Raw genomic sequence first — 71,431 nt, 5'->3', positions numbered from 1 at the left:
ATGGCTAAACAAAGCTTCTCAACCTCAGCATTTTGGACTGGACACTGTTGTGGGAGTCATCATGTTCATTATAGGATGGTTGGCTGTATCCCTGATCTCTTTCCACTAGATGGCAGTAGCATCCCCCACAACCAAATTTGTCACAGAGGCCAAAGGCCCCTCCCCTCTTCAGAACCCCTGGGTTAAAGCATTACTCTCTCTCCAGTGGCCGTAAGGGACCGCTGCCAACTTGGCCCAGAGTTCTTTTCCTCTTCCTCTTCCTGCCAGGCCAAGATTCACTTTCGTTTCTCTGCCAGCTCCTCATAAGAAACTGCTTCATGCAGACTGAGCCTTGTTTGGTGAGTGAATTCTGACCATGATTGCCTTGCTTTTCTTTACCACTGAAACCAAGAGTCTTGTCTGGAAGCTGAAGGTGTGTTGGGGAGGTTTGTGGAGGCACAGAGGGCGGGAGACTCTAGAAGGAAAGCGCTAGGCGAAATTGGATGAGTTTCAACTGTGGCCCAGACCTGCTCCGAAGGTCAAAAAAGCCAACTTGCAGGCTTCCTGCCGAATGCAGACAGATGGCAGCTCTGAGTCTAGAGAAGGAACAGCCTGGAAAGAAGTGAGTATGGAAGAGGCAGAGGGCCTTGCTTGCTTCCTGGAGGAGCACTTATTTCTCCAGACTGAGTCCATCTGCATCTCTTTCCTATACCATAGTTTTGACTGTCTACCTTCCTGAGAGGAAACAGAATCCTCTCTCTCCGTGTTTCTCTGTGTGTGTATCTTTCTCTGTGTGTGTGTATTTTATAAAGAGATGAACAGAAAATCTGCTTACCTCCACCTTCTCAGAAGAAAACCTGGTGAAGGATGTCCCTGTTTTCCAACTGTGTGAAGCTCTAGCTTCTTGTATGAAGCATCACACAGAATGGAGCCTTGGGAGCATGGCCAGGGCCAATGTTGAAGTTTATCCTTTCACCCTCTTCCTGGCACCACTGAGGGGCTGTCCGTGGCCCTCCTGACATCCCCTCCGCTTCTGTCTTGCCTGAGGATGGCAAGTTGGATGTTATGACAAATACCCACCACTGTGGCTTCCATTTATCGTGTGTCCTGCTGAGGTCCAGTCTCAGGAATCTGCTTGCACTTCCCTGAATAGACCTGCTACTTTCTCTTCAGTAGTCTCTCCTGCCTTGGAGCTTTTCTCCCTTCTTCTTCCACTTAGGCACACCTTTGCAGTAATTGCTCCCTCAATTACTTATTATTTACAATAGACCAGTAGTTAATAAGGAATTGATTATTGCTCAGAAGGAGCCCAACGACTCAGTGGTCTTACCAAGAAGTTTGCTCTTATCGACTGACACTAAGGATGTCCCGTCTTAAGCTCACATTTCATAGTGATTGATATCTTTTTCTCTTGTTATTATCCTATCTTATATTTTTTATTTTATTGAAATGTAGTTGATTTACAATGTTGTGTTAATTTCTGCTAGGCAGAAAAGTGATCCAGTTATACATAAATATTATTTTTTATATGCCTTTCCATTAGGTTTATCATAGGATATTGAGTATAGTCCCCTGTACCATAGGGTGGGACCTTAATGTCCATTGATAGAAGAATGGATAAAGAAGCTGTGCTACATATACACAAGGATTGATGTCTTACTTACATTCTGATACATGGCCACTCTTTTCTGTGTGCCCACTTTTCAGAAGTCATTGCCTTTCTGTGAGTCTATGCGTTACTCTTCAATAGGATCCACTTCTGCCCAGATAACAATTGTCTTCTCAGGGTCAAAAATAAGGTGCAATAAATAGGAGGAAATGGATTTATTCATTTATTTTTAAGATGTGGTTCATAGGAACTAAAGCAGGCTTTTAAAACTACAATGAATATCCATTCAACATAAAATAAATGTTAAATACATATAGTAGCTTACATTATAGCTGGGAAGAGATTGTAAACAAACAAAACTAATGTAGTATATAAGAAGATGATTAATATTATGGAGGAACATTTTTTAAATGTTGACTCAGGCTGAGGGATCTACAAAGACCCAGTAAAGGTCTTGCAATTTTAAGTAGGGATCTTGAAGCCTCATTGATTTATTTTTTACAAATTTTGCTCACACCCTGTGGCATGTAGGACCTAGGTTCCCCAACCAGGGATCGAACTTGCATCCCTTGCATTGGAAGGTGGAGCCAACCACTGGACCAATAGGGAAGTCCCAAAGGCCTCATTGTGAACAGATAATTGAGCACAATCTTACAAATGTGAGAGACTTACAGGATTACTTTTCTCATTGGCAGTTCCTTACTCAGGAAACTCAGAGAAGTGTCTGGGATGTTGTCTAGAAGCTCCTAGGGCCATCCTTCCTTGCACTCCACTTTCTAGAGACACTTTAATTTTCCTGTCTAATCTTCAGAGAAGCATAGGGTTTACAATATCACAAATCCAGATATTAGGAGAAGACTCAAGTGTAGGATGCATTCATTTGACACCATGACAACTATCTGACCTTGGAGTTCTATCAGGTATTGATATTCTTCTTGTATTCCCTTCTCCATGTCCCTGAAAGATGGCTGCTGGGCTCTTGGGTCATTCATGGGTCTTGGTTGGGTCACTGCCCATATTTGGGGGCTCTGGCTCCTCTGCACCTTTTTCCTTTTGCAGCCATTTATGGTGGCATCCGCTTTGACATCAGTTCCTTGCAGCCAAACTCTAAACAGGAGGTCCAAAGCCCCACAGTAGAATGTATGTTCTACTCTGCCCTCCTCTGTAGACTCTTAGTGTTTCTCAGTATTGAGTGGATTCTGAATAGAATGAAAACATACCATGTCAATGTTGGTTCATCGCTTCAGTTGTAAGCTAGGATGGACAATGTCATATTATGTAAACCCCTGGTCTTGCCAGTTATCAGAGCCTGATCTGACACATAGTCACTGCAGCCAGGAGTTAACAACATATGGCATTTAGACAATTTTCAGTATCTCTACCATTGGCTAGATTATACCCACCAGCTTTACTTCTCACCAGGTTCACTTCATGAATAATTGGTGAAGTGGACAGCTTTCTAGACCTAAATTTATCTCCATGCAGCTTTCATCACGTCCCTCTCCCTGACTCTTTAGAGCAAGGGTAAGTTTATAGTTTATGAATCCCTCAGATCTTTGTTTCAATATCAAACCTTTGCAACTGTATTAGTTTCCTAGGATTGTCACAAAGAAAAATGTATCACAAATTGGGTTGTTCAAGGAACAGAAATTTATTTTCTCACAGTTCAGGAGGCTAGAAGTCCAAAATCAAAGTGGTGGTAGAGTTGTTTCTTTTCTGTTGGCTCCAAGGGAGAATCTGTTCCATGATCATCTCCTAGTTTCTGGTGGCTTTCAGCAATCCTAGGCATTTCTTGCCTTGTGGCTGCACTACTCCAGTCTCTGCCACCGTCGCCACATGGCCTTCTTTCCAGTGTGTCTGTGTGCCCTCCCGTCTTCTTAAAGGCTATTGGTCACTGTGTTTCCAGCCCACTTCGTATCAGTATAATCTCATCTCAACTTGGTTACATCTGCAAAGACCTTGTTTTCAAATAAGCTCATATTCAAGCAAGTGAATGTATCTGCATAGGGGACAAAAAAGCCATCATAGCAAGTTCCAAGATATTAATATCTACTGAGATATTCCTTTATTTGTATTTTTGTAACTTTTTGCTTCACAGTTCCTTGTACTAAGGAGTCCAGGTTCTGAGTCGGCATCACCATGCTGCCACTCTGTGACAGGACCTCTGACTCACCACTCGCACTAGTTTCAGGTTTGGTTTGCCATTCCCACTCATGTGTCTTAGCAGAAACCAACCAGGTTCACTTAGCCTAGCAGGGGCGTAGAGGAGAAGAGACCCAGAAGTCAGTATGGCTGCCTCTGGTGGGCTCTTGGTGAGGGGCCATATTGTGGTATAGTGGTACGCTGCAGTCTGTGGGGTCGCTAAGGGTCGGACACGACTGAGCGACTTCACTTTCACACATTGGAGAAGGAAATGGCAACCCACTCCAGTGTTCTTGCCTGGAGAATCCCAGGGATGGGGGAGCTTAGTGGGCTTCCGTCTATGGGGTCACACAGAGTCGGACACGACTGAAGTGACTTAGCAGCAGCAGCAGCAGCAGGTACATCATCTCTCTCTTCAGGTCATTTGCAAGAGAGCAAGATCAGGTGGTTATGTATGAAACTAATGTAGTTTAAGTAAGTTTTGTGCCCAAAGACTGATTACCTTGTAAGAACCAGAAGCATAGCTTCCAGGACCCTATAGGTGACCCTATAAGAGTCAGAACCTCTTTGAGGAAGCTGAGGTCTCTGTTTACCAAAAAAGCAAAAATAAAGAATTGGGAGAAGGTCATGCCAATGTCTTCCTTTTTACAGGAAGAAAAGACTTAAGCCTGATGATAACCCTTCGTTCCCATATACACAATCTCTAACTCCCAAGCCTGTCATTTTGTCTCATGTCTCACTCTCTTCTGCTTCTCTCCATTGTTTCCATCAACTTGTCCTAAAACTTGCATCATTGAGCCTCTGCTCTTTGGAAGGAGACTTCACATCATGTAGGAAGTGTAAAATTTCTGGTCCCTTCTGGGCTCTCGCAATGCCGAAAGCCTAGCAGCTCTCTGCATACCAGTCAGGCTGACATTTTAAAGCAGGTCAAAGATGCCGTGCCTTTCACATTCACATATGTGAGTCCTTCTCTCTAAAATATTTTTTTCCTCTCATTTCACATTCCCTTCTCATCATTCAGCTTTCCATTCAAATCTTACTTATCCAGCGGCAATAGCTTCGATATCCTCCTATTTGGAAAATTATTTGATTTCTCAGAGATACGTACCTCTAGGTGATACTGTTGATCACACCCACCAGGCCTCTGAAAGAGGACCCTGGAGTCACTACGAGGGAAGTGAGTGAAGTCGCTCAGTCGTGTCCGACTCTCTGAGACCCCGTGGACTGTAGCCCACCAGGCTGCTCTGCCCATGGGATTCTCCAGGCAAAAATACTGGAGTGGGTTGCCATTTCCTTCTCCAGGGGATCCTCCCATCCCAGGGATTGAACCTGGGTCTCCCTTATCGTAGGCAGATGCTTTACCATCTGAGCCACCAGGGAAGTCACCCCGGTTCAACTTATTGATTTGAATGATTTTGTAAGTCACTTGATTCCATTTATGCATCTGAATAAAGGCAGTACTCATTTCACAAGGATTTTTGTATGCAGAATAAACAGGTTAAAGTGACTTATAAATTCTAACTGGCTAGACAGTTGTTACAAATAGCTGTGAAAAGAAGAGAAGCAAAAGGCAATGGAGAAATAGAAAGATATACCCATTTGAATGCAGAGTTCCAGAGAATAGCAAGGAGAGATAATACAGTCTTCCTCAGAGATCACTGCAAAGAAATATAGGAAAACAATAGAATGGGAAAGACTAGAGATCTCTTCAAGAAAATTAGAGATACCAAGGGAACATTTCATGCAAAGATGGACTCAATAAAGGACAGAAATGGCATGGACCTAACAGAAGCAGAAGATATTAAGAAGAAATGGCAAGAATACCCAGAAGAACTATACAAAAAAGATTTTCATGACCCAGGTAATCACGATTGTATGATCACTCACCTAGAGCCCTACATCCTGAAATGTGAAGTCAAATGGGCCTAGGAAGCATCATGACGAACAAAGCTAGTGGAGGTAATGGAATTCCAATTGCGGTATTTCAAATCCTAAAAGATAATGCTGTTAAAATGCTGCACTCAATATGTCAGCAAATTTGGAAAACTCAGCAGTGGCCACAGGACTGGAAAAGGTCAATTTTCATTCCAATCCCAAAGAAAACCAATGCCAAAGAATGCTCAAACTACCCCACAATTGCACTCATCTTACATACTAGTAAAATAATGGTCAAAATTCTCCAATCTAGGCTTCAACAGTATGTAAACCATGAACTTCCAGATGTTCAAGTTGGATTTATAAAAGGCAGAGGAACCAGAGATCAAATTGCCAACATCTGTTGGATCATTGAGAAAGCAAAAGAGTTCCAGAAGAACATCTACTTCTACTTATTGACTATACCAAAGTCTTTGACTGTGTGTATCACAATAAACTGTGGAAAATTCTTCAAGAGATGGGAATACCAGACCACCTGACCTGCTTCTTGAGAAATCTGTAGGCAGGTGAGGAAGCAACAGTTAGAACTGGACATGGGACAATGGACCGGTTCCAAATAGGGAAAGGAGTACATCAAGGCTGTATATTGTCACCCTGTTTATTTAACTTATATGCAAGTACATCATGAGAAACGTTGGGCTGGATGAAGCACAAGCTGGAATCAGGATTGCCAGGAGAAATATCATAACCTCAGATATGTAAATGACACCACCCCTATGGCAGAAAGTGAAAAACTAAAGAGCCTGTTGATGAAAGTGAAGGAGAGTGAAAAAGTTGGCTTAAAGCTCAACATTCAGGAAACTGAATTAAGATCATGGCATCTGGTCCCATCACTTCATGGCAAATAGATGGGGAAACAGTGAGAGGCTTTATTTTCTTGGGCTCCAAAATCACTGCAGATGGTTACTGCAGCCATGAAATTAAAAGACACTTACTCCTCGGAAGATAAGACAACCTAGACAGCATATTAAAAAGCAAAGGCATTACTTTGCCAACAAAGGTCCATCTAGTCAAAGCTATGGTTTTTCCAGTAGCATGTATGAATGTGAGAGTTGGACTATAAAGAGGGCTGAGCGCCTAAGAATTGATGTTTTTGAACTGTGGTGTTGGAGAAGACTCTTGAGAGTCCCTTGGACTGCAAGGAGATCTAACCTGTCCATCCTAAAGGAAATCAGTCCTGAACATTCATTGGAAGGACCGATGCTGAAGCTAAAACTCCAATACTTTGGCCACCTGATGCGAAGAACTCACTCCTTGGAAAAGACCCTGATGCTGGGAAAGATTGAAGGTGGAAAGAGAAGAGGACCACAAAGGATGAGATGGTTGGACGGCATCACTGACTCAATGGACATGAGTTTGAGTAAACTCTGGCAGCTAGTGATGGACAGGGAGGCCTGGTGTGCTGTGGTCCCTGTGGTCGCAAAGGGTCAGATCCAACTGAGCAACTGAACTGAACTGAGTCAATTGTTAGTCATAAAATGACTTTCCTCTTATAATGTTTACTCTTTCTGTGAGTGTCTCTGGGGAGTGAGTATGAGTATGTGGAAGGACTCCTTATGGAAAGGTATATTGGGAGAGACAGATGGAAAAATTGATTGATTGATCCATAGATAAATCTTCACTGGAAACCTATCTGTGGTCCTAAAGCTCACCTATAGGAGAACAGCTAATTATTGGAAAGAAAAGAGGAAATGCTGATGTTTTAAAAGTAAAGGTCTAATTTCCTCTGGAGAAGTGAGAAAATCCTTTATGTATTCATCAAACGTTATGTTCCTATCTGTGCTAGGTATTAGGGATACAGCGGTGAATAAAAACAAGTGCCTAATCTACACAGATTGCATGTTCAGAGTAGGATGCTTCAAGAAAGCTATCATATATTACACAGTGATAATAAGAAAAAGGTGGTAAGTGCACACAAAGTGATGTATTGATGCTCGTGCTGTAGATGAGTTAATTACATAAGGCCCTTCAAAGGAGAGGCCATATAAGGAGGGAGTCAGATGAAGCACAACAGGAAGTCATGCAAATATCAAGGGAAAGGTCATTGTAGGGTGAAAGAAAAAAGCAAACTGGAAAAGCCCTGAGGCATTAGTGACCCTCCCAGACCATTAAATTCCATTTGTTCTTTCTTGTTCTTCAGTATTTCAGTCTTAATCAGTCTTTAATATCTGAATGATTGAAATCTTTTTTATCTATGCCAGTCTTACATATCTCTTTTCAATCTGCCCATCCATCCCAGAATCCTTAAGCAAGAAGAGCTCCAGAAGTTTGGACAGGAGGAAGCCAGGGAGCAGCTGCTATGGCTTTAAATACTATGGTGAACCTACAGCAAGAGGTATCCTGTCCCATCTGCCGGGAGCTTTTAACAGAACCCCTAAGTCTAGGCTGTGGTCACAGCTTCTGCCAGACTTGCATCACTGACAACAAGGAGACAGACACCAGCCTAGGAGGGGACAGCAGCTGTCCTGTGTGTGGTACCCGGTACTCACTTGGAAACCTATGGCCTAATCTGCATCTGGCCAACATAGTGGAAAGACTCAGAACGGTCAAGTTGAGCCGAGAGGAGGGGCAGAAGACAGGACTCTGTGTGCGCCATGAAGAGAAACTCCTACTCTTCTGTAAGGAAGATAGAGAAGTCATTTGCCGACTTTGTGAACGATCTCAGAAACACCGTGGTCACCACACATTCCTCATGGAGGAGGCAGTCAAGGAAAGTCAGGTAGGGCCCAGGATGGAAATTAGTACTTGGTGGAAAATCTCACCTTTTCATTTGCTCTGTTTGGCACCATAGTAGTGAGCTCTGTAATCTCCGATGTATGTCTCTTACTGTATGCTCAACTTCCAATGTCTGAAGGACATTTCTGTGTTTTTCTTTAGTTACATAAAGGAGGAGCCAAAAGTATAGACTCTTGGCTGAAAGTGATTGGTTTTCTTCTTTTGTCTCTTTTGTTGTATTGATTGGCAATTCCTTCACCAGGTTAGCTCTAGTTGCTGAGATTAGTTCTCAACAGAATGGGTGCTGTTGAAGATTGTGGATTGGACATAGCAAGAGTGTCGATAAGAAAAAATGACATTCCTTGCCAGAGCAGAATCAATAATCACTCTTTAAAAAAGAGAGAATTGGCAAGGGTAGTGACTTTCACCACTTAGAAATAAGCAATGCATTTACCTTGTCAGATTTTCTTCTCTCCCATGTCATCAATTTTAATGATCAGATTTCAAACTGGTTTCCATAAACTGGTCTCTTCTGAGATCAGCATGATTTCTTCCCTGTTTATTCTCTGTCCAGGTGCTGAAAAAGCCCAAAGTTTGATGCTGATGTGATTCCTCCCTTATAGGAGATGCTCCAGGCAGCTCTGATGAGGCTGAGGAAGGAGCAGCAGAAGGCTGAGAAGTTGGAAGCTGACATCAGAGAAGAGAGAACTTCCTGGAAGGTGGGAGGAGACTCTTCCTAATGGATTTCTGAGTTAGGAGTCAGCACAACCATCTGACCTCCTGTCCTAATCATGAGGAAGCCCCTTCCTCTTGTTGCCTGGCATTGAATGAGTCCAGGTGCCATTTTACTTGTTCTCTCCTTTGTCCTTTCCCCGTGGGAAGTAGGGGATAGAGAGTTGATATGTTTCAAACATACACAGAGTTTTGGAATTCAGCATGAAGACTGACTTTATGGTGAGTCTGTGTTGTTGTGCTCAGTTGCTTCAGTAGTGTCCGACTCTTTGCAACCCTATGGACTGTAGCCTGTCAGGCTCCTCTGTCCATGAGATTCTGCAGGCAAGAATACTGGAATGGGTTGCCATTCCCTTCACAGGGGATTTTCCTGTCTCAGGGACTGAACCCAAGTCTCCTGAGTCTCCGGCATTGCATACATGTTCTTTGCCACTGAACCACCAGGAAAGCCCTCTATGGTGAAGAAGGCTGGAGAATTCTGTCTTCCATTCCTCCTGCAATCTGACACCTTCAATGGAAGACAACGGGCAAAAGACTGAACTTTTTCTTAAGGTTAAACTTAGAGACTGTAATAATGCAGGGAGGCATGAGTGTCTAGGACAGCTATCCACAACTCAAACCTCACTCAGGTTTTACATTTTGGCCCAGAGTTGGCAGATAAGATTGTCTGAGACCTTTTTGATTTGTACTGAAGGGAAAATAATAGGGAAAAATAAAAAAGAGCTGTGATTTCCCCAAAATTGCTTGCCTACTTTAATTCTCCTCCTGATAAGAAGCCCTTGAAAAATATTTTTCTGGCTCTTAATCCCTTACACAGTAGGCTCCCCAGCTGACAGATTCATTCCCTCTCCCCCTTATCCAACCTTCCAGTATCAGATTCAGACTGAGAGACAAAGGATACAAACAGAGTTTAATCAGCTTAGAAGCATCCTGGATGGTGAGGAGCGAAGAGAACTGCAGAAATTGGAGGAAGAGGAGAAGAAGACCCTGGATAGCTTGGCTGTGGCTGAAGCTGAGCTGGTTCAGCAGGGCCAGCTGCTGAAGGAGCTCATCTCAGATCTGGAGCGCCGCAGTGAATGGTCAGCTGTGGAGCTGCTGCAGGTGAGGAGGGCCATCCAACCTGTGATTCTGAACCCTTGTCAGTTACCTTCTCACCTGTGTCCTTGGGTTCTAATCCTGTTGTTGACACTAAGAGGCTCCTCTGAAATATTTATCAAGCTTATTTTCACTCACATTGATGGTTTTTCTAATGTTGAAGCAACCTGGCATTTCTGGGATAAATTCAAGTTGAATATGATGTATAATGGGGCTTCCCAGGTGGCACTAGTGGTAAAGAACCTGCCTGCCAGTGCAGGAGACATAATAGATCTGGGTTTGATCTCAGGAATGGCAACCTACTCCAATATTCTTGCCTGGAGAATCCCATGGACAGAGGAGCCTGGGAGGTTACAGTCCATAGAGTCGGAAAGAGTCAGACATGACTGAATTGACTTAGCATGCATGGACGCATAATGTATAATCTTATATATTTTGCTGGATTAAATTTTCTAGTGTTTTGTTGAAAAGTATATTAGCCTGTAGTTTACTTTTCTTGTAATATCTTTGTCTCATTTTCGTATCAGAATAGTATTGGCCTCATGGAATGAGTTGGGAAGTATTTCCTCCTCTTCTATTTTTTGGAAGAATTTGTGAAGTATTTATATTATATTGTCTTTAAAACTATCAGAATTCACCAGTGAAGCCATCTAGAAGTGGACTTCCCTTTCGAGGAAATTTTTGATTTTCAGTCCAATCTCTACATGTTTTAGGTCTAGTCAGTTTTTCTGTTTCTCTGTGAATCAGTGTGGATAGTTTTTGTGTTTGAAGGAATTTGTCCATTTAATTTATATTATCTAACTTGTTGGTATACAATTTTTCATAGCCTTTATAATCTTTTAATTTCTGTTAATTCAGTAGCACCATCTCTTCTTTAATTCTTGTTTTAGTAATTTGCCTCCTATGTATTTTTTTCTTGAGATATCTAGCTAAAGGGTCATCAATTTTATTGATTTTTTCAAATAATTTTGACTGCTCTGTTTTTCTCTATAGTTTTCCTATTCTTTGTTTCCTTAATCCTGCTATTTTATTTATTCTCTTTGACTTGTGTTTTCTGTCTTCCTCCTAGGACATGAGTGGAATCATGAAATGGTGCGTATGAGTGATCAGGACTCATGCTCATGTGGTATGAAAGGTTTGTAGCCGTGAGAGTTATCTGATCAATCAGAATGAAAAATCTCCCCTAACAATGAAATTTTGATGTAGTATTATCTTAAATTGTGGTCATAGATGAGGATTTTAGTGTTCTATATCTTTTGAGAATGAGCCAGATTCTATGTTAATGAATTCAGTAGTTGGAATTCACAAAGTTAGGGCCTATAAGGGTGAAAAGGATAAAGGATTTTACTGTTAGACTCTTGTGACCACTCATTTAATTCACCCTCTGTCCTTCTTTGGTTTCTTTATTTCACTGGTGCTTGTGTTAGCACATGGGCCTTGTCAAGCCCTAAAATAGTTATGCAGGTCAGCTTTAAAGAGGAAAAAAAAAAGTTTTGTTTTGTTTTAAATTTTGTCTACATAGAAGTAGAGTGGGACTACATCATTCCACAAGGTTCTCTTTAGATTTCTAAAAGCAGACCTGAGCCTTGAGGTTATTGGTTTTGACCCTGGTGGCAATAATTAATCTTTTCCTAGTCATACATTTTAGAAACTTATATGGGAAAGTGTAGTCTTTGTCTAAAGTTTGCTGATCCATCTAGCAGCACTAAATTCTTTACAATCACATGAAGTTCTAACCATTTTCAGTTCAGCAGTCGTAACTTCTCCTTTGCCAGAAGTTTTAAACTTTTTCCCAGAGCTCTTAAAAATCTCCAATGTTGTTTGTGGGCCACACTCCTGGAAGTAAAGCTTTGAACCAGGGCACAGGCTTTATAGGCTCTCCAAAAATAGACCCATACCACAGTCAGGATCTGTAGCCTCACTACTGATCTGCCTGGGAACGTCCATCTGAGATACCCACTGTGTATGATAATTTTTCCATATTAGTACCATTTTAGAGGTAGCAAAGGTTTTCCCTGGTGATTCAGACAGTAAAAGAATCCACCTGCAATACAGGAGACCTGGGTTGGGAAGACTCTGGAGGAAAGCATGGAGGAATACTCACTCCAGTATTCTTGCTTGGAGAATCCCCATGGACAGAAGAGCCTGATGGGCTACAGTCCATGAGGTCACAATGATTCGGACATGACTGAGCAACTAAGCACAGCACAGCACTTCACCTAGTTTCATATTCATTCCATGAAGTATCAAAAAAAAGGATTAATGTATTCCATTTCTAGAAGGAGACAGCTTTTTATTTTATTTTTTTAAGTGGAGGTCTTTTTCCTAAGTGGACAGGTAGACATGAGCACATTTCTTTTGTCTGCAGTGTCAGAGCCATCACTGACTCCTCGGGTTTCCCAGGGAGGAAGGTATAAGTGCATCAATGCATGGAAGGACAGGAAGGCAGTGGCATTAGAAGGATGGAATGTAAGAGATGTAGGGTCAACATTTTTGTCATCTCTAGGAGTGAGATCTGGACACTGAAGAAGCCCAAAACGGTTTCCAAGAAACTGAAGAATGTATTCCGTGTTCCAGATCTGCGTGGAATGCTGCACATGTTTAAAGGTGTGGAAGCCAGGGCAGGAGTATGGATATGGGATTCTTGTGGTGCCAGGGACTAAATTTGGGCACAAGTCGGGGTAGAAAGAAGGAGGGTGTTCAGAGAAGGGATATTGCTGAAAAGGATGTGGTTATATAAAAGGGAGAATGGCTAGGCTTCTGGTTCATCCTCTCATTCACAGCTTCACAGTGGTCCTACCCCCTGCCCCCACCCTAGAAAAGAAGTAGGTATCAGTGCTTAGTCACTTGCATCAATCAACATCATTGAATCTTTTATCATTTCAGAGCTAACACACGTCCGGTGCCACTGGGGTAAGAAGTTTTATTGGGTCTTCAAATTACTGTGTTCTGACCCCATTTCAGAAGTTTGCTGTTTCAAAGCAAACATGTGGGTCATAGCCCCACATGTTCACCTCCTGATACGTACATATAATATGTCACTCTGATCTTTGAACCCCTTTCCCCAGTCCATCAGCACAAGTTCTTCACAGTCAATTCTCAAGTTCCCTCTTCACAATGTCACTGGATAAGCTTCCCTATATTTATTGCATGTTTTGATTTTTTTTTTTCTCTGCAGTGGACATCACATTGAATCCATTCAACCTAAATTTGAATCTTGTCCTTTCAGAAGATCAGAGACAAGTGCTATCTGTGCCAATCTGGCCTGTTAAGTATTATAATTATGGTATCTTGGGCTCCCAATGTTTCTCCTCAGGGAAACACTACTGGGAAATAGATGTATCCAGGAAGAGGGCCTGGATCCTAGGGGTGTACTGTAGAATACGTTCCTGTAACATAAAGTGTGCTGTTCAACGAAGCACGGGTTATGAAAATGCTTACTCCGTATACAGACCTCAGTTTGGCTACTGGGTTATAGGCTTAAAGGATAGATTTAGGTATGAAGCCTTTGAGGACTCTCCCACCGCTCATCCTGACTCAAGAGTCTTGACTCTTTCCATGACTGTCCCTCCCCATCATGTTGGTGTTTTTCTAGACTATGAAGCAGGCACTGTCTCATTTTTCAATGTCACAAACCATGGGTCACTCATCTATAAGTTCTCTAGGTGCAACTTTTCTCGGAATGCCTATCCGTATTTCAATCCTTGGGACTGTCCGGCTCCCATGACACTGTGCCCTCCAAGTTCCTGAAACTTCCGTTCCCTCTGCCACTTCTTATAGTGACCCTTGGCTTGGATTTCATCTTCTACACCTGAGCCCATCTGTGCCATTCACACCATCTCTTCCTTCCAGTCTCCCATCTCTACTTTAGAACTTGTGCTCATCTTGGGGATGCAGAGTGCATCTGCTTTGAGTGAGCAGACAAGCTTATTTACCCGTTGACTCTCTTTTGTATTCTCAAAGAGAGACCTCTAATCCCTTCTAAAGACAAAACAGTAATGGTATAATGTCTTTGACCTCATAATCCTCCATATCTTTCTTTTTTGATCACCAACCTAAAGAAACATGGCAAAGCCTGTCTGCCACCATCTATGATATCCAGGACAATCTACAATCACTCCCCACCCACTACCATCAACTAAGTATTTCAGCAAATGTCTGTTGCCCAGGACACACTCAGTTTATCAAAGGGTCATGGAAAGGAAAACACAAGCAATATCTGTACACAGAATAACAATTTTATGTTCAGAGTGTTGGAGTTCTAATCCTGTCTTGACTTTTACAAGGTGTGTAATGATGAAAAAATTCTGAGTTTCTTTTTCCTTAAATACAAACTAGGGTTTAAAACTGTGCCGAACTCTTAAGATCATTGTGTAAAACTGTTAGTGTAAAACAACTATTTATATGTCCTGCACAATTTAATAAAGATTTGCTGTATGATTACTGAAAAGTATAAGCTGTGTCAATGTCCTGTGTACATATTTGTGCCCTTCAGATGAACAATAATGGACCTATCTAGTCTCATTTTTCAAGTTCCCAGACTTGGCTGCAAGACCACTCCAGGTCCCATATTGTTTTACAAAATTTTATACTGAGGCTGTTCTATATGGGACCATTTTTAAGGTCCTTTACTGGAAATGAGTCAGAAAAGTATAAAAGTATGAGTTTCTGAAACCTGTCTAGCAGAGGAAGCCATGTCTAAGGACAGCTGTTCTTATTAAGGATAGCCTTTTGGTTTTCAGGCCTTTCTCTTATGGTAAAACACTTGAGTATATCACAGAATAGGGCTTCCCAGTTGGCACAGTGGTTAAGAATCCATCTTTTTGATCCACCTAAAAATAGAACACCGGTTGGATTCCTGGGTGGGGAAGATTCCCTGGAGGAGGAAATGGCAACTCAATCCAGTATTCTTGCTTGAAAATTTACATGGACAGAGGAGCCTGGTGGGCTACAGTCCATGGGGTCAAAAAGTTGGACAGGACTGAGCACACACACACACATTCTACAGTATATGCCATACCATGCACTTTTCTGTTCTTTTTCTTTGTAACTAGTTTCAAATTCATGATGAGAAATTGACCTAAGATTGTAAAGGAGCAAGCTTTTCTTTGAGAAGTATACATTATAAGTTAGAGTAGACTACTATACAGAGTCTACCCCAAATTATAGAAGAGTAGTAACTTTCCCAGTGGAATGATGAAGCATGTAATCTGGGAATGGTCTATATATACACACTCATACACACAGGCATATATGTACACATACATATAATTACATATATAAGTATGCATATGTACATAGAGTATCTTTATACCAGTAAATCTTCAAAAATACCACATAAAAAAACAAATTCCTACCAGGTCATTAAAGGAACACATAATTTTATGAGATACACCCAACATTTCATGACTGACAGTGCAGAAGATAGGATGATTAGGCCTAGGACTGTGTTTCTCCAGCACAAGTGCTCTATTAATAGAATACTCCCCAAGAAAAGGTAGGAGCCAGTTTCCCTAGGATGTGGAGTAGAAGGGAGAGTCATTAATAAAGCAAGAGTAGGTCACAATAATGACTAAAATTAAGTTGAGCTATTTCATAGCTAGGGTGCTTATACAGGTCACATGTTATAGTGTGGGAAAACTGTGGACAGTTAAGAGTTTGTGCTTTGAAATAACATAGAATTTTATTATCATACTTATTAGTCCTTATTAAAATTAACTTGATTCAGTTTTTCATAAGAAATAAAAGTACTAAGACTTACCTTATAGGCCTATTGTGGGAATTAAATAATAGACTATTTGTAATAACTTTATCTCTTAGCATGTAAGCACTGATCCAGATTGTTATCAGTTAATTTTCTTTGTGACTAGAAATGCATGTTAAGAATAAATAGGAATCTACTTTTTTTTTTTCATTTTAAACAAGTTTATTTAAACAACAAGATGCTTGACTTGAAGGGAAAACTATCTAGGATTCATTTCTTTTAGAATAATTTATCCCTACTTAAAGACAGATTGCTCTACATATAACAGCTATGTACAAAAAGTTATAAAATTGTCCTTAGTTTTACAGTGATAAATGAACAATATTAAAATTCTCCAATCAAACAAGGTATGCAAAAATTTTTATGTTGTTCTTTTTTTGTTGTTGTTAAACAGTGAGAGCAAAATAACTTACTGGAGTATAAAGATAAGAGCTGATGAGCATGCCACTACTGGAGAAAAGGGGGTATTTTCACAGAATCAGTATTTTTCCCCAAGTCATCTCCATTTGATGTTGAGCAAAACATACCACTGGCCATTTAGTTAAAAAAAAATGCAACGTGCTTGTGCACATACACCAGTTACTTCAAGTACAATAAAGGAATGGGTACGGGGGAAACGAAAGAACAGAGAATCTATACTGTAGTAGTCAGGAGGTGGTGGAACAAAATTGTGGTTTTCTAACTGAGACTGTCTTCTTGGCCTGGAGGAACAGAATTCTGGTGTAAAGTAGCAGGTTCCGCTTTTAGTAGACACTTCTGCTGCTGCTGCTACTAAGTCACTTCAGTCGTGTCGACTCTGTGCGACCCCATAGATGGCAGCCCACCAGGCTCCTCTGTCCATGGGATTCTCCAGGCAAGAGTGGGTTGCCATTTCCTTCTCCACCTTCCTGCTGCTGGAATACATCAATTGTATCTTCATCTTCCATCTTTGTGCAGGTATGTCTGTTTCATTGATTGGCTGCCCATCAAATTGGAATCTGATCTGCCCCATTGATAAATCTTGTCATTAACAATAGGGATTTATTAGCTTACTACATGGTGTATGCCTCTTAATCTTAAACCACACCACAGAACCATCCTGCTCCACCACCTTCAAATTAATATGATTGCTGTTCTCAGTCTTGACATCTTCCTTGGGTTTTTTGTCCACCATGTCGAGGACTGGAGTCTCCTCAGCTTCTGCTTCACAAAAGAGGACCCAATGAGCACACAAGCAGCACCAGAAGTGGAAAAAGAAAATCTACTTTAAACATTAGTAACTTTGCTTTGCTTTGATAAGGAAAAACTTGATTAGGGACTTTCCTGGTAGTCCAGTGGTTAAGAATCTGCCTTCCAATGCAGGGGACAAGGGTTCAATGCCTGGTCGGGGAACTAAGTTCCCACGTGCCATGAGGCAACTAAGCCCAGCACAGCAACTACTGAGCTTGTGTGCTCTGGAGCCCATGCACCACACTAGAGAGAAGCCGTGTGCTGCAACGAAAGAGCCCCCATGCTTTGGGGAAGATCCCACATGCCACAACTAAGACCTGATGCAGTCAGATAAATAAATTCACATTAAAAAGAATAACTTAAGGAATCACAAATCATTTTGTATAAAATTTATTTTTTCTTAAATCTTTAAATACTTTTACTTTACAGATAGTTTTCTGAATTTACAATTTTAGATTGTTATTTATTTTCTCTAAACATTCTATTTGATTCTACTATTTAATCCTCTACAATCAATCACATGGGCTCTTTTATGGTGGTAAGAATATTTAACACAAGATCTAACCTCTTAGAAAATTGTTAAGGAGTTGCTGTTCAATGAATGTAAAGTGTCAGTTACACAAGATGGATAAGTTCTAGGATCTACTGTACAGCATTCTCCCTGTAAGTAACAATACTATATTGTGCATATAATAAAAATATCTTCATTGTAAAAGAAAGTTTTATCTCTTTGTTACTACCCAAGATTTTATTTTAATTACGGGAATTGCTTCTTTAATGTAAGAAAATACTAGCTAAAAGTTGATTTAACATTTTTTTTTTTCTATTTTTGCAGTAATTCTCTTTCATTGGAAAATATTTTCTCTGTTTGCCCAGATACATCTCCATTTTTCAGGGTCCTGGTTCACACTATGATCTACCACAAAAGAAGACAGGTCAGGGAGTTCTGTCCTGGGCTCCCTCATCAAGGTACAGGTCAGTGTTTCCTGCTCTTGGCCAGCCTCACTCTTTAATGAGGTGAAAAGCTGCAGTCATTCTCAGAATGAAGTCAAGCCTGGTCTCGTCCTCCAGTGAGACAGAAGGGCAAATGTTGCTTCAGTGAGCGCACGGCCAGCACATGGTGGCAGCCATGCGTCTTTTGGCTTTTTCATTTCCCGTTCTTTCCCAACCTACTTGAGAGCTGAGGGAAAAAAAAAAAAAATGGACTACTTGTCCAAACAGTATCTGTTCTGATCCCTATTTTCAGGGATAAAAGAAGTGCTTTGATGGGAAAATAGGGGAAAGTCAGAGCTTAATAATTTAACACCTGTTAGTATAATAATGTAGTATTAAGTTGGCCAAAAAGTTCATTTGGATTGTCTGTACTATCTTATGGAAACACCCCAACGAACTTTTTGGCAAACTTCATATTTCTGCATGACTCTCCACATAAATTTCCAGTGCCCAGTTGCTTCTTGATTTAGAAACCCTAAAGGTGTGACAGGTGCCCTGCTCTGCAGTTTCTTCTGTGTTCACAAGTCCTGAAAGATGTACAAGTTTAAAATCAGGGATCTACTGCAGTTCCCCCCAAATCACTAGTCCTGCTCATCCTTCTTGAGCCCTACCTGCAACCCAAATACAGAGCTCAGCTGAGAGATCAGAAGCAAGAAGAACATGTGAGAAGACTTACCATCAGGGACATCTCTACACTTTTGATAAAACAAAGAAATGCTTGATTGGTTTTAATCATGTGAAAAAATATCGGAAGAAGTAGCATGATAACAAGATCCTGAGACTTATGAGAAAACAAGGTTAAAATAGAAGTGACTATCTTATCACCTCCCTTTTTGGGAGGCTTTGATGCAACCCAGACTGACTTACTCAATGGTAAATCCAGTCAAAGCTCTTTTTCTTCATTTCATTTTCTTAGTTTACTCTGACTTCCTCATATCTGAATAGATCTTACTAGATTAAGATTGATACATTGAACATTATTATCCTTGCAACATCTTCCTTGTACCCTTAACTGTACCAATTGACTGTTTGGCACACATCTTTGAACAATTCAATCATGTTATTATCCTTAACAGAGTTCCTGTGCCACCTAATGCAGAACCGGAGAATTGTTTCATGGGCTTCCCTTGTGGCTCAGCTGGTAAAGAATCTGCCTGCAATGTGGGAGACCTCGGTTCAATCCCTGGGTTGGGAAGATCACCTGGAGAAGGTAAAGGCTACCCACTCCAGTATTCTGGCCTGGAGAATTCCATGGACTAAGTCCACAGGGTTGTAAAGAGTCGGATATAACTGAGCAACTTTCACTTTCACTTTTCATTACTGTATTAGTCAGTGTTCTCCAAAGAACAGAGTAGTAGAATTAATATGATATGTATATTAGTTAATGTGCATGCATGCAGTCTACATTGCTTCAGTTGTGTCTGATTTTGCAACCCTATGGACTGTCACCAGTCTCTGTCCATGGGATTCTTCATAATTATGTGTATACATATATATATATGTATAATATTTATCAAGATGAATTAGCTCACTTAATCAAGGAGACTTCAGTTCAGTTCAGTTCAGTCACTCAGTCGTGTCCGACTCTCCGCGACCCCGTGAATCACAGCACCCCAGGCCTCGCTGTCCATCACCAATTCCCGGAGTTCACTCAAACTCATGTCCACAGAGTCGGTGATGCCATCCAGCCATCTCATTCTCCGTCGTCCCCTTCTCCTCCCGCCCCCAACCTTTCCCAGCATCAGAGTCTTTTCCAGTGAGTCAACTCGTTGCATGAGGTGGCCAAAGTATTGGAGTTTCAGCTTTAGCATCAGTCCTTCCAATGAACACCCAGGATTGATCTCCCTTAGAATGGACTGGTTGGATCTCCCTGCGGTACACGGGACGCTCAAGAGTCTTCTCTAACACCACAGTTCAAAAGCATCAATTCTTCGGCGATCAGCTTTCTTCACAGTTCAACTCTCACATCCATACATGACCACGGGAAAAACCATAGCCTTGACAAGACGGACCTTTGTTGGCAAAGTAATGTCTCTGCTTTTTAATATATTATCAAGGTTGGTCATAACTTTCCTTTCAAGGAGTAAGCATCTTTTAATTTCATGGCTGCAATCAGCATCTGCAGTGATTTTGGAGCCCAAAAAATAAAGTCTGACACTGTTTCCACTGTTTTTCCATCTATTTCCCATGAAGTGATGGGACCAGATGCCATGATCTTTGTTTTCTGAATGTTGAGCTTCAAGCCAACCTTTTCACTTTCCTCTTTCACTTTCATCAAGAGGCTTTTGAGTTCCTCTTCACTTTCTGCCATAAGGGTAGTGTCATCAGCATATCTGAGATTATTGATATTTCTCCCAGCAATCTTGATTCCAGCTTGTGCTTCTTCCAGCCCAGCGTTCCTCATAAATTGCCAACATCCGCTGGATCATGGAGAAAGCAAGAGAGTTCCAGAAGAGCATCTATTTCTGCTTCATTGACTATGCCAAAGCCTTTGACTGTGTGGATCACAATAAACTGTGGAAAATTCTGAAAGAGATGGGAATACCAGACCACCTGACCTGCCTCTTGAGAAACGTGTATGACCTGCAGGAAGCAACAGTTAGAACTGTACATGGAACAACAGACTGGTTCCAAATAGGAAAAGGAGTGCATCAAGGCTGTATATTGTCAAGGAGGCTTAGATATTCCATTATCTGCCAAAGGCAAAATGGAGACACAGGAAAGTTGGTGGCTGGTGTAATTTAGTTCAAGTCTAAAGGCTTGAGTCCAGGGTAGCCATGGTGTAAGTCCTCTTCCAGGGAGAGAAGAAAATCTATCTATCTCCTAGTTCAAAGTAGACAGGAAGGCACAAAAACAGTGAATTCTTCCTTCTTCCATATTTTTCTTCTTTATAGGCCCTCAATAAATTGTTTGACATCTACTCACTTTAGGGAAAGTTAACTTCTGAGTCCATTCATCAAATTCTAATATTATCTAGAAACAACACCCACACAGACATACCCAGAAAGAAAGTCTAGTCTGGGCAACCAGTGACCAGTCAATTTGACACCCAAAATTCACCATCAACTAATTTTCCTGCTTCATTTTGATTATGCTAAGGTCACAAGGATTATATGTTAAATAATATTAAACAACATTGTCTAACAAATGATACTTTCTATAATCTTTTTGAGGCTATTTAGAAAAAATGTCATTTTGGCCATATAGCATCCAGCTTCTGAATGTCAGCATCAGTGAATTACCACTCTGTGATTGCCCCTCTGACTGACCACCTTGTGATTTCAGATTTGTTGAACCATTTCCTCTAGCATGACCTAATAGGACAGACTGGCCAGATTCACTTACTTCAGCTGGTGGACACAGGCCAGGGGAGAGCATGGCAGTGTTGCTGCCTCAGGGAAACCCTCAGTGTGGGTCTTCACTGGGGTAAAGGGGGAACTTTTCTCCTTCCTCCTGACAGCTCATTAGTAAGGAAATAAGACAAGGTTCAGTTCAGTTCAGTTCAGTTGCTCAGTCGTGTCTGACTCTTTGCGACCCCATGAATCACAGCACGCCAGGCCTCCCTGTCCATCACCAACTCCCGGAGTTCACTCAAACTCATGTCCATCGAGTTGGTGATGCCATCCAGCCATCTCATTCTCTGTCGTCCCCATCTCCTCCCACCCCCAGTCCCTCCTAGCATCAGACTCTTTTACAGTGAGTTAACTCATCGCATGAGGTGGCCAAAGTATTGGAGTTTCAGCTTTAGCATCAGTCTTTCCAATGAACACCCAGGATTGATCTCCTTTAGAATGGACTGGTTGGACCTCCTTGCAGTCCAAGGGACTCTCAAGAGTCTTCTCCAGCACCACAGTTCAAAAGCATCAATTCTTCGGCGGTCAGCTTTCTTCACAGTCCAACTCTCACGTCCATACATGACCACGGGAGAAAACAAAGATCATGGCATCTGGTCCCATCACTTCAAGGGAAATAGATGGGAAAACAGTGGAAACAGTGTCAGACTTTATTTTTTGGGCTCCAAAATCACTGCGGATGGTGATTGCAGCCATGAAATTAAAAGATGCTTACTCCTTGGAAGGAAAGTTATGACCAAACTATATAGTATATTAAAAAGCAGAGACATTACTTTGCCAACAAAGGTCCGTCTAGTCAAGATTATGGTTTTACCAGTGGTCATGTATGGATGTGAGAGTTGGACTGTGGGTGTGTGAAATTGCAGTGCTCAGGAAGTCTGGTTTTCCAAAGGATTGATTACTTTGAAGCGACTTGAGAACAGCTTCTAAGAGAAGAACTGAGATAGGAATAAAATGCACTCACTGACCCAGGAGGCTAAGCCATAAAAGCCTTGTCTTTTCCCAGGGGCCCTATGTGGTCTATAGTTTATCTCCTCCTTTCCTGTCCAAACTCCACCCCCTGGAATTTAACTTTCATTTCCCCTCATCTTCTACTTCAGATCATCATAGTGGAGGTCAGACCCCTGGTATGGTGAGTGAATCCTGAACACATCTGCCCAGGACCTGTCTTTACCCTTCTCCAAGGAATCACAACTTCTCCATTCTTGTCTGAGGATAGCTCAGTGGTTTGTGGAGGGCAGAGTTTGAGATAGACAAATAAAAAATGGAATCTACTTGGGTGAGTTTAATTAGATCTCTGGAAGCTGTTCTAAAGGGGGAAATGGCCCAGCCTGCAGGCTTCCTGCTGAGAGTGCTGACTGAAGATCAGTCTGGGGGAGGGGAAGTCTTAGGAGAAGGGGGATTGGAAGAAGAGAAAGGCTTGGTTTGTCCCTTGGAGGGACTGTTTATTTCTCAAGGCTGAATCTACCCACAACACCTTCCCATTCTGTAACTTTCAATTGCACCTTGCTGAGGTCAGTCAGGATCCCTGATTTTTCAAGAGATAGAAAATCCCTTCTAACAGCAATAGGAACAAAGGCCAAGGGGTCTTCGAGTCCTGCTATTTTAATTTTTATCAGTGTATCACTGTAGTATTTCTGCATGACTGTATCAATAAATTCTCACAGCCTCTGCCTGTCTGTGCTCAGAGGCCTGATGATGTGACAGCTGGCAGACTCACCTCTGTGGTATTCAATGGTCCAGACACAGGACTGCTGCGTTTCCTTCCTTACATCCCTAACCTGCTCATGCTTCTCTTTGAGCCAGATCTGCCACCCAGAAACAGGTCAGCTGAGAGATCAGGGCAAGAGGAACACCTGGGAAGAATTTCTAGAAGTGACATGTGGAAGCATCTAACATTAACAACAGTGACATCTAAATTTAACTTTTAAAATTTTCTTACTTGATTGGTGTTCATGATATTAAAAGATGTCAAAGAAGCATGATTTATTTTTCGTTTTAATTGGAAGCTGATTACTTTACAATATTGTGGTGATTGGAGATGCATGATTATAACCACATCATGAGACCCAAAATGGAAGTAAGTTAGAGGAGCCTCTGTGTTTATTCCTCTTCTTCCTTATAGAAAGTCCAGCTATACCCACTGTACTCAGGGACAGAGACACAAGTCAAATCTCTTTCCTCACCAGGACTTCCCCTTTTCTGACCAAATCTATCTTCATCAAGGTTGACTTCAGAGATTATCATCTCTGCTACATATTTCGTATTCCCTCTCAGCCTTGGTCAGTGTTAGACCCTTGTTTTCTGAGCTCATACATGTCACCTCTGTCAGACCAGTTACTACAAGGTGTCAGAACTGATTTGTTAATTTACTGTTTCAGGTTTTATTTTACTAGTATTTCAAGGAGTTTATATTAAATAATAGTAGACGAATGCCTGGGAAATAAAACAAAGCACAATTTCACTTTCCAATTCTATTTAGGAAAAATGACTCTTCATACAATATCCATAATTTGTGGTTTTATTGTACTTAGAGAAACAATTTCACTGTGATCACAAAAGAAGAAAGTTCTGTCTATAAATTTCCTGTTTGAACTTTTACATAATTATTGTTAGAGTTAACAAATATAGATTGTAACCCCTAAGATATTGTGACTTTGTATTCTCATGAGCTCAGATGTCAAATGACCAACTTGTAAGGTGCAAACATCTGAAATATTATCTGAAATAGGCAGCTGCCACTCATGTTTCCACATCTGTCTCTCTGATTGCCGGTGTGTCCTTGGGTCACCGCTTAGTGAGCGGTGGGGTCATTCTTCACATGTAAAGACTAGTTCCTTCCATGTCTGTCGTGCTTCAGCAGCTTTGACATTAGGGCCTTAGAGTGTGGCAGGTAAAATAAATTCTGTGACTATGTGGAAGACTGCATGCTCTGATCCACCCTTCTCTATCAGTTCTTGGTACATTCATCTCAAAATTCATTGGATCTTGAATGGGATGAGAAATAATTGGAGGTCCCACAACCGTGTTTGGATCACAGCTTCAGTAATAAAGTGATATAATGGTTACTTCTGATTTTGTCATTCATCGGCGCTCCATCTGGGCCATAGAATTTTCAGCCAGAGGTAAGCTATACACTACTTCTAGTCTGTTTTTTGTATCTCTACCTTTGTTGTTCTTGTTTAGTCACTATGTTGTGTCTGACTCTTCGTGACCTAATGGATTGCAGCACTCCAAGCTCACCTGTTCTTTACTAATTTCCGGAGTTTGTTCAAATTCATGTCCATTGAGTCAGTGATGCTATCTAGCCATCTCATCCTGTGCCGCCTTCTTCTCCTTTTGCCTTCAATCTTTCCCAGCATCCTGGTCTTTTCCAATGAGTTGACTCTTCGTATCCGGTGGCCAAAGTATTGGAGCTTCAGCTTCAGCATTGGTCCTTCCAATGAATGTGCAAGGTTGGTTTCCTTTAGGACTGACTGGTTTGATTTCCTTGCAGTCCAAGATAGGTCCAAGGGACTTGCAGTCCAAGGGACTCTCAAGAGTCTTCTCCAGCCCCACAGTTCAAAAGCATAAGTTCTCTGGTGCTGTGCCTTCTTTATGATCCAACATCCATACATGACTACTGGAAAAATCATAGCTTTGACTATATAGACCTTTGTCGGCAAAGTGATGTATCTGCTTTTTAATACACTGTCTAGGTTCGTCATAGTTTATCTTCCAAGGACCAAGCGTCTTCTAATTTCGTGGCTGCAGTCACCATCTACAGTGATTTTGGAGCCCAAGAAAATGAAATCTGTCTCTGTTTCCGTTTTTTCCCCATCTATTTGCCATGAAGTGATTGGACAAGGTGCCACGATCTTAGTTTTTTCAATGCTGAATTTTAAGCCACTTTTTCCACTCTCCTTTTTAACCCTCATCAAAAGGCTCTTTAGTTCCTCTTCATTTTCTTCCATTAGAGTGGTATCATCTGCATATCTGAGATTATCGATATCTCTCCCAGAGATCTTGATTCCAGTTTGTGATTCATCCAACCTGGCATTTCACATGATTTGCTCTGCATGTAAGTTGAATAAGCAGTGTGATAATATACGGCCTTGACATACTCCTTTCCCAATTTTGAACCAGTCCATTTTTCCATGCAAGGTTCTAACTGTTGCTTCTTGACTCACAACACGTTTCTTAGGAGGCAGGTAAGGGGGGCTGGTATTCCCATCTCTTTAAGAATTTTCCACAGTTTGTTGTGATCCACACAGTCAATGGCTTTAGTGTAGTCAGGGAAGCAGTAGCAGATGTTTTTCTGGAATTCTCTTGCTTTTGCTATGATCCAATAAATATTGGCAATTTGATCTCTGGTTCCTCTGCCTTTTCTAAACCAGCTTGTATATCTGGAAGTTCTCGGATGATGTACTGCTGAAGCCTAGCTTGAAGGATTTTTAAGCATAACCTTGCTAGTGTGTGAAATGAGTGCAATTGTAAAGTAGTTTGAACATTCTTTGGCACTGTCCTTCTTTGGGATTAGAAGGAAAATTGACCTTTCCAGTCTTGTGGCCAGTGTTGAATTTTCCAAATTTGTTGACATACTGACTGTAGACTTTAACAACATCATCTTTTAGGATTTTAAATAGCTCAGTTGGAATTCCATCACCTCCACTAGCTTTGTTTGTGGTAATGCTTCCTAAGGCCCACTTGACTTCACATTCCAGAATTTCTGGCTCTAGGTGAGTGACCATACCATCAAGGTTGTCCTGACCTTTTTTGTACAGTTCTTCTGTATATTTTTGCCACCTCTTCTTAATCTCTTTTGCCTCTGTTAGGTCCTCACCATTTCTGTCCTTTATCATGCCCATCTTTGCATGAAATTTTCCCTTGATATCTCCAATTTTCTTGAAGAGATCTCTCATCTTTCCCATTCTATTGTTTTCCTCTACTTTTTTGCCTTGTTTATTAAGGAAGGCCTTCTTGTCTCTCCATGTTATTCTCTGGAACTCTGCATTCAGTTGAGTATATCTTTTCCTTTCTTCCTTGCTTTTCACTTCTCTTCTTTCCTCAGCTATTTATAAAGCCTCCTCAGACAACTTCTTTGCCTTCTTGCATTTCTTTTTCTTTGGGGTAGTTTTTGCCAATGCTTCCTCTACAATGTTGTGAACTTCTGTCCATAGTTCTTCAGGCACTCTGTCTACCAGATCTAAATCCTTGAATCTATTTGTCACTTCCACTGTATAATCATAAGAGATTTTATTTAGGTCCTACCCAAATGGCCTAGTGACATTCCCTACTTTCTTCAATTTAAGTCTGAATTTCACAATAAAAAGATGTTGATCTGAGCCACAGTCATCTCCATGTCTTGTTTTGGCTGATTGTATAGAGCTTTTCCATCTTCAGCTGAAAGAATATTCAGTTCAGTTCAGTTGCTCAGTCGTATCTGGCTCTTTGTGGCTCCATGGACTGCAGCATGCCAGGCTTTCCTATCCATCACCAACTCCTGGAGCTTCCTCAAACTCATGTCCATCAAGTTGATGATTCCATCCAAACATCTCATCTTCTGACGTCCCCTTCTTCTCCTGGAGTTTACTCAAACTCACGTCCATCAAATATAATCAATCTGATTTTGGTATTGAAGATTTGGTGATGTGAATTTGTAGACTGTCTATTGTGTTGCTGGAAAAGGATATGTGTTATGACCAGTGCATTTTATTGACAAAACTTAGCCATTGTCCTGTTTCATTTTGTACTCCAAGGTCAAACTTGCTTGCTATTCCAGGTATCTCTTGAGTTCTTACTTTTGAATTCCAGGCCCCTATGATGAACAGGACATCTTTTTGCTGTTAGTTCTAGAAGGTCTTGAAAGTCTTCCTAGAACTGGTAAAACTTCAGTTTCTTCTGCATCAGCAGTTGGGGGACATAGACTTGGATTACTGTGATGTTGAATGGTTTGCCTTGGAAATGAACTGAGATCTTTCTGCCATTTTTGAGATTGCACCCAAGTACTGCATTTTAGACTCTTTTGTTGACTATGAGGGACACTACATTTCTTCTAAGTGATTCTTCCCCATAGTAGTAGGCACAATGGTCATCTGAATTAAATTTTCAGTTAAAGTTTCAGTTCACTGATTCCTAAGATGGCTATATTCACTTTTGCCTTCTCCTGCTTGACCATGTCCCATTTCCCTTGATTCATAGACCTAACATTCCAGGTAGCTATGCCATATTGTTCTTTATAGTATCAGACTTTACATTCACCACCAGACCCATCCACAGCTAAGTGTTGTTTCTTCTTTGGCCCAGCCACTTCATTCTTTCTAGAGCTATAGGTAATTGCCATCTACTCTTCCCCAGTAGCATATTGGACACCTTCTAACCTGGGGGGCTCATCTTCCAGTGTCATATTTTTTGCTTTTTCATCCTGTTCATGTTCATGGAGTTCTTGTGGCAATAGTACTGGAATGGTTTGCATTCCCTCCTCCAGTGGACCACGTTTTGTCAGAACTCTCCACTGTGAGCAGTTGGTCCTACTCAGCAACTTATTGTTTGTCTTATACCGGAGAGCTTACTTTTGCCATCAAACTTTGGCAACCATCAAGACATGGACTATCTTTTGAGACCTTCTTTATTTTCCTTTATTGCTTTACAGCCCCATTTTCCTCAAGCCCCTGACAGAACTTTTGAGTCTAGACTATAATTACAGGGCCATAGTGAATTCAGGTTGAGGAATGAGATTCACTGTGCTACCACTCTGTGATACGTCATCTGACTGACCTCCAGCAGTGGTTTCCAATCTGGATCACAAATGCCACCCACTTGACCTCATAAGGCATAAGATATCAGGTTTACTAAGCTTAGCTGGAGGTATTACGACAGGAGATAAATCACTGTGCATGAGCATTTCAGGTAAGCTCTCAGAGATGGTCCTTATGGGAAGTATGACATCCCCATCATCTCAGCTTTGTAAGGAACCAAACTAGATTGGATATATGTGACATTCCTATAGGTGGGATAAGCCTAGTGCTACAAAGGACTGATTACCTTGCAAAAGACTGTGAGCACCAGCTTCCAGGGACACAAAAGAGACATATTTGTTGATAAGTCACAATCCTTTTGTAGAAAATAAGGTGTGTGCTTGCCAACTGCCATTCAAGGTCTATATAAAGACTTCCTAACCCCAAATGCACTTTGCATGCAAAGTTGCTTCAGTCATGTCCGACTCTATGTGACCCTACGGACTGTAGCCCACCAGGCTCCTCTGTCCATGGGATTCTCCAGGCCAGAATACTGGAGTGGGTTGCTGCTCCCTCCTCTAGGAATTGCAGTTTACCTCAGACTAATTTTGCTATCAATAATGTGGCCTTGACTGCTGACCTTCCACTTTGTTGTAGGTTTCCCAGAAAATAAAAGACACGTGCACACACACTTAGGAGAGTAGTAATTCAATATTTTCTTTACAGGATGGAGTCCAAGACTGATGTTAACCCTGTTCCCACATATCTCATCCAACTCCCAATCTTGTCCTCTTACCTGCTCTTCTCTCTCACTTTTATCTGCTGCCCTGCCTTTCCTTCATTACCCTGTCCCTCCAGCTATCATCCTCTCTCTCCTGAGGAGTTGTGCCTGCATCCTACCTGATCTTCCCAATCTCACACTGTGTCTATCCAACATCTCACAGCCCAAGGGCATAGCTGGTCATGCCCTTACTCTTCTCTGACAGCAAAACAATAATAACTTCTCCTGACTCGTGGGGATGGGGCCCTAAATGTTACATATTTTAGGAAGTATCATATTTAATGTCACTTCAGTCTCTTGTGATACCAAGTGAAAGTGTTAATCGCTAAGTCATTTCCAACTCTTTGCAACCCTGTGGACTGTAGCCCACTAGACTCCTCTGTCCATGGAATTCTCCAGGCAAGAATACTGGAGTGAGTTAAGGGATCTTCCCGACCCATGATCAAACTTGGGTCTCTTGCATTGCAGCAGATTCTTTACCAACTGAGCCACCACCAAGATCCTAGCAGTTTTGTGCCCACCAATCACACAGGTATTTAGTAACCTATGTAAGATGTTATGTCTTCTAGGAACAGATCGTTTCCTCCACCTAACATTTTTCCACTTTCTCATTGCATATTTCTTTCTTCTTCCTCAACTTTAAGTTCAACCCTTATGTTTCCTAGTGGAACTATTTGGAGAATCCCTATTTACCCCATTATTTAAAGTCTGACATGTATGTCTCTATACTAGCATTTTTTATACCTGCCCTTTTATGAATATATAGATACATATGAAATATATATACAAACATGTGACTGAAGTTTGATTTACTGTTAATTTCCAGGTGAATGTCAAATGCACAGTGATTTAAATCCTCTTTTTAGATTCATCTTACTTTGTATAGATATTAGCCCTGTTACCAGCACATAATTCTTTATCAGCGGTAATTAGTTGAATGATCTGGCCTAATATTTTGAGGGTTTTTTCCTCAGGACTGATATTCATTTCATCAGTGTTTATATGCTTTTAAATATCTGACTTCTGTGGTCCTGTGGATCTATTTATACTAACTCCTTCTCCACCATCCTCACACAAATACATAGTTAGATTTCTACCAATATCCTTGACATATTTTCAGGTCAAGGTGAAATCACTGTTTACATAGTCAAGACTTTGCAGAAGTTCCCAGTTGGTTTCTATTTCTTCATTTCCATACTACCCACTGCTCTTGAGTATTAACTAGTTTCTTGAAATCTCTTTTCTTTCACTCAGTGGGGTAGGAGATAGGTCTCTGTAGGTTCAACCTCATTTTGTGTGTTGAAGATACATGATCATTGTAAGTCATCATCTCCATTTACATATCAGATAAAGGATTTTCTCTTATGTATATATAAACACATTGTCATATATTATGTCATTATGAAATGGGAAATCATTGTGTGTGAAAGTTGCTCAGTCATGTCCAACTCTTTGCAACCCCATGGACTATACAGTCCATGGAATTCTCTTGGCCAGAATATTGGAGTGGGTAGCCATTCCTTCTCCAGGGGAGTTTCCCAAACCAGGGGGTCAAACCCAGGTGTCCCACATTGCAGGTGGCTTCTTTACCAGCTGAGCCACCAGTTTTGTAGCCTATCCTGTCCCCAGCGGATCTTCCCTACCTAGGAATTGAATAGGGTCACAACCTGGGAAACTGAGGCCTAACTGGAACCTGGCCAACATAAGTGTAGAGGTTCAGAGATTTCAAGGTGAGCCTGGAGGAGCAAGAGAGAAACTCCTGCTCTTCTGTGAGAAAGATGGGAATGCATTTCCTGGCTTTGTGAGTGGTCTCAGGAGCACTGTAGTCACCACACATTCCTCATGGAGGAGGTTGTCCAGAAGTACCAGGTAAGAGACCAAAACAGAGGGAAGACTGGTAAGAAACAGGTAATTAAGGGGAAATCTGTTTTGCCTTGGACTTTAATTACCTGGCCACCAAGAACCTGAGGTCTATGATCTCTTCTCTTCCTATGCCCACCTTCTGATGTCTGAGAAACATTTCTGTGCATTCCCTCAATTATAACGTTATAACTCTATGTGCAGACTCTTAGCCAGAAGTAGACATTCATGTTCCTTGTGTTAATATATGGAGATCTGGTACCTAGGAGAAGCTCTCGTTACTCCTTTGAACAGGAGGAGTAACTAAGACACTTGCTGGATTAATGTGTAAGATGTTTCCCTGTTGCAGGATCAGATTTCTTCTAGAACAGAAGGAATCAATCTTCTCTTGGCAAGCGTATAGTGACTTTTACTGTTTGAGTCATAAAGGACACATCAGTTCAGTTCAGTTCAGTCGCTCAGTCGTGTCCGACTCTCCGCGACCCCATGAATCACAGCACGCCAGGCCTCCCTGTCCATCACCAACTCCCGGAGTTCACTCAAACTCATGGCCACAGAGTCGGTGATGCCATCCAGTCATCTAATTCTCAGTCGTCCCCTTCTCCTCCCGCCCCCAACCCTTCCCAGCATCAGAGTCTAAGGACACATAGGCGACCTCAAATTTTTCTTTCCAAATCACAGATTCTAAATGCTGCTCTCAGTTTCTGTAAAGTCTATTCTCCTTGGAAATCAGACTCATTTTTCCTCATTTATCCTCTACAGTGATGGTGAGAAAGCCCATAGATTGACTTTGGTGTAATTCTTTTCTCAGAGGGGAAACTCCAGGAATCTTTGGAGAGACTAAAGGGGGAACAACAGGAAGTTGAGATGTTGGAAGATGAAATTCAAGAAGAGATTTCTACCTGGAAGGTATGAGGAGATACTTCTTGAAGGAGTTAGACATCTGGGCAAGACCTTGGATTGGTCACAAGGAGCTGCCTTTCTCTTTGTTCCCTGATAGCTATGTCATTTGACTTGTCCTTTTCTTTGTCCTTTCCCTGATAGGAATGAGTGCTGAAAAGTGAATATATCACAAATGAACACAGAAAGTGGAAGGGAGGTGTTCATATAGAGGGACTCTCTTGCGAGGATGATTAGGGAATTTCATATTCCATTCCTGTCCTGTCTATTAGTCTTGGGGAGACACCTGACAATGGCTCTTGGTTTGTTCTCAGTGTCAACTTTTTGGCAGAGGGAGGAGGGAAGGGATCAGGAGTAATCCAAGGAGGCACAAGTGTCCTGGACAGCTATGTAATGTCTGAGTCATACCCCCAAGAATTCCATCTGGACTCAGAGTTGACCTCAGTAATGCAGACTTGAGGCTATTATTTTGAAATGTGATGGAGAGAAAAAAAAAAGCAGGAAAAGTCATGTTCCCCAAGACATGTTCCTCCTCCTCTCTCTCTCTCTTTCTCATTCCTGAAGAATCAAATACAGCATGAAAGATAAAATATTCAGACAGAGTTTAAAAAACTGAGAGAGATCCTGGACAGTGAGGAGCTGAAGTAACTGCAAAACCTGAAGACTGAGGAGGAAACTGGTCTACGTAACCTGGCTGACTCTGAGAATAAGTTAGTCCAGCAGAACCAGTTGGTGAGCGATCTCATCTCATATGTGGAGCATCAGTTGCAGAGGTCAACCATCGAGATGATGCAGGTAAGACTGGGGAAGGAAGCCTCAGAATCTGAGACATGGGAAAATGAAGAGAACATTTCCTTCTCTTCTGTGTTGCTGTGTCTTCCTGCGGTTGTCACTAAGGTTGCTTTTGAACCTACAGTCCCCCTTCCCTGCATCTATTTCAGAGGCTGTAAGGATAAGTCAATGCAGGAATTGAATGCAGGGATAACAAGGGAAATTTTATTCTTTTTTAAGAATAAAATATTCAGTGCAGAACTTTGTGGAGAGAAGATTCATTGTGTTTGATGGTTTTCTAAAGGCTCCTCTTATCTGTGATCTAGTATTAAGCACTTAACAGATCCCTCTACATGTTCCAGCTTTGCCACAGACAAATTCATTTCAGATGACAAGGGGCTTTTTTTTTTCTCCTCAACCTCTTGTTCTTCTTTAAGTATTCAATGGAATTCACTAGAGAAATTATCTCACTCTGGTTATTTTTTATTTAAAGTGTTTAAAATATTTCACTTGTTTTAGGATGATTTAGATCTTTTACAATCCTGGAGTCAGTTTTTGCATCTCTTTGTAAGGATTTGTCTATTCTAAGTTGTATGGTTTGTAGGCATAAAATTAGTTATAGTAATTCTTTATTATCCCCTAAATTTCTATAATATTCACAATAATGTCTCCTCCTTTATGCCTGATTTTGGTAATTTGCTTTTTCACTTTTTTCTTGATCAGTTTAGCTGTGTTTTGTTAATTTATTGATTTAAAAAACACAATTCTTTAGCTATTTTGCCTATTTTAAAGCTTTTAGTATTTATTTATTTCTGCTCTTACATTTACTGTTTTCTCTCTGTGTGTGTAGATATATTTGTGTGTGTGTGTGAGTGCTAGTTTAATTTACTCTTCTTTCTTAGTTTCTTGAATTGGAAACTTAGGTCACTGATTTGAGACCATTTCTTCTGATATAGTGTTTAATGATATAAGTGCATTTAATTAATTATATTTTATATATTTTTATTGTTTAGCTTTAATCTTTACTCAATTCAAGTTATTCACAAGTTTTCTTTGCAGTTTTCTTTTTTGGTTTGTTTGTTAAACCTTGGATATTTTAAAGTATGTTGCTAATGATAAAATACTTGGTCATTTTTGAGTTTCACTTCTGCTCTGGAGTTCAACTGTAATTCTGTGGTAATCAGAGAAATATGCTTTTCATTAGTTCAAACTTTTAAGTTTGTTGACATTTCTTTATGACCTAAGATACTGGATGTTCAGAAAATTTTTTGCTATGAATTTAAAAACATGATGTGTTCCTCATTCATTGGGTAATATGGTTGTAGTTGTCACTTAGGTCAATTTGGTTGATAATATGGTGAATGTTTTCTATAAATTTGATGGTTTTCCATACAGGCTGTTCTCTTATTATTGAGATTGAGCTATTGAAATCTGAAACTGTTATTATGGAATCATGTATTTCTCTTTTTATTTTTGCTTTGAGTACTTTGAAACTCTGCTGTTAGGTGCATTTACATTTTTAATTGGTATATTTGTTTAATGTACTGAACTTTTCATCATAACATTTCCCTCTCATTCTCTCATAATATTTATCTTAAAGTCTATCTTGTCTAATATTAATATAAATGTTTGACCTGGTTTTTGATTACTGTTTGCATGTAACCTCTTTTACTTTTGTCCTTTTGTGCTTTGATTATGTCTTTATAAACAGCAGTATTTGAATTTTGCTTGTTATCCAGGTCAACAATTTCTAATTTCAATTGAGGCATTACTACATGACATTTAATGTAATTATTGATAGGTTTATATTTAAATTTAGTATTTTGCCATTTGCCTTCTATTGGGCTACTGTAGTTTTCATTTTTCTTTTTCTCCTTAATTACCTTCTTTTGTGTTAAACAGATATTTTTGTATAAAATTTTGTTTTCCTATTTTCTCATTGTATTTCTTTAGCTTTTATTTGGTGGTTGCTCCAGTAATTGCAATATATTTTCTGTCCTATCCTGTTCTACTTCAGATTAATATCAACTTAGTTTCAGTAAAAATAGAAACTCCTGCAGCATGGCTTCATTTCCTTCCAGCAACTACACAGTGGTGCTTTTAATATTGGCATCTGATCCTATAGGCTAAGGGCTGAAGGCATTCAAATATTTTGCTATAACTGGACGAAAACTTCAAGAGTTTAATCAGGAGGTTTATATTTCCTTCAGAAACTAAGGGAAAAATTCAATATAGATTGAATAAATAGAATTGGAGAAAGATACAGATCAGATTCTGAGGACAATATTTGAGTTTCAAATTAAACTAAAATTAAAATTGCAATCACCCCCACCCCATGCTTTACCCTTTGCCTGTGCTGTGTGTGTGCTAAGTCATGGCGGTTCTTTGGGACCCCGTGGACTGAAGCCCACCAGACTCCTCTGTCCAGGGAGGAATATTGGAGTGGATCTTTGACCCAGGGATAGAACCCTAGCCTTCTGTGTCTCCTACATTGCAGGCAGATTCTTACCACTAATACCACCTGGGATTCTTTCTCTATTCTAGTTTAATTTTATTTTTGTCACATACACAAAATAGCCATAATGCAGAGGGAATTTTTTTTCCCTTTGAGACTGAGATGTTGCCCTAGTTTTTGGTGACATAGGGGAAATAAATCTGAAGTAAAAGAGATTAAATACAGTGGTACATACTAGTTCAAAGAAATAAAAACATTAAATGTGATAAGAAGGTTAGATGGCTAAAAAATATTAAGGACCTGATTAAACAGACTCAGTAGAGACTAAAGTTCAGGTAAATGCTCTAGTTTTTGGACAGTGAGTGCATACTGGTAACATTATGAAAATGGAGTAAAAGAGTATACTACTTGGTTGGTGAATAATGTTACATATTCAGTTCAGTTCAGTTCAGTCGCTCAGTCATGTCCAACTCTTTGCGACCCCATGAATCACAGCACACCAGGCCTCCTTGTCCATCACCAACTCCCGGAGTTCACTCAAACTCATGTCCATCGAGTCCGTGATGCCATCCAGCCATCTCATTCTCTGTCATCCCCTTCTCCTCCTGCCTCCAGTCCCTCCCAGCATCAGAGTCTTTTCCAGTGAGTCAACTTGTTGCATGAGGTGGCCAAAGTATTGCAGTTTCAGCTTTAGCATCAGTCCTTCCAATGAACAGCCAAGACTGATCTCCTTTAGAATGGACTGGTTGGATCTCCTTGCAGTCCAAGGACATTCAAAATTACTGATTCCTGTGGCTCATTTACTAATGAATATATTAATATGCATTTAAAAGACAAAGTTGAGTCACAATAAAGAATTAGAAACCAACTGTTTATGTGTGTATGCTGAATTTAAGGGAGGGGAAGACGTCACTAATTGATAGTGTGTAAAATAAGAAGAGAGAGACCTAAAAACACCTATATTAATACATTTGTTTGCTTGTACCCTCAACAAAAGCCATATAAATGACTTGAGGAATATTAGGGTTATATTTTCATGTTTGATTCTCCAAAACCTAGTTTAATGCCTGGCCTACAATAGTATATCACTTCAGTTTTGTTGAATAAATGAAAGAACCACGATTTCTTCAAATCATCTTATGAGTCACCAGAATTACAGGTCTCTTGTTTTTGCCATAAATATGTCTAATCCCCAGATAACTAGAAGCCTCTTGCTTCCATCAGTGTTGGGGCTTTTTTATCTTTCTTGGAAACTTGACAACATCACATGACTCTTCTGGAATGACTGGTTTCACTCTTGTTTTTACTTTTCGGCTGTTACATGGAGACCATCCCTATTCCCACAATCAGGACTGATGGGGATGAGAATAAGCTTTGTAAGTAGGGAACCTATTACTTCTTGACTCATGTTTTCTCTTTTTTCACTAGGATGTGAATGCCATCATGAAAAGGTAAGTGTGGGAAACCAGAGATGGTCATTTTGTTCTGAGAACATTATGTAAAGCTACTAGAGTTATCTGATGGTTCAGTTCAGTTCAGTCGCTCAGTCGTGTCCGACTCTCCGCGACCCCATGAATCACAGCACGCCAGGCCTCCCTGTCCATCACCAACTCCCGGAGTACACTCAAACTCACGTCCACAGAGTCGGTGATGCCATCCAGCCATCTCATTCTCTGTCGTCCCCTTTTCCTCCCTCCCCCAACCTTGATAAAACCATGCTCAGGACACAAAAACGGAGCATAGATTTACTTTAAAATTCTGTTCAGAAATCATGGCTAGATTGTGCTATAAACATTGAGAATGGATCAGATACTATAGCAGAGAAATTTGTTTGTAAGAAGTTGCAGAGTTTGGGTCAGTGTCACTGTGAGGAATAAAGCATTGGGGTGTCAAGTCCCCATTACTTCATAAATTTAATTCACACTCTGTGTCACTGTGCAATTCAGTTTCCCATATTTAGTATGTGCTTGACTTATGATGGAAAGGTTGAATCTTTTTTACCTGTCAAACACCTAGAATTGGAGACAGTTTCTTTATATGTAAATTTCCCCCTGGGTATGGAAGAGACCAGATCCTTCTATATCTTTCTATATGGATTTCTAAAACCAGACATGAATCTTAAGGAATATTTTGCCTTGCTACAAATCATTAATCCATCTTGGTCACATACTCTAGAAGCCATAATGGAAAGACAGCATCCTTGTCTTTGAATTTTCACACCTACATGGCAGCATCAAGATCTTTACAAACACATAAAATTCTGACCACTCTTCATTTAGTGTTCATACTGTCTTCTTTCCCCAGGGTTTGTAATTATTTCCAGTGATCATGAAATCTCAGGGCGTTCTGAGGGCCTTCGTATTAGGGAGCCTCCTTTGAAGACATGAGGACTCTTTAGACAGCGTCTTCTCATACCTAATATATCTCAAACACCCAGGAACTGGCTTCTGCAAACTCACTTTCTGAAATCTCCCTCAGAACACATATTTATGCAGTTACTTTTCCACAAGTTAAAATTTTTAGGTATGGATGACTTATATTGATAAATGTATTATTTCATATAATTTCATATAATCTAATGGTGATAGGGAGTAGTTAATGATTTCATTTTGGAAGGAAGAAACTTTCCTTCTGACAGTGAAGACCTTCCCATGGCAGACAAAGTGTAACTAAGAAGGTGGCCTTGAGCACATTTCTCCTGTCTCCAAGGTGTCAGTCATCCACTTTATCCTTTCCCAGGTTCTCTAGGGAAGACCATTCTAGTGCATCAAAGGGGTGAAAACATTGCAAGTCAGTGGTTTTAGAGGGATAAGTAGACGTGTGTGGGTCAATGTTTATTTTCTCCAGGAGTGAGAAATTCATTGCGATGAAGCCAAAAACTTTTTCTAAGGAACAAAGGAGAGTTTCAAGCTCCTGATCTGAGAGAGATACTGTGGGTGTTTTATAGTAAGGAGTGCTACCCAAGTGGATGTATATGGTATTCTTGTGATGGAGGGGAAATGGTGAGAAGGCTCCAATTTCTAGGTGTGGATAGTCAGTGAAGTCCAAATACTTTGTGCTGATGATGTGGTCATGTTTATGGGGAGTGAGCAGGGACTTGGTTCATCCTCTCTTTAACTGGTTTACTACGCAAGCATAACCCTTCCCCATAATCTGAAAGAAAATACATTTCAGTGCTGACTCCTTTGCTTATATTTAATATTATGCATTTTTACCATTTCAGAGCTGAGAGATATGGTGGGGTAAGGAGAGAGCACAGTGTCATCAAACCACCTGTTTTCATCATCTTTTAGAATTTTTTATTTTCTAGTAGATCTCATTTTAAGTCTCATGTTTTCACTCCCAACACACACAAACATGTTTGTTTTTTTTCACTCAAGTTATTCTATAGATCCCTTTTACAGTGTCACAAATCAAACAATATTATAGCCCTCACCTTATCCTGTAATTTTTCTACAGTTCAGGTGACCTTGAATCCTTTCACAAGTAATCCAAATGTTCCCATTTCTGAGAACTGGACGCAAGTGAGATATGTCTGCAATTTGGAACGAAGTAATACATCTCAGATTGTTGACTTTGAAGATTACGGTGCCCTAGGATCCCCAGTGGAGAAGGCAATGGCACCCCACTCCAGTACCCTTGCCTGGAAAATCCCACGGATGGAGGAGCCTGGTGGGCTGCAGTCCATGGGGTCGCTGAGAGTCAGACACGACTGAGTGACTTCAGTTTCACTTTTCACTTTCATGCATTGGAGAAGGAAATGGCAACCCACTCCAGTGTTCTTGCCTGGAGAATCCCAGGGATGGGGGAGCCTGGTGGGCTGCCGTCTATGGGGTCGCACAGAGTCGGACACGACTGAAGCGACTTAGAAGCAGCAGCAGCAGCAGCAGCAGGATCCCCAGTTATCACATCAGGGAGATGTTACTGGGAGGTAGATGTGTCAGAGAAACATACTTGGGTCGTGAGGGTATATGGTAGCCAGAGGTGGTCTATATTTAGTCTAGGTTCAACATATTTTACATGGGACATAGAGGCATATGGTAAAAACGTCCATAAAACTATCAATAATATAACATTTCCACATAAAATCAGTGAAGTTTGTCAAAATGTTTACTTGAGATACCAGCCTAAAAATGGCTACTAAAAATGGGTTAAATCATGATTCTATATATAATTCTTTTGATGAGTCTTCCTACTCAGATCCCTTGATTTTAACCCTCTCCCTGAGTGTACCTGCCTGTTTTATTGGGGTTTTCCTAGACTATAATGCTGGAATTCTCTCATTTCTAAACATCACAAGCCATGGGCTTCTCATCTACGAATTCTCTTCATCTTTCCCTTATTGGAATTACCCATATTTCAGTCCTTTGAAATGTGATGTCCCCATGACTCTGTGCTAGCCAAACTCTTGAACCTTCTCACACTCACTTCTCTGTAGTGTCTCATACTATGGGTACATCTAATACATTGGAGCTTATCTGCACCATTCTTACTTTTACCATGCACCCTCCTGTCTTTCCTGTGTGATTGCTCATCATTCATCAATAGGGTTTATGATTTGTCTTTCATCATGTTTTTTCTTGATATTATGTTTGCATTCAGGGAAAATCTTAATTCACCATTTTCCACACCTGAAGAGAAATGACTGATGCCCCCATAAAGTAGGTTTTTATCAAGGGACCACCTCTGCCAAATTTTTGCAATCATTTCTCAGTAAGTGACTAAGAAGAAGAAAGAAAGTTTTTCAACAATTTTTGGTATATTATCAAAGACTTGGTATAGGAGTCATTCACTAAAGGATGCGTCCTGAGCAGTGTCTCACTTTTCTCATTATGTCCCTTATTCATTAAGGAATTAAGAAGAAAACATCATAAATGATATGTACTAAGAGTGGAAGTTTTATGCCCAGAGTATCTTAGTTCAAGTCTTGTCTTTTCACATATTAGCAGTGTGACCTAGAATACATCCCTAAATGCTGTGTTTATTTTCTTAATATAATCTTGATAGATATAAAAACTGTACAATACATAAGATTATTATCAGAAAATAAATTATATTAAGTATAAAACATCTTAAGTGCCTCAACTTAATAATAAATATTTGATCTATTAAATGCTAAAAAATATAACCTGTGTCAGTGTCTCATTAAACAGGTCTGTGCTTTCAAGGACACAAAGATTCTTTTTACTGACACCGCATTTTTGAGATCCTAGATCACCTTTGTGCTGCTGTCAAGACTATTTCAACTCTGCCTGTCATAGAAAAGCATGTGGGCCTATGTGTGTGTGTCTGTGTTTATGGGATTACAGTTATGGTTTTATTATCATTTCAATATTGCTACATACTTGCTCTCATTAAGTAAACTAGATTCTAGGAGATTTAGGATCTTATTTGAAAAAAAAAGCTATACAGAATTTACCTAATTAGTATTGCATATTAAACAATATAATGTTTGAGATAACTTCTGCAACTTCTAGCACAAAAGGTAATCCAATATAATGTTTACTCATTTTCTTGTTCCTTCTCATTGTGACTGAAATAAGTTATTTTCATAATATATAGTAGCTTATTTTTAACATTATGCTCCTTTCTATGTTTTAGAAAGAGAATGCATTGATTAAAGAATTGCAATTTTATTTAAATCTTACCTAATTATTAAATAAATGTTTCTGGTTAGCTACTTTTATTAATTTTTTAAAAAATTCTGCAATAATTCTATTTCTTTGAAATAAAATTTCCGTTTGGGCTCTGTTTGCTCCAGTGTTGCCATTCACAGTGATCCATTAAGACTCAGATGTGTAACTGTGAGATTTCTTAACACTGATTTAGGCAGGTATTTGTATGTCCTGGTCAGCCTTACTTTTTAATGAGTTGAAAGTTCTCAGGGATAAAGGGAAAAGTATGATATCTTCCTTTAATGAGTTAGAGGGGATTTACCTCTTCAATGGAGAAGTAGTGGCAGACTTTATTTTGGGGGGCTGCCAAATCACTGCAGATGGTGATAGCAACCATGAAATAAAAAGATGCTTACTCCTTGGAAGAAAAGTTATGACCAACCTAGACAGCATATTAAAAAGCAGAGACACTACTTTGCCAACAAAGGCCCATCTGTTCGAGGCTATGGTTTTTCCAGTAGTCATGTATGGATGTGAGAGATGGACTATAAAGAAAGCTGAGTGCCGAAGAATTGATGCTTTTGAACAATGGTGTTGGAGAAGACTCTTGAGAGTCCCTTGGACTGCAAAGAGATCAACCCAGTCAATCCTAAAGGAAATCAGTCTTGAATATTCATTGGAAGGACTGATGTTGAAGCTGGAACTCCAATATTTTGGCCACCTGATGTGAAGAGCTGATTCATTTGAAAAGACCCTGATGCTGGGAAAGATGAAGGAAGGAGGAGAAGGGGACGACAGAGGATGAAATGGTTGGATGGCATCACTAACTTGATGGACATGAGTTTGAGTAAGTTCTGGGAATTTTGATGGAACTTGAAGCCTGGCGTGCTGCAGTCCATGGGGTCACAAAGAATTGGACACAACTGAGCAACTGACTGAACTGAACTGAATGTTCAAAATTTTTAAACAGTTCATACAACTCCATATCACACATATACACACACACACAAAACCGAAAAATAGCACTCTTTGGCTCACGTCTTTTGAAATTGCTGTTGATCTGTGTCATTATCATTATCATTATTACAGTTTGTCTCTGTGAAGAAAAAACACAATTTTTTCTTCACTGTATTCTTCAGGGTACTTCAGAGAAGCAGATTATCTATCTATATATCTATCTTCATCATAAATATTTTTTTGAAAGTGCTTAATTATAAGGAATTGGATCACATAATTATAGACTTTGAGAAATTCCAGTCCTGCCATCTGCAGACTTGAAAAATCTGAAACTTGGGGCCACAGTACAGTCTAGTCTGAAGACCATAGAAGAGCTGCATCTCAGCTCAGGCATGCAGGCAGGAACAGGAAGAGCAAATTCTTCCTTCTTCCACATGTTTGTTCTTTTCAGGTCCCTCAACAAATTTAATGATGATACTCACCCACCCTGGGGAAGGCAGACTACTGAGTCTACAAATCTAATTCTATTCTCATCTGGAAATGACACCCACATAGACACACCCAGAAACAATGTCTGAGACAAATGACCAGTGTTAACACACAAAATTAACCATCAAACTAATTTTCCTGATTTATTTTATAAGACTCTAAGGATTATATGATAAACAGCATTAGATGACATTCTCCAACAAATAATCCTCCTACAGTTTCCTCTTTTTCAACCTATTTAGGAGAAGTGTCATTTTGGCCATATAGCATCCAGCTTCTGAATGTCAGTGTCAGTGAACTACCACTCTGTGATCGCCCCTCTGACTGACAATCTGAGTGATTTCAGATTTGTAGAGCCATTTAACATACCTAATAAGACAGACTGTCCTCATTCTCTTACTCCAGCTGGTGGACACAGGCCAGAGGAGAGCATGCTAGCGTTATTGCCTCAAGAGAGCCCTCAGTGTGGGTCTTCACTGGGGGAAAGGGGGTACTTTACTCCCTCCTCCTTACAGCACCTTAATATGGAACAAGGCATGGTGAGTGTCTGATATTGCATTGCCTATGAAGCCTGATTTTCCAAAGCATTTATTATTTTGAAGAGACTTGAGAACAGCTTCTAGGAAAAGAGCTGAGAAAAGAATAAAATGTACTCACTGACCTACCAGACTCAGAAATAAAAGCCTTGTTTCTTCACAGTGTCCTGGGTGGACGCCTCCTACTGGTCTATAGTTTCTCTCCTCCTTTCTTGCCCATACTCCGCCCTCTAGAATTTAGCTTTCATTTTCACTTGTCATCTATTAGAGATCTCAGTGGAGGTCAGGCGCTGGTGTAATGAGTGAATCCTGAACACATCTGCCCATTGCCTGTCTTCACTTCTTTCCAAGGAATCACAACTTCTGCATTAGAATGTGAGGGTTGCTGAGTGGTTTGTGTAGGGAAGAGTTTGAGAAACACACAGAAGGAAAAACGAAATCTGCTTGGGTGAGTTTCATTTGTTGTCTGGAAACTGTTCTAAAAGAGGAAATGGCCCACCCTGCTGGCTTCCTGGTTAGAGTGCTGACTGAAGATCAGTCTGTGCGAGGTGGAGTCTTACAATACGGGATGTTGGAAGAAGAAAAAGGCTTTGTTTGTTCCTCAAAGGGATTGTATTTCTCTAGGCTGAATCTACCCATATCACCTTCTTATTTTGTAAGTTTGAATTGCACATGCAGAGAACAGCCAGAATCTTTGATTTTTTCAGAGGTAGAAAGACCTTTCCTCAACAACAGGTCAAAGGCCAGGGTGGTCTTCCAGTTCTGATGTTTTAATTTCTAACTGTAAAAATGCAATATTTCTTCATGGCTGTGTAGAAAATTTCTTCATCAATTTGGTCTACCTGTGCTCAGGAGTCTGATGGTGTGCCAGCAGGTTGGCCCTGCTATCTGTAATGTATTCATTCATCCAGACACAGGGAACTGCTGCAGTTCCTGACATCATTAACCCGCTCCTCCTTCTCCTTGAGGAGGATCTGCCACCCAGAACTAGCTCAGCTGAGAGATCAGGGGCAAGAGGAGCACGTGGGAATAATTTCCAGAAGTGGCATCAGGAAATATCCAACTTTTAGTAACAATGACATCTAACTTTTAATGTGAAAAAGTTGATTAGCACACTTGATTGGTGTTAATGATATTAAAAAGATGTCTGAGAAGTGTCATAAAACCATGAGGAAAGTAAGTTAGAGAAGTCTCTGTTCTTCCTCTCCTCCTCCTTCTTACAGAAGTTCCATCTTAATCCCCTTTTCCCAGGCATGGGACACAAGTCAAGTCTCTTTTCTCACCATGACTTCCCAGCTTCTGACCAAATCTTATTTCTTCAACGTTGACTTTGGAAATGATCATCTCTAGTACATATTACTTGTCGCTCTCTCAGCTAGTCAGTGTTAGACTCTTGTCTTCTGAGCTCACACAGTACACCTCTGACAGGCCAAAAACTACAGAATTTTAGAACTGATTTGTTAGTTTACCATTTCAGGTTTTATTTTGCTAGTATCACAAGGAGTTTATGTTGTATAATAATAGATGACTGTCTGGGAAATAAAACAAAGCAAAATTTCATTTTCAAAGTCTACTTAGGAAAAATGACCCCTTTCCATCAGTTCAGTTCAGTCGCTCAGTCGTGTCCGACTCTCCGCGACCCCATGAATCACAGCACGCCAGGCCTCCCTGTCCATCACCAACTCCCGGAGTTCACTCAAACTCATGTCCACAGAGTCGGTGATGCCATCCAGCCATCTCATTCTCCATCGTCCCCTTCTCCTCCCGCCCCCAACCTTTCCCAGCATCAGAGTCTTTTCCAGTGAGTCAACTCGTCGCATGAGGTGGCCAAAGTATTACAGTTTCAGCTTTAGCATCAGTCCCTCCAATGAACACCCAGGATTGATCTCCCTTAGAATGGACTGGTTGGATCTCCTTGCAGTCCAAGGGACTCTCAAGAGTCTTCTCCAACACCACAGTTCAAAAGCATCAATTCTTCGGCGATCAGCTTTCTTCACAGTCCAACTCTCACATCCATACATGACCACAGGAAAAACCATAGCCTTGACTAGACGGACCTTGGTTGGCAAAGTAATGTCTCTGCTTTTTAATATATTATCAAGGTTGGTCATAACTTTCCTTCCAAGGAGTAAGCGTCTTTTAATTTCATGGCTGCAATCAGCATCTGGAGTGATTTTGGAGCCCCTTTCCATATAACATCCTTAATTTGTGGCTTTATCCTACTTAGAGAAACAGCTTTACTGAAATCACAAAAGAAAGTTCTATATATAAATTTACTTCTAGGACCTTTGCATAATTATTTTCTTCTTATGTCCTTTTTGCTTATCTATAGCTGTTTCCTCTGAGGTATTTTAACTCTGTGCTCAGATGTGAGAAAAGCAGCATGTAAGATTCAATTACCTGACACCATGGCAGCCAAGTAGCTTAAGGTTTTATCAGGCAAATGCCATCATGTTCCTACATCTATCTCTCTGATTGAGCCCTTGGGCCACTGCTTAGGGAGAAGTCGGGGGTGGGTTCAGCCTTCATGTATAGAGACTAGTTCCTTCCATGTCAGTTGTGCTGCATCAGCTTTGACGTATTAGCTCTTTGGAGCCCTGAAGGGAACATAAATTCTGAAGTCTTATGGCTGAATGCTTGCTCTGTATCTCCTGTCTCTATATGCATCTCAAAATTGGTTGGATCTTGAATAGAAGAGAAATAGTTGGAGGCTCCATTACCATTTGGAACGCAGCTTGAGTCATCAATTAATATAATGTCTGCCTCTGATCTTGTTCTCCATCAGAGTCTGATTGGGTCATAGCCTTTGCAGCCATGGGCAAACTGCACATGACTTCTGAGCTATTTGGATATCTGTACCTTTAACTGGATAGCATTTCTGCTTCACATTCAGCCTCATTCTTTACTAGGTTTCCTTCACGTAGGATGAACATGGCACAAATGGAATTTCAATAGGTCTCAATTTATCTCTATTCAGCTTTTATGAGTTCTACATCCCTTGCGCAGAGCAAAGGGAAACGTATTAGCCGTTTCATACTGGAGATCTTTCTTTCCACCAAACTTTGGCAGCCACCAACATATGGAATAGCGTCTGAGATGTTCCCTTTCCTCATCTATTGTTTCACAGCCCCATTTGCTTGAAGCCCCGACAGAACTTCTGAGACTAGACTATGGCCAGAGAGCTGTAGTGATTCCAGGTTGAAGAGCGAGGATCTCTGTGCTGCCACTTTGTGATGCCCCCTCTGACTGACCACTAGCAGTGGTTTCAAATCTGGATCACAAATCCCACTTACACAATCTCATAGCACATAAGCTACTGAAAGGTTGCTGCTATGAGCTGAGAATGACACAAGATTCTTGGCCTCTGGAGGAGAGGGATTCAATCCAGGGCCAGTGATGTGGCTTGAATGCTCAGAGCTTTTTGTATAATAAAGTTTTATTAAAGTATGAAAGAGAGAAAGCTTCTGACATAGACATCAGAAGGGGACAGAAAGGGTGTTATATACCTATTAGCAAGGAGTTATATACCTATTAGCAAGCTGCTAATTAGAGAAAGGAAATGCCTCAAAACAGAGTTCCACCAGGACTCTCACCCACAACATGCATCATTAGATAGCATTGGCACAAGCTGAGTGAGTCATCCTTGGCCATAAAACAAATGACATGAATCTTGAAGAAAGGCAGATTTCCAAGCAAATGCATAGTTCATTCAGTCAGTTCAGTTCAGTTGCTCAGTCATGTCTGACTCTTTGCAGCCCCATGGACTGCAGCACACCAGGCTTCCCTGTCCATCATCAACTCCCAGAGCTTGCTCAAACTCATGTCCACCGAGTCAGTGATGCCATCCAAACATCTCATCCTTTGTCATCCCCTTCTCCTGCCTTCAATCTTTCCCAGCATCAGGCTCTTTTCCAATGAACATAGATCGTTAACATAGCTTAAGAAAGACATTTACATGAGAAAAACGCATTGGTTAGCTCAAGGTTTGAGATAAAGTTAAGTTCAGAAGGAACCAGGTATCACTATGACAGCACAGGATCAGAAGAGGAAAAAAAAAAGCCTGCCATTGAAGTTTTATTTCTTTCTGCCATTTGAGGACGTCTGGCCTCCCTATTAACACTCTCACCACCAGGTTTACTATGCTTAGCTGGAGGTATCAGGACAGGAGACACAACACTGGGCATAAATGCCTCAGGTGAGCTCTCAGAGATGATCCTTACAGGAGGTGCATTATCCCCATCATCTCAACTTTGTAAGGAACCACACTAGATGGATGTGTGTGAACCCACCACAGGTGAGATAAGCCTAGTGAATTGACTACTAGGCTTACTTTTGTAAAAAGACCACCAGTTTTTGTAAAAAGAACACCAGTTTTCAGATACCTAAAAGAGACATATTTGATGATGAGAATCACAATCTCCTTGTGGAAAATGAGGTATATTCTAATCAACTGTGTTTAAGAACTATATAATGCCTTCCTAGTCCCAAATGCAGTTTATATCAGACTAATTGTGTTATCCATAATGTGTTCTTGAAAGGCTGCAGAACTTCTACTCAGTTGTAATCCAATAGGTTTCCTAGAAAACAACACACACACACACTCACACAGACTTAGGAGAATCGTAGCCAGTATTATCTTTATAGGAAGAAAGAGTCCAGACCTGATGTTAACCCTTGTTACTACATATCTAACCTAAAACAGAATCCTGTCTTTTTATCTCTCACTCTCATATGCTGTCCTGCATTCCCCTCATCACCCTGTTCTCAAACTGTCATCATCTCTCTCCTGAGCAGCTGCATCCTACCTGATCTTCCCAATTCCACACTGGGTCCATCCAACACCTCACAGCCCAAGGTCCCACCTGGTCATGCCCTTACTCTTCTCTGATGGGAAAACATTGATAACTTCTCCTGACTCTTGGAGGTGGGTCTGCAGATGTTATGGCTGCTAGGAAGTGTCATAATTAATGTCACTGCAGCCTCTTGTGATATCGAGGGCCTGGCACTTTTCTGTGCTCCTGTCACACTGGCCTTTTGAAACCTATATAAGAGGTTGTGTCTTCAAGGAACAGGTCATTTCCTACACGTAAAATGTTTATACTCTCTTTCCTTCCATGTTTCCTTCATCTTCCGTGAGTTCAGCCCTTATGTTTTCAAGTTGGAATTCTTGGATAACCCTTTTTATTTTAACCCCTATTATTTGATCTCTGATAAACATACATGTCTCCATAGTGGTATCTTTATATCTGATCTTTTGTATATACAAGACTGAATTTTTATTTACTACTACTTTGCAGGTGAATATCAAGTTTCAGTTCAGTTCGGTTTAGTCGCTCAGTCGTGTCCAACTCTTTGCAACCCCATGAATCGCAGCATGCCAGGCCTCCCTGTCCATCACCAACTCCCAGAGTTCACTCAAACTCATGTCCATCGAGTTGGTGATGCCATCCAGCCATCTCATCCTCTGTCGTCCCCTTCTCCTGCCCCCAATCCCTCCCAGCATCAGAGTCTTTTCCAGTGAGTCAACTCTTCGCATGAGGTGGCCAAAGTATTGGAGTTTCAGCTTTAGCATCAGTCCTTCCAGTGAACAACCAGGACTGATCTCCTTTAGGATGGACTGTTGGATCTCCTTGCAGTCCAAGGGGCTCTCAAGAGTCTTTTCCAACACCACAGTTCAAAAGCATCAATTCTTCGGCAATCAGCTTTCTTCACAGTCCAACTCTCACATCCATACATGACCACTGGAAAAACCACAGCCTTCACTAGACAGACCTTTGTTGGCAAAGTAATGTCTCTTCTTTTTAATATGCTGTCTAGGTTGGTCATAACTTTCCTTCCAAGGAGTAAGCGTCTTTTACTTTTGTTAAGTAACATTAAATAATAAGAATCATTAAATTTACTGAGCTGATAGTAAAGCATTAAATTGTGAAAGGTCCTTTTGACTTGGTAACCAAGATCCTTTCCTTGTTTCTCCATGTTTTCTTTTCTGCCCTTCAATAATTTGATCTTTGCCTGTATTTGATTTATAAGCAATTAGTACCATGATTTTCTACCTTTCTTACTCTGTTGTTCCCTTTTATCCTTCCCAATCCTGTAGCAATCTGTGAGCAAGAGAACCCACAGAAGTCAGGACAGGTAGGAGAAGGTGAGCAGGTGCCATGGCTTCAGAAAAGTTGGTGAACCTACAGGAGGAGGTGACCTGCCCCATTTGCTTGGAGCTTCTAAAAGAACCCCTGAGCCTTGACTGTGGCCACAGTTTCTGCCAAATCTGCATCACTGCAAACAGCAAGAAGTCCGTGACTGGCCAAGAGGGTGAGAGAAAGTGTCCTGTGTGCAGAATCAGTTTTGAATCTGGGAAACTGCGGCCTAATTGGCACCTGGCCAACATAGTGCAGAGGGTCAGGGAGGTGAAACTGAGCCTGGAGGAGCAAGAGAAACATCTTTGTGTGCACCACGGAGAGAAACTCCTGCTCTTCTGTGAAGACGATGGGAAGGTCATTTGCTGGCTTTGTGAACGGTCCCAGGAGCACCGTGGTCACGCTACATTTCTCATGGAGGAGGTCGCCCAGGAGTACCAGGTAAGAGACCACAATGGAGAGAAAACAGTGCAGAAAATTGTAGTTGATGAGAACTGTCTACTTCACATTGGACTTTAATTACTTAGTCACCATGAACCTGGGGCCTGTGATTTTGTTTCTTCCTATGCTCACCTTCTGATGTCTGAAGGACATAAATGTGCATTTTTACAAAGTAATAACCCTATACACAGACTATTAGCCTAGAAGTATACATCCATGTACCTTGGGCTAATACGTGGAGATTGGTGCCCAAGAGAAGCTTTCCTTAACTATTTGAACAGGAGAAGTAACTAGGATACTGGGTAGATTGAAATGTAAGCTATTTCCTTGTTGCAGGATCAGGTTTCTTCTTAAACAACCAGTCTTCTCTAGGTGAGAGGATGGTGACTTTTATCTCTCCAGTCTTATAGAACACATTCCTCACCTCAGGTCTTCTTCCAAGTCATAGAGTCTAATTGCTGTTCTCAGTTTCTGTGAAGCATATTCTCTTTGGAAATTAGGCTCATTTCTCCTTCATTTATCCTCTACAGTGATGTTGAGGAAATCCATAGCTTGACTGTGATGTGATTCTTTTCTGAACAGAAGAAACTCCAGACAGCTCTGGAGAGGCTGAAGCAGAAGCAGCAGGAAGCTGAGGAGTTGGAATCTGACTTCAGAGAAGAGATTGCTGCCTGGAAGGTAGGAGGAGACACTTCTTGAAGTAGTTAGGCAGATATCTGGGCAGGACCTTAGGTTGATTACAAGGAGCTACCTTCCTGTTTGTTCCCAGACAGTTAAGTCATTTGACTGGTCCTTTTCTTCACCGTTTCCCTGATAAGAGTGGGTGCTGAAAAGTGAACATAAAGCAAATGAACACAGATATTGGAAGGGAGGTATTCTTTTAGAGGGACTCTCTGGTGGGGATGACTAGGGAGTTTCACGTTCCATTCTTGACATATTCATTAGCCTTTGACTCTTCTGAAAAAGACATCTGACAATGGCTCATGGTTCTGTCCTCAGTATTCACCTTTTTGGCAGAGGTTGGTTGGTGGGGGTCAGAAGCAATGCAGGGAGACATGAGAATTCTGAATAGATGTGTGAAGGCTGGAATCCTTTTGGCTCTTGGTTGTCCTTAACAATGCAGACTTGGAGGCATTATTTTGAAATGCGATAGAGAGAGAGAGAGAAAAGCAAAGTCAGCTTCTCCAAAAATTGTTTTCTTCCTCTTTCTCTCTCATTACTGAAGAATCAAACACAACATGAGAGACAAAATGTCCAGGCAGAGTTTAGAAAACTGAGAGTAATCCTGGACAGTGAGGAGAGGAAGGAACTTCAAAAGCTGAAGGCTGAGGAGACAGCTATTCTGTGTACCATGGAAAACTCTGAGGATGAGCTGGTCCAGCAGAGCCAATTGGTGAGAAATCTCATCTCAGATATAGAGCATCATCTGCAGGGGTCAACAATGCAGATGCTGCAGGTAAGAGTTAGGAAGAAGCCCTAGCATCTGAGACACAATGAAAATGAAGGCAAAGTTTCCATCGCTTTCAAGTTGCTGCACTCCTTCTGGTGCTGTCACCTCCCCCTCATCCTTCACTCCTTGTAACCATAAGTTTGTTCTCTAAGTCTGTGAGTCTGCTTCTGTTGTGTAAATAAGCTCATTTGTGTCTTTTGGAAAAGATTCTGAATGTAAATGATAGCCTATAATATACATCATATTATATGTCTGACTTAATCAGTATGACAATATCTAGTTCCATATATGTTGCTGCAAATGGCATTGTTTCATTCTTTTTAATGGCTAATATTCCATTATACATATGTATCACATCTTTATTCATTCCTCGGTTAATGGACATTTAAGTTGTTTCCATGTCTTGACTATTGTAAATATCACTGCAGTGAACATTGGGGTATGTATCCTTTCAGATCATGTTTTTCTCCAGGCATATCCCTAGGAGTGGCCTTGCAGGATCATACTGCTGCTGCTGCTAAGTCGCTTCAGTCTTGTCCGACTCTGTGCGACCCCATAGATGGCAGCCCACCAGGCTCCCCCATCCCTGGGATTCTCCAGGCAAGAACACTGGAGTGAGTTGCCCTTTCCTTCTCCAATGCATGACAGTGAAAAGTGAAAGTGAAGTCGCTCAGTTGTGCCCGACTGTTTGTGATCCCATGGACTGCAGCCTACCAGGCTGCTCCTTCCATGGGGTTTTCCAGGCAAGAGTACTGGAGTGGGGTGCCTTGGATCATATGGTAGCTCTATTTTCAGTTTCTTAAGGAACCTCTATTGGCCTCACCTATTCACATTCCTATCAACTGTGTAGAAGGGTTCCCTTCTCTCCACTCAGTCTCCAACATTTATTGTTTGTGGGTTTTTAGATACTGGCCATTCTAACTGGTATGAGGTGATTTGCATTTCTCTAATAATTAGTGATGTTGAACATCTTTTCAAATACCTCTTGGCTATCTGTATGTCTTCTTTGTAGAAATGTCCATTCAGGTCTTCTGCCTGTTTTTTGATTTGGTTATTTGTCTTTATGATATTAAGCCACATGAACTCTGTAAATTTGGAGACAAATCCCTTATAATTCACATCATTTGCAAATATTTTCTTCCAATCTGTGGCTTGTCTTTTCATTTTATTTAAAACTGCTGAATTTGATTAGGTCCCATTTATTTATCCTTGTTTTTATTTCCAGTACTCTGGGAGATAGATCCAAAAAACATATTGCTGTGATTTTTGCCAGAGAGTGTTCTGCCGATGTTTTCCTCTAAGTGTTTTATAGTGTTTTGTCTCATAGGTCCATCCTTAATATATTTTGAGTTTATTTTTGTGTGTGGTGGTAAGAAGTGTTTTAATTTCATTTTTACATGTAGTTGTCCAGTTTTTGCAGTTTGGTGGTTTCCCTTCCTCTGCAATTTTTTGGAACAGCTTCAGAAGAATTGTTGATAACTTCTCCCCATGATAGAATTCACATGTGAGCACATCAGGTCCTGGACTTTTGTGCATTGGATTTTTTCAGTCACAGCTTCAATTTCAATACTTGTGACTGGTCTGCTCGTCTTTTCTATTTCTTTCTGGTTAAGTCTTGGGAGATACCTTTCTAAGAATTCATCCATTTCTTTGAGGTGGTCCATTCTATTGGCATACAGCTCCTTGTAGTAATCTCTTATGATTCTTTGTATTTCGATGGTATCAGTTATAACTTCCTTAGTGGCTCAGACGGTGAAGCGTCTGCCTACAGTGTGGGAGACCCAGGTTCAGTCCCTGGGTCGGGAAGATCCTCTGGAGAAGGAAATGACAACCCACTCGAGTACTCTTGCCTGGAAAATCCCATGGACGGAGGAGCGTGGTAGGCTACAGTCCCTGGGGTCGCAAAGACTCAAACACGACTGAGCGACTTCACTTTCACTTTCGGTTGTAACTTCTCCTTTTTTATTTCTAATTTTATTGATTTGAATCCTTTTCCTTTTTTTCTTGATGTGTCTGGCTAAAGGTTTACCAATTTTGTTTATCTTTTCAAAGAACCAGCTTTTAGTTTTATTGATCTTTGTTATTGTTTTCTTTGCCTCTACTTCATTTATTTCTGCTCTGACCTTTATGATTTCTTTCCTTCTACTAACTTTAGGTTTTGTTTGTTCTTCTTTCTCTAGTTCCTTTACGCATAAGGTTAGGTTGTACATTTGAGAATTTTCTTGTTTCCTGACGTACGATTGTATTGCTATAAACTTCTTTTTTAGAATTTCTTTTGCTGAATCCTGTTGGTTTTGGATCATTATTGTGCTTTTATTTTCATTAGTCTCTGGATACTTTTTTATTTCCTCTTTGATTTCTTCAGTGGTCCCATTGGTTGTTTAGTAGCATATTGCTTAACCTCCACAGATTTTTGTTTTTTGCGTTTTTTTTCTCCTTAGTTTATTTCTAATCTCATAGCATTGTGGTTGGAAAAGATGCTTAATATGATTTCAGTTTTCTTGAATTTACTGAGGCTCACTTTGTGGCACAGTATGTGATCAATCCTGAAGAATGTTTCATGTGCACTTGAGAAGAATGTGTATTTTGCTGCTTTGGATGGAATACTCTATAAATATCGATTAAGTCCATCTGGCCTAGTGTGTAATTTAAAACCTGTGTTTCCTTGTTGATTTTCTGCCTTAATGACCTGTCCATTGATGAAAGAGGGGTGCTAAAGTCCCCTGCTATTATTGTGTTAATTGTCAGTTTCTCCCTTTTTGGCTATTAGTATTTGCTTTATATACTGAGGTATTCCTATGTTGGGTCAATATATTTTTTAATTGTAACATCAACTTCTTGGATTGATCCTTTGATCATTATGTAGTGTCTTCCTTTATCTCTTATAACAATATTTATTTTAACATCTATTTTGTCTAACATGAGTATTACTACTACAGCTTTTTTTTTTTCAATTTCCATTTCCATGGAATACCTTTTCCCACAAACTGAGAAGTTCCAGATGTAGTAGCTGGGTTTAGAAAAGGCACAGGAACCAGAATTCAAATTGCCAACATTCATTGGATTATAGAGAAAATGACGGAATTCCTGAAAAACATTTACTTCTGTTTCATTGACTGTGCTAAAGCCTTTGGCTCTGGGTCACAACAAACTTTGAAAAAATCTTTAATGATATGGAATACCAGACCACCTTACCTGCCTCCTGAGAAACCTGTATGCAAGTCAAGAAGCAGTAGTTAGGACCAGGCATGGAAAAACAGACTGGTTCACAAATGGGAACAGAGGACATCAAGGCTGTATATTATCACCCTGCTTATTCAACTTATATGCAGAGTACCTCATGCAAAATGCTGGGCTGTATCACTCACAAGCTAGAGTCAAGATTGCTGAGAGAAATATCAACAATCTCAGATTTGCAGATGATACCACTCTAAAGCAGAAAGTGAAGAGGAACTAAAGATCCTCTTGATGAAGGTGAAAGAGAAGAGTGAAAAAGATGGCTTGAAATTCAACATTCAAAAAACTAAGTTCATCACATCCACCTCATCATCACTTCATGGCAAATAAAAGCACAAAAATGGAAGCAGTAACCGATTGCATTTTTACGGGCTCCAAAATCTTTGTGGACAGTGACTGCAGTCATGAAATTAAAAGACACTTATTCCTTGGAAAGAAAGCTATGACAAACTTAGGCAGTGTATTTAAAAACAGAGACATCACTTTGCCAGCAAAGGTCCATAGGGTCAAAGGTATGGTTTTTCCAGTAGTCATGTACAGATGTGAGAGTTGGACCATAAAGAAGACTGAGTGCTGAGGAACTGATGCTTTTGAACTGTGGTGCTGGAGAAGACTCTTGAGAGTCCCTCGGACTGCAAGGAGATCCAACCAGTCAGTCATATAGGAAATCAACCTTGAATATTCATTGGAAGGACTGATGCTGAAGCTGAAGCCCCAATATTTTAGCCACCTTATACAAAGAGCCAACTCATTGGGAAAGACCCTGATGCTGGGAAAGATTGAAGGCAAAGTGAGAAGGGGAGTGGCAGAGGATAAGAGGGTTAGGTAACAACATTGACTTGGTGGACATAAATTTGAGCAAACTCCGGGAAATTGTGGAGGACAGAGGAGCTTGGCGTGCTGTAGTCAATGGGGTCCCAAAGAGTCAGACATCATTTAGCAACTGAATATCAACAACAATCTTTTTCCATCCCCTCACTTTCTGTCTGTATGTGTCCCTTGACCTAAAGTGAGTTTCTTTCTTTCTTTTTTAATTTTTTTTGGTATATCTTTTTTTTTTAATTTATTTATTTTAATTGGAGGCTAATTACCTTACATTATTGTACTGGTTTTGCCGTACATTGACATGAATCTGACCCGGATGTACATGTGTTCCCCATCTTGAACCCCCCTCCCACCTCCCTCCCCATATCATCCCTCTGGGTCATCCCCGTGCACCAGCCCCAAGCATCCTGTATCGCACCTGAATTGGTGATTTGTTTCACATATGATAATATACATGTTTCATAAAGTGAGTTTCTTGTAGACAGCATACATATGGGTCTTGTTTTGTATCCATTCAGCCAGGTTATGTCTTTTGGTTGGAAAGTTTAATCCACTTACATTTAAGGTAATTATTGATATGCAAGTTCCCATTGCCATTTTCTGAATTGGTTTTGTTTTTGTAGGTCTTTTTTCTTCCCTTTCTCTCTTATTCTCTTCTCCTATGGCTTGATGAACACTTTAGTGTTGTGTTAGGCTTGCTTTTTCTTTTTTGTTTATGTATCTATTATAGTTTTCAGGTTTGCTGGTCTTGATATGTTTTCATACAGCAGTATATATACTTACAAGACTTTTCAGATTGCTGGTTTCTTTCCTGCCTAGACAAGTTCCTTTAGCATTTGTTGCAAAGCTGGTCTGGCGATGCTAAATTCCCTTAACTTCTGCTTTTCTGTGAAGCTCTTTATATCTCTGGCAAATCTGAATGAGATCCTTGCTGGGTAGAGTGTTTTTGGTTGTAAGTCCTTTAAATATATTGTGCTACTTCCTACTAGCCTGCAGAGTTTCTGTTGAAAAATCAGCTGATAACATTATAGGAATCACCTCATATGCTATTTGTCATTTTTCTATTGTTGCTTTTAATATTTTTTCTTGCTTTAATTTTTGTCACTTTGGTTACTATGTGCCTTGACATGTTCCTCCTTGTGTTTATCCTACCTGGGACTCTCTTTGCTTCCTGGATTTAGGTGGCAATTTCCTTTCCCATGTTAGGGAACTTTTTAGTAACTATCTTTTCAAATATTTTCTCAAATCCTTTCTTTCCCTCTTCTCTATCTGGGACCCTTAAAATGTGAACATTTGTGCATTTACTGTTGTCCCAAAGGTTTCTTAGACACTCGTCTTTTTTTGTTGTTGCTGTTTTTCTTTATTCTGTTCTGCAGCAGTGATTTCCACCACCCTGTCTTCCAGGTTGCTTATTCATTCTTCTGCCTCAGTTATTCTGCTATTGATTCTTTCTAGTATAACTTTCATTTCAGATATTTTATTGTTCACCCTTGTTTGTTTTTTAGTTCTTCTAGGTCTTTGTTCTACATCTTCTTGATCCTTGCCTCCATTCTTTTTCCAAGATCCTGGATCATCTTCACTATCATTATTCTGAATTCTTTGTCTGGAGGTTGCTTATCTCCATGTCACTTAGCTCTTTCTCTGGGGTTTTATCTTGTTCCTTCATCTGGGACATATTCTTCTGTTGTTTTATTTTTTGTTTTTCTAACTTTCTCTGATTGTTGTTTCCATTCTATAGACTGATGGATTGTAGTTCTTGCTTTTAATGCCTGTCTTCTGGTGGATGAAGTTATCTAAGTGCTCTCTGTGCAAGCTTTCTTATGAGAGAGACTGGTGGTGGGTGGAACTGAATCTTATCCCTCTTGTGGTCAGGGCTAGGGATAATGGTGGCCCCCAGGAGAGCTCACTCCAATGAGTGCCAGTGTTTTTGCCACAATGAAAAGCCATCCTGTGCCTCTGCAGGAGGCCTAACAAGTAGATCTCAACCAATCTCTTATGGAGTCACTGCTTTTCTCCCTTTAGTCCTGGCACATACAAGACCTTGTGCGTACACCCCAAGAGTGGAGTTTCTGTTTCCCTCAGTCCCTGTGGAATTTCTGTGATGAGACTCCTTTGGCTTTCAAAGTCAGATTCTCTGGTGGCTTCTCCATTGCTGGACCCCAAGGTTGGGAAACCTGACTTGGGCTCAGAATTTTCACTCCTGTAGGATAACTTCTGTAGTATTCCCCACCCCACCCCCCAGTTTGTGGTTTGCCCACCTGTTGTGTATCAGATTTTATTTCATTGCCATAGCACCCCTCCTCCCACCTCACTGTGTTTTCTCTTTTGTCTTTGAATGTAGAGTATCTTTTTTGGTAGGTTCCAGCATTTTTTTGTCAATGGCTGTCCAGCAGTTGTGATTGTATGTGTGTGTATATTTGTGCAATGTGTGCAGGGGGAGCTGCTGATTTAATTTACTATTTCCTTCTTGAAGTGAAAATTTAGACCACTGATTTGAGACAAGCTCTTTTGATACAGTGTGTAATGGCAAAATACATTTAATTAATTAATTGTATTTCATACATTTTGATTGTTTAATTTTTGTTTTCATTCAGTTTGACTTATTCTCAAATTTCCTTTTCAGTTTTTTTTTATTTTCTTTTTAAAATTTTGATTATGTGTTAAACCTAGGGTATTTTAAAGTGTATTGTAAATGAGAAAATGATTGGTGATTTCTGAGTTTCACTTCTACTGAGGATTTTCAATTTAATCTTGTCAAAATCAAAGAACACTCATCTTTAGTATTTTAAACTTTTATGTTTATTGTTGCTTTTTTATGATCTAAAATATTGTATATCTAGAAAAAATTTTATTATGAATTTTAAAAGATTATTTGTTTCTCATTTATAGGGTAAAATGGGCTATAGACATCAGTTAGGTCTAGTTGGTTGGTAGCATTCTTCATGTCTTCTGTAAATTTGAATGTTTCCATATAAGCTGTTCTCTCATTAGTGAGAGTGAGTTATTAACATCTGCAACTGTTATTATTGAATTCTGTATTTTTCCTTTTGGTTTTGCTTTGAGTATTTTGAAACTCTGCTGTTAAGCACTTACACATTTATAATTGTTATATATTTTTGATGAACTGAATCTTTTAAAATTATAAAATTGCCCTCATGTCTTTTCATAATATAGATCTTAAAGTATATTTTGTTTAATATTCAGTTCAGTTCAGTCGCTCAGTCGTGTCCGACTCTTTGTGACCCTATGAATCACAGCACGCCAGGCCTCCCTGTCCATCACCAGCTCCCAGAGTTCACTCAAACTCATGTCCATTGAGTTGGTGATGCCATCCAGCCATCTCATTCTCTGTCATCCCTGTCTCCTCCCTCCCCCAATCCCTCCCAGCATCAGAGTCTTTTCCAGTGAGTCAACTCGTCGCATGAGGTGGCCAAAGTATTGGAGCTTCAGTTTCAGCATCAGTCCTTCCAATGAACACCCAGGATCATTAGCATATATATTTGACCTAGTTTTTTTAATTACTGCTTGCATGGTATATATTTTTCTATCTTTTTACATTTACCCTTTTTGTGCCTTGACTATGTCTCATGTAAATAGCAATAGGTGAATTTTGCTTTTTATACAGGTCAACAATCTCTGATTTCAATTGCTGCATTAATACATGAAATTTAAAGCAATTACTAATACACTTATATTTAAATTTGTTCTTTTGCATTTGCTTTCTATAACTATATGGATATTGTAAGTTTCATTCTTTTCTTTCTCTTTAACTAGTTTGTTTTGTGTTAAACAGATATTTCTAGTATAAATTTTTAGGTCTAACTGTATTTTTTTGTTTTTTTTCCTAATGGTTGGTGTAATATATGCAATATGTTTCCTGCCTTATATGATCTACTTCAGACTGATACTAACTTAAACTGTTTCATTACCTTCCAGTAGAAACACAAAAATATTTGCTCTTTAATGTGGGTGACTAATCCTATGCAGTTACATTTATTCAGTTGCCTGAATTCCTGTAGGCATTCAAGCATTGTTATAACTGGGAGAAGAAACTCTCTTTCCTTCTGGGATTTATATCAGGAGGTTTATGGTTCCTTCATAAACTGGGAAAAGGAGTCATTAGGGGTTGAATAAACAGAATTAAAGAAAGACACAGACCAGATTCTGAGAATAATGTTTGAGCTTCAGAATTAAACTATGATTAAAGTTGCAACTGCCACCCTAATTCCTTATTCTTTCTCTACTTATTCTAATTTTATTTGATTTCTTTGTAATATACACAAAAGAGCCCTAATGCAAAGAGTTGTTTTTTTTTTTTTTTTTAAACTCAGCTATTCTAGTTTTTGGTGACATGGAAGTAAATCTTTAGTAAAAGAGATCAAATAAAGTGGCAGATACCTGTTCAAACAAATAAAACTGTAAAAGTGATGATTAAGACAATTAGATGGCTAAAAACTGTTAAGGACCTGAACTAACAGACTCAGTAGAGACTAGCGTGCAGATAAATGGACTAGTCCTTGGACAGTAAGTGTATATTGGTAACATTATTAAAATGGGGTACAAGAGAGGAGACAATTCAGTTGGTGAATAATAAGTTACATATGAGACATCCTACATTATTGATTCCTGTGGCTTATTTACTACTGAATAAATTAATAGGAGACAAAGTTGAGTAAAAAAGAAAGAGTTGGAAATCAACTGCATATACGGATAATGACTTTAGGGAATAGAAGAGATCACTAAAATACAGCTTATAAAATGAGAAAAGAGTAAAGTTTTTCAGGTTTTTCCTGAAAAGCTTATATTGGTATATATGTTTGCTTGTACTCTCAGCAAAAGTCATATACATAGCTTGAGGAATATTAAAATTATGATTTCATTTCTGATTCTCTAAAGCTTGGTTTAACGCTTGGCGTACAATAGTGTCACTTCACAGTCCAGTTGAATAAATGAAAGGACAATGAATTATTCAAATCACCTCATCAGTTCAGTTCAGTTCAGTTCAGTCGCTCAGTCGTGTCCGACTCTCCGCGACCCCATGAATCACAGCACGCCCGGCCTCCCTGTCCATCACCAACTCCCGGAGTGCACTCAAACTCATGTCCACAGAGTCGGTGATGCCATCCAGCCATCTCATTCTCTGTCGTCCCCTTCTCCTCCCGCCCCCAACCTTTCCTAGCATTAGAGTCTTTTCCAGTGAGTCAACTCGTCTCATGAGGTGGCCAAAGTATTAGAGTTTCAGCTTTAGCATCAGTCCTTCCAATGAACACCCAGGATTGATCTCCCTTAGAATGGACTGGTTGGATCTCCTTGCAGTACAAAGGACTCTCACGAGTCTTCTCGGAACCAGAATTACAGGTCTCTTGTTTTTTCCATAAATATGTCTCATCTCCAGATACTAGAAGCCTCATACTTCCACAAGGGTTGAAGCTTTTTTACATTTTTGGAAACCTGACAACATCACATGAATCTCCTGGAATTATGGGCCTCACTCTTGTCTTTACTTTTAGACTCTCATATTGAGATCATCTCTATTCCCCAAATCAGGGGTTGATGGGGATGTGAATAAGCTTTGTTAAGTGGGGGGAACCTATTACTTCTTGACTCACATTTTCTCTTTTCTCACTAGGATGTAAATGACATCATGAAAAGGTACGTGTGACAGACCAGAGATAGCCTATTTATGCTGTGAAAATAAAATAAAAACCATAGAGATAGCTGGTGACCAGTTAGAATAAAACAATGTTCAGGGCTGAAAAAATGGGGTGTAGATTTACCTTAAATTTTTATTCACAAATCATGAATAGATTGTTCCATAAATACTGAGAGTGAAACAGATTCTACAGTAGGGAATTTTGCTTGTGGAAAGTTGCAGAGTTAGGGTTAGGGTTAGGCATGGGAAGTTTGAGTCTTCTTTATCTGCCACGTACCCAGAAATGGAAACAACTTCTTTAAATTTGAATTTCTTCCCTGGGTATGTTAGAACAGATCCTTGTATATCTTTCTGTTTAGATTTCCAAAAGCACATGTGGGCCTTAAGCTAGAATTGAAAGTCATCATCTTTGTGTCTGAATTTGCACACCTACATGATAGCCTCAAGTTGTTTATAAACACATGAAAATCAGGTCACTAATAGTTTAGTATTCATAATGGCTTTTCCCTCAAGGGTATTTGTCTCTGGAGAACCTGAAATCTCAGCATATTCTCCTTATCAAGAAACAGCCTTTGAAGCTTTGGGGATTCTAGACAGTGTTCTCATACTTGATTTGTCTAGAACACCCAGGAGCCAGATCCTGTTACCTCAACTTTCTGACATTTTCTTGGGAATACATATCTACATAGTGACTTTTCCACAAACTGATTTTTTTGAGATAGCAAGTATTTATCTTGTTAAATTCATTATTTCATATAATTTCCTATGTGTGTGCATGCTAAGTCGCTTCAGTTGTGTACAACTCTTTGCAACCCCATGGACTGTAGCCCACCAGGCTCCTCTGTCCATGGAATTCTCCAGGCAAGAATACTGGAGTGGGTTGCCATGCCCTTCTCCAGGGGATCTTCCTGACCCAGAGATCAAACTGATGTCTCTTATGTCTCCTGCATTGGCAGGCAGGTTCTTTACCACTGTTGCCACCTGGGAATCCCATAATTTCATATGACTTTTAGGAAATAGAGAGGGAGAGGTTAATGATTTCATTATAGAAGAAACAGACTGTCCTTCTGAGAGGTCAAGACCATCCCAAGTCACACAGAGGGTAACTGGCAAGATGGACATGAGCAACATTTCTTCTGTATCCAAGGTCAGGCATCCACTCTCTACCTCCCCAAGGTCTGCAGGAAAGACTGTTCAAGTGCATCAGTGGGGTGAAAATTTTGAAAGTCTGTGGTTTTAGAGGGATAGATAGTGAGAGATGTGGACATCAATTTTTGTCATCCCTAGGAGTAAGACTTTGACTCTGAAGAAGCCAAAACAGGTTCCCAAGGAACAGAGAAGTGTGTTTCGAGCTCCTGATCTGAGAGACATACTGCGAGTGTTTAATGGTGAGGAGTGCTACCCTAGTGGGTGTCTTTGGGTTTTATGTGATGGAGGGAAAACGGAAAGGAGGTTCTTTTCTCGGTGTGGATAGAGATAGAAAAACCCAGATACTATGTGCTTATGATGTGGTCATTTTATGGTGAGTGACAAGAGATGTGGTTTTATCCTATCTTCTACCAGTTCACTACCTCACCATAGCCCTTCCCCTAATTTGAAAGAAATAGATTACAGGACTGAATCTTTTGCTTATATTTAATATTGTGGATTTTTAACATTTCAGAGCTGAGATACGTGGAACGCTACTGGGGTAAGGAGACATCACAGTGTCATCAAACCACCCTTTCTCATTATCTTTTAGAATTTTTCATTGTCTAGTAGACCTCATGTTTTAAGATCCATGTTTTCCCTCCCAATACATACACATGTATTGTCTTTCCACTAAAGTTATTCTAAATATAGTTTTCAAAATGTCTGAAATAAAACTACATCATGGCCCTCACATAACCCTCTAATTTTTCAACAGTTCACGTGACCCTGAGTCATACAACAGGTAATCGAAATATTGCCATTTCTGCCGATCGAAGACAAGTGACATATGTGTACAAAGACCAAAGAAATAATCAATGTTGGAAAGAAGTTTATGAAGATTATGGTGTCCTGGGATCCCCAGTTATCACATCAGGGAGACATTACTGGGAGGTAGACGTGTCAAAAAAACGTGCCTGGATCCTGGGGGTATATGGTGAAAAACACGCTGAATATAATACAAAGTTACCGCTTAAAGCTGATGGAAATTATAAAAATGTTTACTCGAGATACCAACCTAAAAATGGCTACTGGGTCATAGGGTTAAATCATGATTCTGTATATAATGCTTTTGATGAGTCTTCCTCCTCAGAGCCCATGATCTTAACCCTCTCCATGAGTGTTCCTCCTCATCGTATTGGGATTTTTCTAGACTATAGTGCTGGCACTCTCTTATTTCTCAATGTCACAAACCATGGGTTTCTCATCTATAAATTCTCTTCATGTTCCTTTTCTCAAAAAACATTTCCATATTTCAATCCTATGACCTGTAAAGTCCCCATGAATCTGTGCTCGCCAAGCTCTTGAACCTTCTCACAACAACCTCTCTGAAGTGCCTCTTACTATGAGTGCATCTAACACACCTGAGATTATCTGCACCATTCTTACCTTTTTTCCTTACTGCCTTCCCTTTTTTCCATTCGAATGTCCTTCATTCATCAATAGGGTTTACAGTTTGCATTGTGTCATATTTTCCACAATATCATGTTTGCATTAGGAGAAAATCCGAATTTACCATTTTTCATCCACCAAGGGAAAATGACTGATGCCCCATAAAGAAAGAGTAGTATCAGGGCAGCACTTGTGACAAATTTTCACAATCTCATTTCCTTTGCCACTGACGAGACAATGAAGAAAAGCTTCTCAATAACTGTTGCATATTATTGAGGACCTATTGTAGGAGTCATTCATAAACAGATGCATCTTAAGCAGTGTCACTGTTTAACTCCCATGCTTCTTATTCATCAAGAAATTAACTAGACACTATCATAGCTCATATGTACTAAGAGTGTAAGTTTTGTGTCCAGAGTGTCTAAGTTCAACTCCTTTCTCTTCATATTATTAGCAGCGTAACCTAGAATAACATCCCTAAAAGCTGTCTTTATTTTCTTAAAGTAATCTTGATTTAAAAAGCATAAGATCATTGTCAGAAGATAAATGCTATCACATAGAGAGCATCTAAGTGTCTCAACTTAATAATAAATACTTTATCTATTAATTAATGAAAAATATAACTTTTGTCTCAGTGTCTCATTCAACAGATTTGTGTCTTCAGGGACACAAGGTTTCTCTCCACTAATATCTAATTTTTCATATCCTAGGTACCTCTCTTTGTTGCTGTTAAGACTACTCTAGCTTTTCTGTCTTAGAAAAGCATGTACATATATGTGTGTGTGTGATCACAGTTAAAGTTTTATTATGATTTTGGTGTTGCTATATTCAGGCTCTTATAAAGTAAACTAATTTATATGGAATCCAGTTCCTCACTTACAAAAAGATTATACAGAATTTACGTAATTACTATTGTAAATATGAAATCATAAAATCTTTGTAATAAGTTCTGTAACTCCTAGGACAAAAGTGGTAGTACAATGTGTCATGTATTCATTCTGATTCCCTCTCACTGTGACTGAAAAAAAATAATTTTCAGAATACATATTGCTTTATTTTCAACATTATTACCCTTCCAGTTTTAAGAAATACAATAAATTAAAGAATGACATTTTCTTTAAATTTTGCCTAATTGTAAAATGTTTCTGTGTAGCTGCTTTATTTATTTATTTATTTTTTAAGTTCTGCACAAATCCTTTTTCCTTGAAATTGGATTTCAATTTGGGCTGTTTCCCCAGCTTTGCTTCCCTGGTGGCTCAGCTGATAAAGAATCCACCTGCAATGCGGGAGACCTGGATTTGATCCCTGGGTTGGGAAGATCGCCTGGAGAAGGGAAAGGCTACCCACTCCAGTATTCTGGCCTAGAGAATTCCATGGACTATATAGTCCATGGGGTCACAGAGTTGGACACAACTGAGCAACTTTCACTTTCACTTCCTCCAGCTTTACAAAGTGGTGTTCATCATGATACATTAAAACTCAGAAGTAAAATTGTGGACTTTCTTAACAATGGTGCCAGTTCAGTCTCTCAGTTGTGTCCGACTCTTTGCGACCCCATGAATCACAGCACGCCAGGCCTCCCTGTCCATCACCAACTCCCGGAGTTCACTCAAACTCATGTCCATTGAGTCGGTGATGCCATCCAGCCATCTCATTCTCTGTCATCCCCTTCTCCTCCTGCCCCCAATCCCTCCCAGCATCAGAGACTTTTCCAGTGAGTCAACTCGTCGCATGAGGTGGCCAAAGTATTGGCGTTTCAGCTTTAGCATCAGTCCTTCCAATGAACAGCCAGGACTGATCTCCTTTAGAATGGACTGGTTGGAGGTAGGTGTTTTGTGTGCCCTGGTCAACTTTAGTTTTGCAGTGAGATGTAAGTTGTCAGAAATGAAGAAAAAAGCATTATCTTCCTTTAGTGAGATAAGAGGGGAATTATTTCTGCAGGGGATGTTCATTCAGGGTTTGGTGGGATTCCCCAAGTCTTTTAGAATTTTTAATCCCAATTCAGCCTCCAAAGGAGTTAAAGTTTAAAAACAGTTGCCAAAATGGATCAAGTGTACCTGCTCTCATCTCTGCTAGTTCCCCCAAATTCCCAGCTTCTTTAACTTTGGACGATCTTTGAATTCACAAGGGATTCTAAGGAGATTTTTTTTTCAGTTTCTGTCTCTCTGGTGTGTATTCACACATCCACATTTAACACTCATCCTTGGAAACAGGGGGAAACTGGTCTTTTAAATATATCCTTTGCCTTGCTTTCATCCCATTGCTACAATGACTGATGCTCTGATACACTAGGAAGAATCTGTACTCTTGAATTATTGACAACTGACTCTCCAGGGTCATTGATAACTTTTCCACTTACTGGAAGCCCAGTCTTCCAGTTCAGGATGAAGCGATTAGTTAAAAGAAAATGAAGACCTGAATTTTTGTATTTAAAAAGAAAAGATCTGCACCCTGAGGGGCATTCACTTTCTAGTAGTGGCTCCTAGCCCCAGAAATAAATCCCTATGCTAAAAGAATATAACATTGATAAGTAGCTTCCAGTCACATATTCTCTTCTCAGAGAAAGGACAAAGTAGGTGTCCTGGAACCTCTTCAGTAATTAGTGCTCAGAAAACAAGAGAGTTACATGTGAGAAAATTAGAATTAAACATTATCTCACACAAGATTTTTGTTCTTTGCAGTAGCAGTAGCAATATTAGTCGCTCAGTCATGTCCAACTCTTTGCGACCTCATGAACTATAGCCTGCCAGGCTCCTCTGTCCATGGGATTCTCCAGGCAAGAATACTGGAGTAGATTGCCAGTCCCTTCTCCAGAGGATCTTCCTGACCCAGGGATCGAACCCAGGTGTCCTGCTTAGTAGGCAGATTCTTTACCATCTAAGCTACAGGGATCTTTGTTCTTTGCAGGCCCTCAACAAATTGGATGATGTCCACCCACACTGGGAAAAGCAAACTACTTTACCAAGTCCACATCCAATTCTAATCTTGTCTGTAAACAACACCCACACAGACACACCCAGAAAGAATATCTAATCTGATCACCTAGTGACCAGTCAAGTTGACACATAAAATTAATCATCTCACTAATTTTTCTAATTCATTTTAAAATAATAGGAATTATATATTACATAGTATTAGATGACATTGTGCAACAAATGACACTTCATACACTTTCATCTTCTTAGTTTATTTGAAAAGTGTCATTTTGGCCATATTGCACCCAATTTCTGAAAGTCAACATCAGTGAACTACCACTCTGTGATCACCCCTCTGACTGACCACCTCTGTGATTTCAGATTTGTTGAGCCGTTTCCTCTAACATGACCTAATAGGACAGACTGTCCACATTCACTTACTTCAACGGGTGGACACAGGCCAGGGGAGAGCATCCAGTGTTGCTGCTTCAAGGGAGCCCTCAGTGTGGGTCCTCACTGGGGTAAAGGGGGTACTTTTTCTCCTCCTCTTGATAGCACGTTTGTAAGGAAATGAGACAAGGTGGGTCTGTAGAATTACATTGCTCAGGAAGTCTAGTTTTCCAAAGGATGGGTTAGTTTGAAGAAACATGAGAACAGCTTCCAGGAGAAGAGCTGAGATAAGAATAAAATGCACTCACTGACCCACCAAGCTCAGGCACAAAAGCCTTGTCACTTCCCAAAGGCTGTATGTGGACACCTCTTATTGGTCTATAGTTTCTCTCCTTTCCTGTCCAAACTCCATCCCCTGGAATTTAACTTTCATTTCCCCTCATCTTCTACTTCGGATCATCATAGTGGAGGTCAGGCGCCTGGTGAGGTGAGTGAATCCTGAACACCTCTGCCCAGGGCCTGTCTTCACCCTTCTCTATGGAATCACAACTTCTCCGTTAGGATGTGAGGATAGCTGAATGTTTTGTAGAAGGCAGAGTCTGAGAGACACAGAAGAAACAATTGAAATCTGCTTGAGTGAGTTCAATTAGATGTCTGGAAGCTGTTCTAAAGGGGGAAATGGCCCAGCCTGCAGGCTTCCTGCTGAGAGTGCTGACTGAAGATCAGTCTAGGGGAGGGGAAGTCTTAGGAGAAGCGGGATTGGAAGAAGAGAAAGTCTTGGTTTGTTCCTTGGAGGGACTGTTTATTTCTCAAGACTGAAATCTACCCACAACACCTTCCCATTCTGTTAAGTTTCGATTGCACCTTGCTGAGTCAGTCAGGATCCCTGATTTTTCAAGAGGTAGAAAATCCCTTCTATCAACAAGAACAAAGGCCAAGGGGTCTTTGAGTCCTGTTATTTCAATTTCTATCAGGGTATCACTGTAGTATTTCTGCATGACCATATCAATAAATTCTCATTCCATAGGCCTGTCTATGCTCAGGAGCCTGATGATGTGACAGCTGGCAGGCTGTCTGTGGTATTCACTGGTCCAGACATGGAACTACTGCACTTCCTTACATCCCTATCCTGCTCAAGCTTCTCTATGAGCTGGATTTGCCACTCAGAACCAGCTCAGCTGAGAGATCAGGAGCAAGATGAGCACCTGGGAGGAATTTCTAAAAGTGACATCTGGAAGCATCTAACTTCTAGTAACAGTGACATCTAACTTTCACTTTTAAAATCTTCTTAGTTGATTGGTGTTCGTGATATAAAATGATGTCAGAGAAGTATTATTATATCCACATCATTAGACCCAAAAGGGAAATAAGTTAGAGCAGCCTCCACATTTATTTCCCTTCCTCATTATAGAATTTCCAGCTGTACCCACTGTACTCAGGCACAAAATGTGAAATTGAAAAGTGTCAGTCACTTAGTCAAGTCCAATTCTTTGTGGTTCTATGGGCTGTAGCCCACCAGGCTCCTCTGTCCATGGAATTCTTCAGGCAAGAATCCTAGAGTGTGTTGTCATTCCCTCCTCAAGGGATCTTCCCGACCCAGTGACTCAAATACAGACACAAGTCAAATCTCTTTCCTCACCAGGAGTTCCCCCTTTCTGATCAAATCTTTCTCCATCAAGGCTGACTCTGGAGATTATCATCTCTGCTACTATTCCTTGTTCCCTCTCAACCATAGTCGGTTTTAGACCCTTGTCTTCTGAGCTCATACAGTTCACCTCTGTCAGGCCAGTTACTATAGGGTCTTAGAACTGATTTGTTACTTTACTGTTTCAGGTTTTATGTGGAGTGGATTGGCATTTCCTTCTCCAGGGGATCTTCCTGACACAGGAATCGAATCTGGGTCTCCTGCACTGCATGTTGAGTCTTTACTGACTGAGCTACTAGGGAAACCTTTGAAAAGTGACAGAGAGAGAAAAAAACAGAAAAAGTCAGTTTCCTCAAGAATTGCTTTCTTCCTTCTCTCTCTCTCATTCCTGAAGAATGAAATACAACACGAGAGAGAAAAAAAATATCCAGGCAGATTTTAAAAACCTGAGAGAGATCCTGAACAGTTAGGAGCTGAAGGAACGGTAAAACCTGAAGACTGAGGAGGAGGTTGGTCTATGTAACCTGGCTGACTCTGAGAATGAGCTGGTCCAGCAGAGCCAGTTGGTGAGAGATCTCATCGCAGATGTGGAGCATCATTTGCAGGAACCAAAAAATGAGATACTGCAGGTAAAACTGAGGAAGAAGCCCCTGCATTTGAGACCTGAGAAAAATGAAGACAAAGTTTCCATCTCTTCTGTGTTGCTGTGCTCTTTCTGGCATCGTCTCTAAGGTTGCTTTGTGCCCTGCAGCCCCCTTCCCTCATAGCTCCATTGGTAAAGAATCCTCCTGCAATGCAGAAGAACCCGGTTCAATTTCTGGGTTGGGAAGATCCCCTGGAGAAGGGATAGGGTACCCACTCCAGTATTCTTGGGCTTCCCTTGTGGCTCAGCTGGTAAAGAATCCTCCTGCAATGCGAGAGTCCTGGGTTCAATCCCTGGGTCGGGAAGATCCCCTGGAGAAGGGAAAGGCTACCCACTCCAGTATTCTGGCCTGGAGAATTCCATGGACTGTGTAGTCCATGGGGTTGCAAAGAGTCAAACACGACTGAGCAACTTTCACTCTTACTCTCTCAGGTTCCCATATTTAGTAGATGCCAACAAAGGTCTGTCTAGTCAAGGCTATGGTTTTTCCAGTGGTCATGTATGGATGTGAGAGTTGGACTGTGAAGGAAGCTGATCGCTAAAGAATTGATGCTTTTGAACTGTGGTGCTGGAGAAGACTCTTGAGAGTCCCTTGGACTGCAAGGAGATCCAACCTGTCCATTCTAAAGGAGATCAATCCTGGGTGTTCATTGGAAGGACTGATGCTAAAGCTGAAACTCCAATACTTTGGCCACCTCATGCGATGAGTTGACTCACTGGAAAAGACTCTGATGCTAGGAGGGATTGGGGATGGGAGGAGACGGGGACGACAGAATGAGATGGCTGGATGGCATCACCGACTCGATGGACATGAGTTTGAGTGAACTCCGGGAGTTGGTGATGGACAGGGAGGCCTGGCGTGCTGTGATTCATGGGGTTGCAAAGAGTCGGACACGACTGAGCGACTGAACTGAACTATATTCAACATTATAACCCTTTCTATATTTTAGAAACAGAATACTTTGATGAAAGAATTATAATTTTATTTAAATTTTACCTAATTGTAAAATAAATGTTTCTGGATAGTGCCTTATTTTATTTTTTCAAAAAAAATTGTACAGTAATTCTATTTTTTTGAATTCAAATTTCAATTTAGGCTCTGTTTGCCCCAAAGTTACCATTCACAGTGCAGTGATACATTAAGACTCAGAAATATACCTGTGAGATTTCCTAACACTGATTTAGGCAAGTATTTGTGTGTCCTGGTCAGCCTTACTTTTTTAATGAGTTAAAAGTTCTCAGGAATGAAGGAAAAAGTATGATATCTTCCTTCAGTGAGATAAGAGGGGAATTACTTCTGCAGTGGATGTTCATTCATGGCTTGGTGGGATCCCCATGTCTTTTGGAATTTTTAATCTCTGTGGAGTCAAAGTTATTTTTTTTAAAAAGTGGATCCAGTGTATTTTCTCTTATCCATACTTGTCCCTCAGAATTCTCAACCTCCTATCTTTGGATGAACTTTGATTTGACAAGGGTTTCCAAAGAGGACTTTTTCCAGTTTTTGTGTCTGTGTATGTATGCACACATCCATGTCTTTGCACTCACCCTTGGAAACAAGGGGAAATTGGTCTTTTAAATGCTTCCTTTGATCTCTGCCTTCCTATCTTCCCATTGCTACAATGACTGGGATTCTGACTCACTAGGAAAATTCTGTACTCTTCAATTAATGACAAATGACTCTCCAGGGCCCTGATGCTGTTTCATTTACTGGAATGCTCAGTTCTCCAGTTCAGGAGGAAGTACCTAGTTATTAGAAACTGAGGAGCTGGATTTTTGTATACAACAGAAAAGATCTGCACACAGAAGGTTATTTACTTTTAACAGGGCCTCCTGGGTTTCCTTGGTAGCTCAGCTGGTAAAGAATCCACCTGCAATGCAGGAGACCTTGATTCGATTGGGAAGATCGCCCAGAGAAGGGAATGGCTACACACTCCAGTATTCTGGCCTGGAGAATTCCATGGACAGAGAAACCTGGCAGGCTAGAGTCCATGAGGTTGCAAAGAGTCAGACATGAATGAGTGACTTTCACTGGCCCCAGAAGTGAAGCCCTTTCCTGAAAAGAATATGACACTTATCAGTTTTTCCCAGTCACATGTTCTTTTCTTCGTTAAAGACTGAAGAAGGTGTCCTGGAAGCTCCTCAGTCACTGGTGCTGGGAAAACTGTATAACTGCACACATGAGAACGAGAACTGAACATTTCCTCCCACCATATACGAAGATAAACTCAAGATAGATTAAAGGCCTAAATGTAAGTCCTGAAACTGTAAAGCTCATAGAAGAGAACATAATTAGATCACTGTTTCACATAAATCACAGCAATATAGTTTTGGATTTATATCCAAAGGCAAAGGAATAAAAGCAGAAATAAGCAAATAGGACTGAATTAAAAGCATTTACACAGTGAAAGAAACATTTGACAAAATGAAGATCTACTGAATGGGAGAAAATTTGCCACTGAGATGAATAATACCGGGTTAATATCCAAAATTTTAAATAGTTCATACAACTCAATATTAAAAAAAAAAAAAACCAAAATATCACTGTTTGGCTCATGTCTGGAAATTGCTGCTTATCTGTGTCATTTTCTTTATTACAGTTCACCTCTGCCAAGAAAAAAAACACAGAATTTTTTCTTTACTGTATTATTCAAGGTACTTCAGATAAACAGAGTATCTATTTATATATCTATTTTCGTCATGAATATTTATTTGAAGATTCTTTAATGTAAGGAATTGGCTCAGATAATTACAGACCCTGAGAAATTCCAGTCCTGCTGTCTGCAAGCTAGAAATCTATGTAACTCAGTCCAAGTCCAAAGCTTGGGGCCACAGTACAGTCTAGTCTAAATGCAATAGAAGAGCTGCATCTCAGCTCAAGTAGGCAGGCAGGAACAGGAAGAACAAATTCT

The 71,431-nt window shown here is 40.3% G+C and overlaps 2 protein-coding genes, 1 long non-coding RNA gene and 1 pseudogene across 8 annotated transcripts; 3 read left to right on the top strand and 1 right to left on the bottom strand.

The window, feature by feature from the left end:
* Positions 1 to 214: 214 nt before the first annotated feature.
* TRIM34 (tripartite motif containing 34) lies at positions 215 to 16,476 on the top strand. Of its 4 annotated transcripts, none has more exons than XM_088843129.1 (8): positions 215 to 338; positions 7,905 to 8,384; positions 9,004 to 9,099; positions 9,983 to 10,213; positions 11,277 to 11,299; positions 12,714 to 12,814; positions 13,094 to 13,120; positions 13,386 to 16,476. In XM_088843129.1, exons 2-8 carry the CDS (start codon positions 7,965 to 7,967, stop codon positions 13,955 to 13,957), a joined length of 1,470 nt encoding a protein of 489 aa, XP_088699255.1. In that variant the 5' UTR covers positions 215 to 338; positions 7,905 to 7,964; the 3' UTR covers positions 13,958 to 16,476. The 4 variants fall into 4 exon arrangements, with proteins under 4 accessions (XP_088699255.1, XP_088699258.1, XP_088699256.1 ...); XM_088843130.1 differs by having other exon boundaries at positions 298 to 412; XM_088843131.1 differs by lacking the exon at positions 215 to 338 and adding an exon at positions 440 to 601.
* Positions 16,477 to 16,747: 271 nt separating this feature from the next.
* LOC148775596 (small ubiquitin-related modifier 2 pseudogene) lies at positions 16,748 to 17,124 on the bottom strand (annotated as a pseudogene).
* A 6,696-nt stretch (positions 17,125 to 23,820) lies between these two features.
* LOC148775595 (uncharacterized) lies at positions 23,821 to 39,506 on the top strand. The gene is made up of 5 exons (XR_016038995.1): positions 23,821 to 24,651; positions 31,695 to 31,792; positions 32,348 to 32,578; positions 36,438 to 36,460; positions 38,233 to 39,506. It is a non-coding gene; the product is annotated as an uncharacterized LOC148775595 (long non-coding RNA).
* Positions 39,507 to 42,798: 3,292 nt separating this feature from the next.
* LOC129554596 (tripartite motif-containing protein 5-like) lies at positions 42,799 to 64,439 on the top strand. 3 transcript variants are annotated; one of them, XM_055423513.2, is made up of 8 exons: positions 42,800 to 43,054; positions 48,704 to 49,184; positions 49,767 to 49,862; positions 50,410 to 50,577; positions 60,326 to 60,348; positions 61,637 to 61,737; positions 62,013 to 62,039; positions 62,256 to 64,439. In XM_055423513.2, exons 2-8 carry the CDS (start codon positions 48,765 to 48,767, stop codon positions 62,843 to 62,845), a joined length of 1,425 nt encoding a protein of 474 aa, XP_055279488.2. In that variant the 5' UTR covers positions 42,800 to 43,054; positions 48,704 to 48,764; the 3' UTR covers positions 62,846 to 64,439. The 3 variants fall into 3 exon arrangements, with proteins under 3 accessions (XP_088699254.1, XP_055279488.2, XP_055279487.2); XM_055423512.2 differs by having other exon boundaries at positions 42,802 to 43,054; positions 50,410 to 50,640; XM_088843128.1 differs by lacking the exon at positions 62,013 to 62,039 and having other exon boundaries at positions 42,799 to 43,054; positions 50,410 to 50,640.
* Positions 64,440 to 71,431: the final 6,992 nt, after the last annotated feature.

This window comes from Moschus berezovskii, chromosome 14, assembly GCF_049115385.1.
Source record: "Moschus berezovskii isolate FMDL1 chromosome 14, NW_MosBer_1.0, whole genome shotgun sequence".
Taxonomy (NCBI): domain Eukaryota; kingdom Metazoa; phylum Chordata; class Mammalia; order Artiodactyla; family Moschidae; genus Moschus; species Moschus berezovskii.
Note: the sequence above shows the minus strand (reverse complement) of the source record. Positions and strands in the feature narration are given on the sequence as shown.

What these genes read in the sequence shown, in the direction of transcription:
- TRIM34 (XM_088843129.1), top strand. Translation starts at nt 7,965, where the DNA reads ATGGCTTTAAATACTATGGTGAACCTACAGCAAGAGGTATCCTGTCCC. An exon ending in CAGCTGTGGAGCTGCTGCAG is followed by an intron (nt 10,214 to 11,276) that starts GTGAGGAGGGCC and finishes TCTTCCTCCTAG; the next exon opens with GACATGAGTGGAATCATGAA. An exon ending in AATGCTGCACATGTTTAAAG is followed by an intron (nt 12,815 to 13,093) that starts GTGTGGAAGCCA and finishes TTATCATTTCAG; the next exon opens with AGCTAACACACGTCCGGTGC.
- LOC129554596 (XM_055423512.2), top strand. Translation starts at nt 48,765, where the DNA reads ATGGCTTCAGAAAAGTTGGTGAACCTACAGGAGGAGGTGACCTGCCCC. An exon ending in AAGAGATTGCTGCCTGGAAG is followed by an intron (nt 49,863 to 50,409) that starts GTAGGAGGAGAC and finishes TCATTACTGAAG; the next exon opens with AATCAAACACAACATGAGAG. An exon ending in CAACAATGCAGATGCTGCAG is followed by an intron (nt 50,641 to 60,325) that starts GTAAGAGTTAGG and finishes TTTTCTCACTAG; the next exon opens with GATGTAAATGACATCATGAA.